Source organism: Rhinopithecus roxellana, chromosome 13 (genome assembly GCF_007565055.1).
Source record: "Rhinopithecus roxellana isolate Shanxi Qingling chromosome 13, ASM756505v1, whole genome shotgun sequence".
Lineage (NCBI taxonomy): Eukaryota > Metazoa > Chordata > Mammalia > Primates > Cercopithecidae > Rhinopithecus > Rhinopithecus roxellana.
In genome coordinates, this window is record NC_044561.1 from 79,627,698 (window position 1) to 79,688,645 (window position 60,948).

A 60,948-nucleotide genomic window follows, 5' to 3' on the forward strand; every position below is an offset into this window, starting at 1 on the left:
ACTTCCCGTTCTTAGTCAACCCCCGTATTGTAAGATTAACAAACAGGTAACTAACTGCCTAAGTCTTGGAACTGCTTCCACTGGGACAAAATGTTCTCCTGCTGCTCTTGGGTGCAGGGATCACACCAGGACAGCCTGGGGTTTCCCTGAGGGGCACGGGCTGGAGGAGGAGTCATGGCACAAGTGACCCTGACTAAGGAGGGAGCCTCAAATCACGATGTAGTTCAGGATTGGTCTCAGGCTCAGGCTAGACCTGAAGGCCAGAACCATGTGGCTCGATTACTGGCCCGGGAATGGGCAAGGTGGAGATGGAACCTGTGTCACGGCCAGATGCCACAGGATTCGGGAACCTCCCCAAACCCCGCCCTACTGTCTCTCCCTGTTTGTTCCCTCAGACCTTCAGCTGCTTCTTCACTGTTGAAACCATGCCCTGGAAGACATATTTTGAACTCCTGAACAAGACCTGCTCAGAGGGGCTCTCCTGAGTGGAAGCCACTCACATGCCTGGCCACATGCTGTCCCCTCCCCCGTGGACACCAGCTGTTCCCAGGAGTTGCACATCAGTGGCTGAGCAGCTCCGTGCATATTTGTTCTCTTACTTTGCAAGTGTCTGAGGTTTTATGACTTGGCATTTTAGAAACTCCTCATTGTCCAGGTTCCTCATGTAGAATGGGTCATTAAACATCAGCATTTCCAGAAGCTTCCTGTGCCATGTTCTGGAGGGAGGGGCTGAGCAGTTGATGGAGTTCCTCTCAGAAAGACAGCCTATTTGCATCTGTGTCAGTGGGGTCCTCCCTCCCTTAGGACCTCGTGAGCCAGCTCCAGGTTGCACAACCAAGATGAGTCTGAGCTGCTGTCTCCATGCTCATGGCTGATGGTGACCCATGTGGCCAGAGGTGGAATGTCTGTGATCTTGCAGGACACCCAATGTGCACAATTGAGCAAGACAGGGCCTCTGGGTCCCACTCAGCACATGTGGCCTCTGCTCTCGAGGGGAGGCCCACACACCTTTCCTGGTCCGTGGAAGGCTGGTGAATAGAGGAAGGACTTCTAGCTTCACCCTTATAAAGTTGTCCTGGCATCTGGGGCCGCAGCATCTTCTGGAAGAATCTTAGAAATGTCCAACTTCAGGGCCTCTGACCTTTGGAAAATGCATCTGCACTCTCAGAAATCCCCAGGGATGCAGAAATCCCCTGAAAATGCAGGATTTGCAGGAATGCACACCCCCAGGGGATGCAGCGTGGGATGCATGGGCAGACTAGATGCTGCTAAGACCTTGCCCAAATCACCTAAACCAGGGTTTGGCAAAAAAATTTTCTGAAGAAGCCAGAGAGTAACTATCTGGCCTTTGTGGGCAGATGGTCTCTCAGCTACTCAGAATTGCTGTCATATCTTGACAGGAGCAATAGCCAATGTACAAACATATAAGAGTGGTTGTGTTCCTATAAGTGTTGATTTACACAAACAGGCAGTGAGCTGCTTGGGTCTCACGCCATAGTTACCAGTCTCTGATGCTAAGAGCTCCTCTGGACCCTGGTGCCCCTGAGACACACCATGCTACCAGTTCCCACGCCAGGCACCTGCATCTTCCCCACCTTCACTCAGGGGTTGATCTGTGCAAATGAGCTCCATCAGCAGAGCAGGTGTGCCCTGCAGGTGTGGGAAAGGTCAAATCTGAGGGGCACATTCTGTCATGGAAGTGAGCAGGTATATGTCCCAGTCTTCCCAACCTCAGGGCACCCAATTCAGAGTTGAATTTCTGCATTTGCATCCCAGTGGGATATACTGCTATGTTCCACAGTCTGACCTCTAGAAAAAAACTATCACATCCTCCAGCTAAAAATTAAATAAAGTACTCTTTCTGGACAAGACTTAAGTTTCTTCTCCATGAAGATGCCTTCAGCATGTATCTGTAGTTACCTGTGAACTTCAGAGGGACTAGAATACCCTGAAGGCAAGTTCTAAATACCCTAAACCCAAGTTCTTATTCTCCCTATCCGCCAGGAATCTGAGCCACTAGGTCTGGGCAGGGCCAGGGAATTTGCATGTCTCACCAGCTCTCCTGGGACAGACCTGTTCCTAGTCCCCAGACTACACTTGGAATGGTGCAGGTTCAGAAGCCATCATTGCGGGTACATGCAGACCAAACCACAAGTGAGAAGTATCTCACCTCAAATGGCACTGGGGTGAGGTTGAGAATGATTTCTTCATTGCACGCTGAATTGGGGAAGGGGTCAGAACACTACGCCTGACTGTAAAGAAAAAGGAGAGTTTCTAGACCCCGGGCAACAGGATGGTGCCTCTGGAGAAGAGAGAGGCTGCACCGGCACTGACAACCTGGCCCTCTGCACAGCAACTCCTCAGAGCTGGAGCTTATATTTAGTCAGTTCCCATGATTAATTGTTTAAATTTTTCTAATTTTTTGTGTTATGAAAAGTGGTATGATGAATACTTCTATTATATTTATCATTGTGTATATATGGTTATTGCTTTCTCATAGGCAATGTGCTCAGAGATTAAACTATTGCCCAATATTTTTATTAACATTTCTTAAGAATTTTTAATAAACATTGTTACAATGTCCTCTATTAAAGCAAGTAATAGGTCATTATCATGAGGTTGCTTTTGTACCTGGAGCTCTTTCATAAGCACACCAAAACTTAACTTGGAGGCATTTCTCATGACTGACTTACAAATTAAAATCTAGCATCAATCAATCACAAACAGCCAGCCAGTTAGTTATATAACTAGGGACCTCTGATCACAATATACCCAAATAAGGCAAACACTAGGACCAGGAACATCACCATTCCCTGGGTGCTGGTTAGAAATGCGATTTTCCTGGCCCCACTCACACCGACTTGGTCAGTGTCTCGGGAAGTGGGGTGGCTCAAACTTGGGTTTTAACATGCGCTCAGGGCATTCTGGTCTCTCTGAAGTTTACAAGTGCCTGCAGATAAATGTTGAAGTCATTGCACCTATCATTATATCATGCCCAAATAAGGTAGACATCTAGCTAAGCCAATCAGGTAATTTCTTTACTTTGCTACCTTGTTCAGCCTATGAAACCTTGCTGTTTATGCTACTAGAGAAAAGCTTTCTTACTCTTTTCCAGTTTTGAGTGTTGCCTAGTTCATGAATTCTTCTTTGCCCAGATAAACTCTATTGAATTCATTTTGTTTAAAGTTTTTCTTTAACAATTTAGTGTCAGATGTGGAATCCTAAGGCAACCTCCAGCAGCGTCTAGGAAAACCTACCACTCAGCAAAGGCACCAACTGAGCCATGGTGCTGTCTTGCTGCAGTTGGAAAGTGGGGGTGAGTTTCCTTTCAAATAGGAGCTCCAGAAACTTGTATTTTGACCTCTCCAACTTTTTTTGTGCATTTCCTTAGCCAGCCTCCATTCAGAATCAGATTGGATCCAATAAATAGCAGAAATGAGACCAGTTAGAGCCGTCAGGTAGGTACTTTCTGAAAATTGACTTCTCCAAAGAAAGGAGCCTGGGACTCTACTTGCTGGGATACTGGCTAATTTTATGTATGATAATTAGGGACCACGAACCTTTATATTTTTGGACAAACAAGATAACCTTGCTAAGAGCAATTTAGGATGACAGCATTCGCATGGGGAAGTTTTAATCTTGGCAACATTGTTCATTTGCCAGGTGCAGTAGATAAGAATCCAAAATACCTGAAAACAGTACCACTGCCATCACTAACAAACAGGCCATTTACTGTTGCTTACCCGCTAGTTTTCACTAGAAATTCAAGGTAGTAGCAGTTAAGAGCTATAACTAACATATAGTAATTAATGCTAGAAATAATAAGAGAACCAACTCCGTATGTAAGAATAGTAAGACAAGATTTTGGTAGGTGAAGCTATGAGATATAAAGGATGTGTTTTTCTTTAAGAAAAAAGTATTTTTTTAACCTAAAGTAGAGTGGCTGGTTGTTCCACAATGGAAAAGAGAAAGCCGATAGGACAAAACCAAATTGATGTAAAAGAAGTTGCAGAAGGTTTGTGGAAAGGAATCTTGGGAAAGATTTCACGTGTGATAAAGTTTGATAAGATTTGAAAGAAATTGTTTATAATTTATTTAATTGATTAGTCATATCAAAAGTATACTAATGTAACACTAGAATTTGGCCTTCTATGTTAAAATGACAAGGATATCTTGAATTATTGCACTGCCCTAATGCGAAATTGTGAAAGATGTTTTTCAGCCTTTTAAGAATTCTAGCTAGGAAACAAAGAATGTTTCTTACCAAAACAATTTACTGTGCTTCATGTTGTCTTTTGTCAAGTCTTTAGTTACTTTAGAAAACCAAAACCTCTCCATTGAAAGAGCCAAGGTTTTCACTGTAACAATGTACCTTCCTGTATTTGCCTTTAAAATCTATTCATCATCATCTTGAGTGACAACATTTTGTCACAGTGACTTCATATCCTATTTAATCAGGTATTCAAGCCTTAATACTTTTGACCACTTCCTCAAATCAAATTGTTTTTCTGTTTTTTTTTTCATTTTTTCTTGCTGCTTTTTAAAAATTTTTTAAATTTTTTAAAATTTATATCCCAAATCAAATTATAAATTAATTCTTGTGACCTTAAACTAACTTTGGGAGTTTCCAGCTGACCCATGTCACATCTCGAAAGAGTTTGTTTTCTCTCCTTACAAATAATGATAAATTAGGCTTATTTGATAAGTTAAATTCTCTAAGAAGTACTGTCAAATAATAAAAATCCTCAGGTGGAATATTTCCACCACTAGCTGGACCATTTGAGCACTTACAGTTGAACTTCATTCAATTGCCACTCTCAGTGGGACATCAACATGTTCTTACAAAAATCTGTGTGTTCTCTGGTTGTATAGAAGCTTTCCCATGCAGGAAGGCTAATCCTATAATAGTAGGTAGAAGGTTTTTAGGAAACGTGTTTCCTTGATGGGGAATTCCTGAATAAACCTCCAGCAATAGAAACCCTCATTTCGGGGAAAGGATTCCCTATTTAATAAATGGTGCTGGGAAAATTGGCTAGCCGTAAGTAGAAAGCTGAAACTGGATCCTTTCCTTACTCCTTATACGAAGATTAATTCAAGATGGATTAGAGACTTAAATGTTAGACCTAATACCATAAAAACCCTAGAAGAAAACCTAGGTAATACCATTCCGGATATGGGCATGGGCAAGGACTTCATGTCTAAAACACCAAAAGCAACGGCAGCAAAAGCAAAAATTGACAAATGGGATCTAATTAAACTAAGGAGCTTCTGCACAGCAAAAGAAACTACCATCAGAGTGAACAGGCAACCTACAGAATGGGAGAAAATTTTTGCAATCTACTCATCTGACAAAGGGCTAATATCCAGAAACTACAAAGAACTCAAACAAATATACAAGAAAAAAACAAACAACCCCATCAAAAAGTGGGCAAAGGATATGAACAGACATTTCTCAAAAGAAGACATGCATACAGCCAACAGACACATGAAAAAATGCTCATCATCACTGGCCATCAGAGAAATGCAAATCAAAACCACAATGAGGTACCATCTCACACCAGTTAGAATGGCAATCATTAAAAAGTCAGGAAACAACAGGTGTTGGAGAGGATGTGGAGAAATAGGAACACTTTTACACTGTTGGTGGGATTGTAAACTAGTTCAACCATTATGGAAAACAGTATGGCAATTCCTCAAGGATCTAGAACTAGATGTACCATATGACCCAGCCATCCCACTACTGGGTATATACCCAAAGGATTATAAATCATGCTGCTATAAAGGCACATGCACACGTATGTTTATTGTGGCACTATTCACAGTAGCAAAGACTTGGAATCAACCCAAATGTCCATCTGTGACAGACTGGATTAAGAAAATGTGGCACATATACACCATGGAATACTATGCAGCCATAAAAAAGGATGAGTTTGCATCCTTTGTAGGGACATGGATGCAGCTGGAAACCATCATTCTTAGCAAACTATCACAAGAAGAGAAAACCAAACACCGCATGTTCTCACTCATAGGTGGGAACTGAACAATGACATCACTTGGACTCCGGAAGGGGAACATCACACACCAGGGCCTATCATGGGGAGGGGAGAGGGGGGAGGGATTGCATTGGGAGTTATACCTGATATAAATGATGAATTGATGGGTGCTGACGAGTTGATGGGTGCAGCACACCAACATGGCACAAGTATACATATGTAACAAACCTGCACGTTATGCACATGTACCCTAGAACTTAAAGTACAATAAAAATAAAATTAAAAAAAAAAAGAAATCCTCATTTCACTGGGCAAGTTATAACACAGTTAAATAAGGTATTACACGCAGGATGGCATTACCATTATTTCTATCATACTTAATTGTATAGGAGAAAGGGCAAATGGCATTTTAAGACTGAAATTGGAAAAGCTAATCAATCAACAAGACTTTCTTGGCCAAATGTATTCCTATCAGTTTTGGTGGTAATCAGATCCACTCCTACAAGAAAACACATATTAATATTTCATGAACTCCTTACCAGAAGACCTATGCACCTAATAATAGAGCTTTATGTATCTTCTGATTTTATAAATTCCAAGAGGAGTCAGCGTTATAAATTTTACTCCATTATTTCAGTGTATTTTCATCAAGTAAAAGAAGTCTTACATGACCCACCAACTGATGACAACCAGACCTTTCATAATCTAGAACCCAGAGATTGGGTCTTTTAAAAATGACACCAGAAAAAGACTGTGCCTAAACCCCACTGGAAATGACCATACCAAGTTCCGCTCGGTATCCACACTTCAGCAAAACTTCAGGGCCTTGAGCCTTGGGTGCACATGTCTCATCTCAAAAGGTCCCCTTCAGATTCTTGTAACTGCACATCCATTGACGATTCCAAGGTGAAACTGCCCAGAAGCAGATGACATTCTAGGCATAGACAGCTTTCCCAAGATTATGAATCAAGACTTCTCTTAATGTCATCATAAAATAATTGTTCCTTTCTCTCTTTTCCCTGTGCATTCTTTTTGTTTATGAGTGGCAGAATAATGCTATCATCAGGATCTCCCAATCAATAGCTTCAGCAAGAATCATAACTGAATGTTGGAGAGGTCATGCTAAACTTAAATTCCTATATGATTTTAGAGATCCTCTAGTTCACCCTATAACAAGTTTTACTGATACCCCTAGTGTGAATGCATGTTGGAATTGCATATGTGGATTATACTTTAAGATTCATATGTTCAGATTTCTTGTTTAAATCTAACAGTAGACAGAATCTCTAGTGAGGATTTTGCAGTGAAGTCTTGCCAGAAACGAAATTTAAAAACCAAAGGGAAAGATTATGCAGCAATTTATAGATGCTTTCATAAGCCAAATACCTTCACTGTGGGTAGCCTTCAGCCATGCGATAATTCAATAAAATAGCCTTGGCTGAGTAATACTAATGCTTATCTTCTGATGGCCACTAACACACAAAGCCCCCCACAGGGAACTGAGGGAACTGTGTGTTGTGCCCCTCCAGGGTATATTTTTGTCTGTAGAAGATTTAATAATCAGCCATAAGAATGATCAAATCCAGGCTTTGATAAATGAGAAATAAAATGTCCACGTGCATTGTGGATTTCACCAGCACCACTCTTACTCCATAACTGTCTGGAAACTAAGCCTTGGTCAACACCCTTTAATTTGCATTGTAGAATAACAAAGAATTTGCCAGCAGGCATATGTCCTCCTAAATTGGCATCTTGTGGTAGAATACTCCTTTCCTGTCTTGACATATACATAAATGAGGTGATAAGACATATGTTGCAAACATACAGCTGATTCTACTGCAAAGGCTATAATGCCACAGCCTCCTCCAAATCATCTTGCTAAACTTGTTGTAGTTCACAGTATCGCTTTGGAATACCTCTTTGCTGAACAGGGAGGGGGGTGTGAGATGGCTGTCACTGTCTGCTGCACTTAGGTAAATACGTCTGGTATAGGAGAAACTCAGTTGCAAGAAATCAACTAGTAAGGCACTTGTTTAAAACAAGTACATTTTTCATTTGGCTTATTCTTTGATTTATTTGACTTTAATTGATTTGGGTCATGGTGGCCTTGATTATAGAGCATATTTAGTCTCAGTATTTCCCTACTGATGGTCAGATTAGTCCTCTTGGCTCACTGTGTCCTCTTGAGTCTTAGATGTTTGCGTGGAGCCACCTACTGTTTGTCAAACAACATCACCCCAGTGAGAATGACAAAAACGTGAAGAACAACAGAAAGAATTACTCAGTTAGCCTGTCACCTTATGAATACCACACTGAGACCAACTAAGTCCATTATAATGATGACAGAGAGCAGAGTTAATGCCCAAAGCTTTGGCCAACCTCTCATGATTGTTAAAGCAAATAAGGCCATTAGCTTGAGGTTGTCTCTGTACTGTAGCTCTTATGTAAGCAAACAGATGCCTACTTTGGAGGCATTACTTGTAACTGACATTTTAAAAAACAAACCTAGCCTCAGTCAGTCACAAACAGTCAAACCAGCCAATTGCTTATATAACTAGACATCTCCCAGTACATGATCCCCGAATGATGCAAACGCCTAGGGCCTCCCACCACACCATGCCCAGGCAAAGTGAATGCCTAGCTCTAGCTAATCAGCTAATTTCTATATTTTGCTTCCATGTTCAGCTTACAAAAGTGTGCTGCTAATGCTACTAGAGCAGAGGGCTCTAAACATTTTCTACTTTTGATTGCTACCCAATTTGTGAATTGTTCTTTGCTGTTAAGTTTAAACAGCAAAGAACTGCTAAATTTATTTTGTCTAACGTTTTTGTTTTAATACTTCTGCAATTGATTTTGAGAATTGGGTTTTTGAACTCCTGTGTCCTTGACAAACTTCACTCCACCTTGGCTGGGCCAGAAGTTAAGGAAGCAGGTGATTTTCTGAGAATTCCAAAGCCCACTTGCTCCCTTTCCACCACTGCCACACACCTGCTTACCCCCTGTGGATCCCTCTCCGTTCTTGGTGCAGGTAGATGCTCTTACATTATTCCTCAAACTGATCTTCACCTTTATTTACTGTGAAACTTTAATTCTATTTGATTCTACCCATTCGTGTGTCTAATGTTATTATCCAGAGATTCTTAGTCTCTTCTGGGAATTGGTGGAAGTCATCCAGACACAAGACACAAGGCCAAAACCACCGACAGCTGGGATGTGGTCCCTGTGAAAATATACTGATAGCCACTTCCCCTCCTCAGGCTCCACCTCATCTGCCTTTGCTCTGTCTTGAGAAGAGAGGTACAGGAAGTGTGCAAGGCCCTACCCAAGTTTTCCACATTGTTGTTACTTTCTGTTCAGTCCTATAACGTCCCCAGGGCTATGTTTCATCCCTGACACACTGGGAAAGGTGAGGAAAGTGTCCAGATGTCTCCCTAGTAGACAAGGAAGTGGCTGCAGTGCAGAAGAAGGAAGTGCATATCTAACACATTTTCGAAGAGATTAATAGTTAGTATTTTCTTCTACTATTTCATTTGATTTCAGCTGTAGACATTTGAGGGCAGCCAAGGAAAAGTTGTTATCTCCATGTAATGATGCAGAGACAGAGGATGAGAGACTAGGAGCTGGAGGATGCAGACCTGGATGAGGACTCACATTTCTGGAGAAGAAGGAAATTTGTGACACTATGCCACAATCTGTGCCCCTTTTCCTTCCTAGGGCTGAGGCCCAGGGATGCTACCGACTAGTTGTTCCCAGCATGTCCCTGGCCTTTGGCCTCTGGCACAGGGTTTACTTGCAGACCCACCTTGTGACCATACACAGCATTCATGGCCGCAATTCCCTGATTCTTCACTACAGAGATTCCACAAAGAGAAGTGACCGGGAGGTCAACTTCAGGAGCAGGAATGGATGGTAAGCATGAGAGTGGAGAGATCTATCCAAAGCAACAGAGCCCTCAATACTAGCCCTGTCTGCATGCAAAATCCAAGCATGCAGTTCAAGTCATGCACTGCTTTGAACCCTGGAGATACATTTGTAACCAGGAAACATCCTATATTTCATGAATATTCCTAGAAGGTATAGAAAACTGTTAAAGACACACACATGTAGTCTGAGTCAGGCAGGAGTTAGTGCATCCTCCCAGGGAGCAGTGCCTTGGAGTGGGCTCCTCTCCCCTTGCTCCATGAGGGACGGCTGTGCTCCCAGAGGGTCCTGAGGCAGGACCCCCCTCACCTCAGGGGGCTCACTCCCCATGAGACCCTGTCCTGGGGGCTGCCTCGGAAATGGTTCTCGAATGGAATGAGTGGGGTGGATTGTTTGGAGGACACTTGTTGGAATCACGGTGGATAAAGTGCCTCCTCTGAGCTTCCTTCTGCTGATGGAGTCAGGGTCAAGAGAAGGACCAAGGGTGGGAGCAGACAGGAGAGGTGGTGGGAGGGTGTCAAAGGAAAATCTGCTCAAGTCTGGAACAAGGCAGGGCAGGGCTGTGTGGGTTCTAGAGACCCACCCACCAGATGGGACAAAGTGCAGCAGCTGTGCCCACCTCAGGGCTGGCAGGCCGCAGGGAGGTCTCCGGGCCTGGGTCTTCCTTCTGCTTTGCCTGAACACCCACAGTCTATGGACTCAGCACATCTATGGAGGCCACGTGCCAAGATGATGGGCCAAACGCACCACAGGTCTTGTGTTGGGTCCCCCAGGCGGACCCTAAAACGCAGACTGGTGGGTGTGGGTGGTTTATCTGGAGGTGATCCCCGGAGGCACAAGTGAGAAAGGGAGACGGAGAAGGGAAACACAAGGTGTCTGTTCTCAATGGGTTACTCTGGGGCCGGGGGCGTTCATCCTGCTGGGGAGCTCTGAGAACCATGTGGCACACACCTCTGAATTGGGTGCCAGGAGGCTGGGAGACTGGGACATTCACCTGCCTCCCTCCTGAAGAAGGAGTGTGACTCTCAGACTTGACCTTTCCCACACCCGTGGGGTATACCTGCTCTGCTGGAGGAGCTCCAGTTATGTGGAGAAAGCCACTAGCCAAGCTGCACACATCGCAGGTGCATGAGTTGGGAGACACCCATGTACTGGTACTTGGGATACCAGCGGCAGCTGCACTCAGAAGGCCTGTTAGGTCAGGAGTTGGCAACTATGACCCGAGGAAAAAAAGCAGCCCAGTCTGCTTGTCTCCATGTGTAAACACAGTGTTGTTGGGACAGGACTGCTCTTATTTTTTTATGCGTTTCCTATGGTTGCTTTCAACATACAATGGCAGTGCTGGGTAGTTGAGAAAGTGACTATAAGCCTACAAAGACCAAAAGAGTTACTCCTTAAATTTTACAGAGAATGCATGCGGAAGCCTGGTCTGGGAGATGTGGACAGGGTGTCTATAGCTGCTGGCTATTCTCAGCTAACACACTAGGTATACATGTACCCTGAGCATTAGTGCCAATGTCACATGTGCTGTGTGGGATCCCGAGTCCCTGTTCTGCTCCATGTGCACATCCGGTGCCCCGGGAGTCCACGCTCACTGCACCTTTGCAGCCTGCAAGGGGCCCTGAGGTGGCAGCTCAGATGCACCTTAGCTGTGCCTCTGGAAGCGGCTCAACAAGGGAGAAAAACTTACCCCTGAGAGCCCAGGAGGCTGCCCTGCTGAGAATAACTCCATCAACTGCCCAGGCCCCTCTCTCCAGAACACTAGCACACAAAGCTTCTGGAAATGTTGATGTTTAATGGCCTATATTCTACCTGAGGAACCTGGAGAAGTGTGGAATTTCCTTTGACAGCATCTGCATGCCCAGTCATGAATCCAAGGGAACTGTAAATTGAAAACAACAAACAAGTATGGAGTAGGTTGGCTACCGCAGAGCCACCTTTGCAGAACTGCCAGTGTCCACAGAGGTGAGGGCAACCTGAGCCCGGGCCTGCGGGTGAGAAGCAATCAGGGGAACCTCTGTGCAGGTCTTTTTCAGGAGCTCACACTGAGTTACCCAGGGCTGGGTCCTAAAAGTGAAGAAGCAGGTGAGCGTCTGGGAGGGAAAGCATGGGCAAGGCACTGGGGACAGGGGGCTCTGGAAGCTCATGGCTCCCACTCTGAGGAAAGGACCAATATCCACCTTGCACATTTCCCAAGCTGTCAATTGATGGATACGGCTCTCGTCCTCATGTGGGGCCATCCAGTCTTACTCCTGGGACATTTCTTAGCTGCTTCCAGATCTGGGGTTCCCTCTTCACTCAGGGTAACCCATGTTAGGACCCGCTTCCCAGACAGTGGCCTCCCGGGACTCCACAGGCTGGCCTGAGTGATTCATACCCGCAAGAGCACCAAAAGTCACTCTGTCTCCCCAGAGCTGCTCTCAGATGTAGGCCAATGTTTAACCTATTAGTTAATCCTTTGATGAGGGGGTCCACCTGTCCTAGGCAGGCTCTCCCCAGGGCTGGGCTTCCCCTTGTCCCCTGTCCTTGTCCTCTGGAGCAGGCACTGCAGCTCAGCAGGGGCCAGGACAGGATGAGGAAGGGAGGGCAGTGGGGCCCCTCCTCAGCCTCCACCTGCCTCAGGCTCTAGATTAGGGGAGGAGGCGCCTGAGAACTGCACACTCAGAGAGAGGTGATATTGGATCCCCACCAGGCTCTTTCTTCAGAAGGCAGATGAAGACTGGGGAGGACGACCAGAGAGGGAACAGCCTCTACTCAGGCTTGGGAGACCGGGACCCCAGGGGGACAAGAGCAGTGTGAAGCCCTTGTGCCCTGGACGCAGGCAGCTGCAGTGGCATGACAGGGCAGAGTCAGGAAACTCAGATTGGCCAGGAGCCTGCAAGTGGACCCCTGGCTGCCTGCCCCTCTGCGCTCCCCACTAAGGCACAAGCAAGGCAGCCTGGTAGAGGCTGCTGCGGGCTCACTCCTCTGAGTCTGTCAGCTGCACCTGTGCCCACACCACACCCCATGCGGCATCCACAGCTGTGTCCAGGAGGGAAGCTGGTGTCCTGTCCTATATCGTTCAGCTCTGGGATTTCTTGAAAAGGGCAGTTGTCAATGTCGTCTTCAAATTTCCCACACCTAGTTCTCCCCAGCAGTAGCTCTGTTGAGAATATGGTCTTGGACTCTATCTAATGTACACAGAGAGATTACAGTGAACACGCCCCTCTTGCTGCACCTAAATACCTGAAAGCGAAGATGCTGCCATTGTAGGGAGAGGCCCAAACATGCTACTCCATTAGGGAGCTCACTCATGGGTTTGGCATCAGCTCACTGGTGGTAAAATCCGGGGAACCTTATTCCAGATTAACGAGTTAAGAGCAAAGAGCAGGTGTGCATGGTGGGTCCTGGAGCAGACACAGGCTGAGTCAGACCCCGTTAATGCATCCTCTGTCTCCAGCTTCACCTCCAACTCTCCCACAATGAGACCCAGCTTCACTCTCAGCAGGCATCTGATCCTGCAACTGCGTTCCCAGAGGATGGTGCCACGTGCCCGGGAGGGTATTGGCTCTCCAAGGGTTTTCAGGGTAACCTCAGCCCTGGGACAGAGGGAGCCTCATCTACAGCGTGTTGTTAATCCTTCCACCTGACCTCCAGCAAGAAGAATGACACACAGCACTCCCACTACACATAGGCACACACCCCTGGGACAACGGCTTCAAGAAATAACATCTGCCCCATTGCAAAATGCACTTTGAAATTTTTCTTGCTCTTCTTTTCACTCAATTCTATTTCATTCCATTCCACATCCTCCTTCCTCACGCATACATTCTTATCAAACCCCACACTGACCCAGGGACTGCCAGGTTCAGGAAGCCACGTGGAAGGCTCCAACCCAGAGAGCAGGGGGCAGAGAACCAGCCAGGCCTTGCACAGAGTCTTTCCAGAGGCTTAAGCTCTGTGCAGGGTTGGAGTCCCTCTGCCCTTCTTGCAGGATCTTAGTGCCGAAGGAGGAAGAGCAATCCCACTTCTCCCTCCTAACCAATAGTGCTCCACTGGGAGAGTATTTTCAGTGTCCACACCTGCAGCCCAGATAAACAGTGCACTCCTGATTGTATTCTGTAGTGACTTGATTAAAATGAAAACATTTAGGATTAAAAGCTGTGGTCTGAGAAAGAGTGTAAAAGAACCTTCAGTTCATTAAGTGTGCAGACCCACTAACGAGCCAAGAGCAGGTGGAAATCAGAGAAGAGGAACTGACCACACAGCAGCTGCTCAGCACTGATGGGGGTTCCTTACTGCTTCTGAATCTGCAGATCTCTCTCTCTTTCTCTCCAGTTTTCCCATTTTTCTAAGTATTTGTTGTTATTTTATGTCTTTGAAGTACTTCTCAATCTTTCTTCATGGACATTTCTAGTCCAGAATTTTTTTTTTTAACTCAGTAGCTTCATCTCCTTAGTAATCCTTATTCTGAAGTCATCCTTCAGTTGAATAATGTCATAGAAAAGATGAAGATTTAAAAAAATGTTTTCTGCACTATTAATTAGATTTGAATAACTTCTTAGATATTTCAAAGTAAAATGTTTTCTAAAATCTTAAAATTACTAAACTAGATTTTATTTGTTTTACCTTACTGTACTATAGACCTCAAATTTTACCTTGTTACAGACTACAAATGATAAACTAAGACTCCTTAATTAGACACCACACCCCTGTCATTATCGGTAGCAAGTAAAGGAGGCTGGGAAGGACAGGATGTGGCTACCAACCTTCTTCCGCCAGGAACTCAGGACATGCACCAGCTTGTAAGCACATGAGTCCGTGCTCTGCAGGTGGAATGCATGTGACACAAACTCCATGAGTATCTGGTCAACACTGTTCTCATGCTCTTTGGCAGAGTGAGGAAAGAAAAAGAGAGGGAAGGAGAAAGAGATAAAGAAATAAAAATATTAGTAATGAAAAAGGCAGATCTCTGGAGACATAGAATATAAATTAATATGCACATGAAAACACCATGCACAGAAAATGCATTTTAGACGAAACCTCCAATCATGACACATAAAATAATAAATTGATAAATCCTTTCTTATTAAAATTAAAATCTTTTGCTCAGTGAAAGCCCATGTGAGGGGGACGGAAAGACAAACTACAGAGAAAATATTTGCAAACCATATATCCATCAAACAACTAGTATCTAGTATATGTAATAAACTCTCAAAACTCAACATTAAAAAATTTGGTGGTGGCACGTGTTCTCATTCACAAGTGGGAATTGAACAATGAGAACACATGGACCCAGGGAGGGGAACATCACACACCAGGGACAGTCGGGGGATGGGGGACAAGGGGAGGGAGAACATTAGGACAAATCTCTAATGCATGCAGGGCTTAAAACCTAGATGATGAGTTGATGGATGCAGCACACCACCATAGCACATGTACACCTGTGTTACAAACCTGCATGTTCTGCAAATGTATCCCAGGACTTAAAGCATAATAAAGAAATAAGTAAGAAAAACCAAATCCTGATTTTGAGATCTATCCATATTGCTACTTATAAACCTAATAAATTCATTTAAACAGCTAAAACAAAATCAGTGGTGGGTCATCATGGCAGACAGGAGACAGGACTAGATTGCAGCTTTGAACAGAACAGCGTGTGGAAGCTCACATTGTGATTTCTAGCTCCAGATTGACTGCAAGAAAAATCCAGCAATCCCGAGAGGCTCTGAAAGAAGCAAACTGCTCCTGCAGGACCCAGGAGACACCTCAACTACTGTGAGTGCCCCGACTGCAGAAGTGGGAAACAGAGACCTTCCTCTCAGTCAATTTAGAGAGCAGAGTGAAATACAGGGGTAGAGGAAGCAGCAGGAAGGCCCTGGGTTCTAGCTCCAGATTGACTGCAAGAACAATCCAGCAATCCCAAGAGGATCCACAGACCCTCTGAAAGAAGCAAACCACTCCTGCAGGACCCAGGAGACACCTCAACTACTGTGAGTGCCCCGACTGCAGAAGTGGGAAAGGGAGACCCTTCTCTCCTGAACTCACACCCGCAGTGGAGAAACTGAAGGTCTGTTTATGGGATAAGTTTTCTACCTTACCTGGAGCTGAGTCAATTTAGAGAGTAGAGTGAAATACAGGGGTAGAGGAAACAGCAGGAACGCCCTGGGAGCTTGCTGGGTCTCCCAAGTAGGCCACTCCTGCCTGGTGCCACAGGGATCCACCGGGAGGGCTGTCAGAGGAGCGGGGGACAAGACTCCACATGGAGAAGGAAATCTCTAGCTGAACTGTGTAAGAATTTGAATAGGTGAGAAGCTTCCTGGCCAGAACTCAGGAAAGGGTGCGAATCCTGTGTGTAGACTGCACAGGCAGGGGAAAAACCAAGCCCTTTTCTTTCACAGCTAGGAGGTGGGTAGCCTGGGGCAAGTTCTCAAGCTCATTTTGCCACCACCTAGAAACAGACATGAGGCTGTTGTGGGGGTTACAGTGGGAGTGAGACCAGCCCTTCAGTTTGCATGGGAGCTGGGTGAGGCCTGTGACTGCCGGCTTTCCCCCACTTCCCTGACAACCTGCATGACTCAGCAAAGGCAGCCATAATCCTCCTAGATACACAACTCCAGTGACCTGGGAATCTCATCCCATCCCCAACAGCAGCCACAGCAAGAGCCGCCCAAGGAGAGTCTGAGCTCAGACATGCCTAGCCCCGCCCCCACCTGATGGCCCTTCCATCAGGCAGCAATCAGCACAAAAATAGAACGTCAAACCACCAAATCTAAGAACCCTCACAGAGTCCACTGTACCCCCACCCCACCACTGCTACCAGAACAGGTGCTAGTATCCACAGCTGAAAGACCCATAGACAGTTCACATCACAGGACTCTGAGTAGACAACCTCCAGTACCAGCCCAGAGCTTGGTAGACTCGCTGGGTGGCTAGACCTAGAAGACAGACAACAAACACTGCAGTTCGCCTCGCAGGAACAAACACTCCCCTCTTTTATGAGAAAAGGCTGAGAAGGAGCTCCACTACCCTCCCTCCCAGGCCCTGAGCTGAGCTGCAGCACCTGCTCTAGGGGACAAGCTCCAAGTAAAGCCTGGCTCTGGGAAAACTCTTCCTATGCTTAATCAACCCCTTTATTGTAATATTAACAAATAGGTAGCTAATTGCTTAAATCTGGGAACTGATTCCACTGGGACAACACATTCTCCTGCTGCTCTTGGGTGCAGGGATCACACCAGGACAGCCTGGGGTTCCCCTGAGGGCCACTGCTAGGGAGTGGGACACATGGCACGACTGCCCCTGGGTCAGAAGAGAGCTGCAGTTCAGCTCAAACCTCCAGAACAGCCCAGGACTCGGGCTTGGGGGCAGCACCTGATGGCCAGAGCCCCTGTCTTCCCACTGCTTGACCTGGGAAAGGGCAATGTGGAGAGGAAGCCATTGTTCAGAGCTTGAGCCAGGAGCTTCCTGAGCCTCCCTGATCCATTGTCCCTTCCTGTGCTTGTTCTCTCAGACTTTCACCTGCTTCTTCACCATCAGCACCAGGCCATGGAGGACATACTTCAGCCTCCTGAACAAGACCTGCTTGGAGGGATTCCACTAAGTGAAACCTACTCACAGGCCTGGCCATGTGCTGCTCCCACATGCCATGGACATCAGCATTTCTCTCCTGACGACTCTTCAGTGGCTGAGCAGCTTTGTACTTGTTTGCTTTCCTATTTTGCACGTGCTTGAGATCTTAGACCAGCGTTTTAGAAAATCCACACATCTTGAGCCTAATCATGTAGTATAGATCATTAAACATCAGCATACTAAGAAACTTTGTGTGCTATAGTTCTTGATAAAAGGGGCTGCGTGTTTGATGGAGTTACTCTCAGCAGGGCAAACAAGTATGATCTGGGTAGATGGACTCCTGAGCCAGCTCCAGGTGGCACAAGTGATACATGTGAGCTGCTGTCTCAGGGCTCACAGCCAATAACCCATGTGGCCAGAAGTGCAATGACTCTCTCCTCTCAGGCACCTCATGTGCTTGGATGAGCTCAGACGTGGCCTTGGGCTCCCCTGGTCTTGTGGCCTCTGCTCTTGAAGTGTGGCTCACATGCCTTTCCTGATCCATGGCAGGTTGGTGGGTGGAAGAAAGACTTCTAGGCTCACCCTCATAAAATGGTCCTGACGTGTGAGGCAGCAGCAGCATCTTTGGAAAATCTCTTAGAAGTGTTGAACCTCAAGGCCTACCCGCCTTTGGAAAATAAGTCTGCATTCTCGCAAATCTGCAGGGGTTCATGAACCTGGATAATAACATAAGAAACATGAAAGAGCAGCATCAAGTAGAATGGAAGATACATAAGATATAAAGGTATAGGATTTGTTCAAGAAAGAAATCAAGACCAAGCTACTTTCCCCAGAGGGGAGGGATTTTCCAGTACTGGATGTGTAGATGCACGGGAGAGGTAGGAAGGGAGTGAGAGGACTTTGTACTTAGCAAAGGATTAACTAACTGCTTAACTTCTGAACCAACCTAGGTAGACAGAAAACTTTCAGGAATATAGGAATTAAATTGCCTGCTTTTCAAGTTCAATTACTTGGGACATTTTCACAATGTTTATTATAACAAAAATCCATGGAGTGATGTCAACAAGATGGCAGAATAGAAATTTTCCACATTCATCCCTTCATGAATACCTCAATTTGAACCTACCTATAAATAAAATACCCTCACAGGAGCTCATCAAACCAAGTGATAGATTGTAACACTTGGATAGCACAGAAATAAGAATAAAATATTGAAGCGAGCAGTAAGGAGAGTTTTATACAACCCACATCACCCTTCTTCTTACTCCAGGCTATACACTGTGAACAGAAATATCCCCTATGTGAAGGAAGGTGAGGGAGTATTGAACTTTGCCTCAGACTTCAACACTGCACCTACCACAGTAAAACCAGTGCTAGGAAGTCCCACAGGACCCCAGTCTTCAGGTAGGCACCATGGTCCAAGGCTACAGCCCCACCCCAACACCAAGACAGCTATTGTGGTCCCAGGTTTCAGGCCAATCCCAGCACTAGGTTAGCTCCTATGGATACAGGCTCCAGGCTGGCTCCTCAGAGTCAGTCTTCAGGTCTAACTCAGCACCTGTCCAGTTACTAAAACCCTTGACTTCAGGTCAGCACCAGAAGACTGAGCATACAAGCCTACGTATACTCAAGACCATCCCCTGTGATCCTGTGCTCCAGTAAACCCAAAGATCAGGACTATCTCAAAAGTTGCCACTGCCAGTCCAGCCTCTGCAAACCCAGGTTCTAGGATTTCCCTTGCACACCCAGTTTCCAGGCCTGCCCACACAGCCCTAGGACCCAGGCCTGTACCCACACATTCAGCCTTCAGGATGATCCGAGATCCAAACCAGGTCCTGTGCCCCAGGCTCCAAGCCAGTCCTCATGAATCTAACCTCCAAGCCAGCATGCACACATCCAGCCTCCAGTCTGGCTTCTGTAGCCCTATGCTCCAGACCCAACTTTGCAGACCCAGGTTCTAGAACTCCAATGCATTACACTGCCCCAGGACCCAGGCTGGTTCCCAGAGTGCCAGGCTCCAGTCCCGAGATCAAGACATGTTTCAGTGTATCCTGGGTCCAGAACCACACCAGTAGACTCCTGCACAAGCTTTCCCTGTGGACCAAGGCCCAAGAACCACGCCTGTGGACTCAGTCTCCAGGACAGCCTCTGAAAACTGAGGACCCAGGCCTACAGCCATGGACGCTGGCTCTTGGATTTCTCCAGGGCTAGCTAGAATCTATACATTCAGGCTCCAGTTCCATCACAGACACCACGCCCATCCCGGCACCTGGCTGGACACGGTAGACACAGACTCAGGACTTCCTCTGTGCCAAGTCAGCCTCTGTGGACCCAGGATTCAGGCTTGCCCAGTTAATTCAGGCTTCCTGCCCAACCACATGGAGAAAGTCTGTAGAACCATCATTGCAGACCCAATCAACAGGTCAATCCTGGTGAACCCAGGCTGCAGGCCCAACCCCATAGAACCAAGCACCAGGTGAGCCTGCCCGAGAACTCCAGCAACAAGCTTACCATGGACCATGCCAGATGCCTGTCCAGAATTCTGGACAAGATGATTGGTGACGGGTTTTTCCTGTCAAAGTCAGTCTATGTTTATTGGAACAAGTGTCTACTTGAAATGCACAGTCACCAACACATGGCCATAAGGATTACAAACCATCAGGGAAACATGACACTACCATAAAAATAAAGCACCAGTAAGTTACCCTAAAAAAATGGAGATTTACAAATGACTGACAAAAAATTCAAAGTAATTATATTTCAATGTTCAGTGAGCTACAAGAGAACATCAAAATACACATAAAAAATCAGTAAAAATGTACACAGACAAAATTATAAGATCAAAAAAGAGAGAAACCATAGAAAAGAACCACACAAATTCTGGAGCTAAAGACACAATTAACTAAACTGAAAAATTTCTTCAAATAACTTCAATAGTAGACTTGATTAACCAGAAGAAAGAATCAGTGAGATTAAGACCAGGTCATTTGAAATTACCTTGTGAGAGAAACAAAACAAAAAGCACAAAAACAGTAAATAAATCCTACAAGAGTTATAGAAAACTATCAAGCAAACCAATGAATGCAATACAGGTGTCCCAGAGGAACACAGAAAAGGAAGTGGCAGGAATCATCTTTAAGTAAATAATGGCAGAACATTTTTCAAATCTGGAGCTAGAAATTAACATACAGATTCAGGAAGCCCAAATAACCCTAAATAAATTAAATATCAAGTGATTTTTACCAATGCATTATAATACAATTTTCAATTGCCAAAGGCAAAGAGAATTTTAAAAGCACCAAGAAAAAATCAACTTGTCACATACAAGAGAATCTTCATAAGATTATCCTCTGATTTCTCAGCAGAGACCTTAAAAGTCAGGACAAAGCTGAATGATACTTTAAATAAACTGAAATAATTTTTTTAAATTGGCAACCAATAATACTATAACTAACAAATCTGTCCTTCAGAAATGAAGAACAAATAAGAATTTTCCCAGACAAATTAAACTGTGGAAGTTCATCCCCACTAGACCTGCTTTAAAAGAAATGCTGGCCCAGCATGGTGGCTCACACCTGTAATCCCAGCATTTTGGGAGGGGAAGGCAGGTGGATAATGAGGTCAGGAGCTTGAGACCAGCCTGGCCAACATGATACTGAAATACAAAAATTAGCCTGGCATGTTAGTGGGTGCCTATAATCCCATCTACTCTGGTGGCTGAGGCAGGAGAATTGCTTGAACCCAGGAGGCAGAGGTGGAGGTTGCAGTAAGTCAGGATCGCTCAAGAGTAAGACTCTGTCCAAAAAAAAAAAAAAAAAAAAAGCTAAAGAACAGTCTTTTAGCTGAAAGAAAACAATACTCATTGGTAGCATATTAATATATGAAAATAAAAATCTCCCTAGTGAAACTAAGTACATACTGAAATTCAGAATACTCTAATACTATAATGGTAATTTGCAAATATCTTATATCTTTAGTGTGAAGATTTTAGGACAAAACTCTTTGAAATAATAGTAGCTACAATGATTTGTTAAGGCAGTGGTCCCCAACCTTTTTGGTACCAGGGACCAGTTTCATAGGAGACAATTTCTTCATGGAGTGGGGGGTAGGGAGTAGGGGATGGTTTGGGTATGCAATTGTTCCACTCCAGGTCACCAGGCATTAGTAAGATTCTCATTAGGAGCATACAACCTAGATCCCTCTCATGTGCAGTTCACACTCCTGTGAGAATCTAATGCCACTGCTGACCTGACAGAAGGCAAAGCTCAGGTGGTAATGCTTCAGCCACTGCTCACCTCCTGCTGTGTAACCTGCTTCCTGAAAGGCCACAGACTGGTACCAGTCTGCGGCCCAGGGGTTGGGGGACCCCTGTGTTAAGGGATATACACATTAAAAGATGTAAACTGTGACATCAAAATCATAAAACGCTAGGAGAAGAGTGTAGAGTTTTTCAACGTAATTGAAGTTAAGTTATTATTGGCTCAACATAGCCTGTTATAACTATAATATATTTTGTGTAAGCCTCATGATAACCAAAACCAAAAACCTATAGTAAATAAAGAAAATATCAGAAGTAAAAATTCAGGCTGAGTGCGGTGGCTCATGCCTGTAATCCCAGCACTTTGGGAGGCTGAGGTAGGCGGATGACAAGGTCAGGAGATTGAGATTATCCTGGCTAACATGATGAAACCCAATCTTTATTAAAAACACAAAAAATTAGCTGGGCATGGTGGTGTGCACCTGTAGTCCCAGCTACTTGGGAGACTGAGGCAGGAGAATGGCATGAACCCGGGAGGCGGAGCTTGCAGTGAGCCAAGATCATACCACTGCACTCCAGCCTGGGCAACAGAGTGAGACTCCATCTCAAAAACAAACAAACAAACAAAAAAATCAAAGCATACTACTATATAAAATCATCTAATCATAAAGGAAGAAAACAAGAGAGGAAGAAAGAAAAAAATTTGCATAACAGCCAGGAAACAATTATCAAAAGGGCAGTAGTAAGTCCTTACATATCAATAGTTACCTTGAGTGTAAATAGTTTATAATCTTTAATCAAAAGACATGGAATGGCTGAATGGATAAACAAATAAGATCCATGTCTATGCTGCTTACAAGAGATTCATCTTACCTTAAATGTATGAATAGGTGGAAAGAGATGAAAAAAGATATTCTATGCAAACAAATCAAAAGAGAACAGAGATACCTATACTGATAGTAGTTCAAATAGACTTTAAGTCAAAAATACTTAAATAACACAAAGAAGATCCTTATAATAAATTAATTGATTCATTAAGAGTATATAAGAATTATAAATGCAAATACACCAGGCATCTATCTGAGCACCTAAACATATAATTCAATAGTTAATAGAATTAAAGAGAGATGTAGATTGCAACACAATAAGAGTAGGGAACTTCAATATTCTACTTCCCACAATGAGCAGATTATCCAGACAGACAACAATAAGGAAACATTATAATTGAACTATTCCCTGGACCAAATGATCTCACAGGTATGTCCAGAACATTCCAGCCACCAGAAGTGGAATATACATTACTTTCAATTGCACAAACAACAATCTCCAGATACATTTTACATTAGGCAAAGCAACTTTCAAATTTAAGAAGAGTGAAATCATTATCAAGTATCTTTTCTGAGCACAATGGTATGAATCTACAAATCAGTAACAGAAAGATTTTTTTAAATTTCCAAATAACGTGAAAATTTAAAGATGTGCTTCTGAATAATCAATGGGTAAATTAATAAATTAAAAGGGAAATTTGAAATTATCTTGAGACAAACAAAAATACAAACACAACATACCACAACTTACAGAATGCAGGAAAAAGTGGTGCTAAGATGGAAATTTATAGCAACAAATGCCTATATCAAATAAGAAAAAAACCTCAAATAAACATCCTAATATTGCACCTCAAGATGCCAGAAAAAGAAAAACAAACTAAGCCCAGACTTAATAGCAGGAAGAAAATTATAAGATCAGATAAGAAAGAAATAAAATAGAGACCAGGAAAACAATGGAAAGTATCAACAAAACAATTTTTTTTAGAAAAGATAAACAAAGTTGACAAACCTATATCTAGACTAGGAAAAAAAGAGAAGAGTCAAATAAATATAATCAGAAAGGAAAAGCAGGATATTACAACTCATACCACAGAAATGCAAAGGATCTTAAATTACTACTATGAACAATTATGTGTCAGCAAATTGTGTACAGTAAAAAAAAAAATGGAAAAATTTCTGGAAACACAACCTACCAAGCCTGATTCATGAAGAAATAAAAAATTGGAAGAGACCAAGAATGAGTAAAAGAACTGAATTAGTAATAAAACATCTCCTGTCAAAAAAAAAAGCCCAGAAATTGGTGGCTTCATTGCTGAATTCTATCAAACATTTAAAGAAGTAATACCAATTCCTCTCAAAGTATTTCCCAAAATTGAAGAGAACAGACTATTTACAACTTTATTTTATAAGGCTACCATTACTCTTCTATGAAAGCCAGAGAATGACAATGTAAGGAAAGAGAATTACACGCCAATATCCCCAATGAGCATAGATGCAAAATTCCCCAATAAAATATCATAATGTCAGTTCAGCAGCATGGTAAAAGGATGATTTACCATAATCTATTGGGATTTATCCCTGAAATGCAAGGATGGTTCAGCATATGAAAATCTATAAATGTGACACACCACATTAATAGAATGGAAAACAAAAAACAAATGATGGATTCTCATATCTCAATATGATTCAGTATATGCTTAATAGATTCAGTATATGCATTTCACAAAATTCAATATCCTTTCATGAATAAAAATCCTCAAAAATTAGGTATAAAAAACCCTCAATAGAGCATATGTCCAAACCACAGCTAACATTATACTCAATGGTGAAATTTGATTTTTTTTCTCTAAGATCAAGCAAAAGACAAGAATGTTCACTCTTGCCACTTCTATTTAATATAGTACTGGAAGTCACACCATAGCAATCAGGCAAGATAAAGAAAAGTCACCCATATCAGAAAGGAAGAAGTTTAATAGTATCTGTTTAGAGATGACATTATCTTTCATATGGAAAATCCTAAAGACTCCACACAAAAAAACTGTTACAACTAATAAAAAATTCAGTAAAGCTTCAGGATATAAAATCAACATACACAAATCAGTAGCTTTTCTATATGATAACAACAACCTATTTTACACAAAATATGTACTATTTAGAAATAAACTTAACCAATAAAATGAAAGATCTGTAAACCAAAAACTATAAAACATAGAAAAGAAACTGAAGAAGACACAAATAAATAAAAAGATATTCCATGTTCATGGATTGGAAGAATAAATATTGTTAAAAATGACCATATTACCCAAGTGTTCTATGGATTCAATGCAATAGCTACTAAAATTCTAATGATGCTTTTTACATAAACAGAAAAAGCCATCCTAAATTTGTATGAGAACCAGAAAAGATGCTGAATAGCCAAATAAATCTTAAGAAAAGAACAAAAGTGGAAGCATCACTCTACCTGATTTCAAAATCTATTGCAAAGGTGGAGTAATCAAAACAACATGAAATGGCATAAAAACAGACTCATAGGCTGAAGGAAATATTAGACAGCCCAGGCACAAATTTAAGCACCTACGGTCAATTGGTTTATGACAAAAATGCCAAGAACACACAGGCAGAAAAGGACAGTCCCTTCAGGAAATGATGTTGGGAAAACTGGCTATCCTTATGCAGAAAAATAAAAATAGACACATCTCACACTACCTACAAAAATCAATTCAAAATGATCTTGTAGTTAAGTGTAAGACTCAAAACAGTAAAATTATTACAAGAAAACACAGGGGAAAGGCTTTATAACATTTTTTCTGGGCAACAATTTTTAGGATCGAACCATAAAAGTACATGCAACAATAGGACAAGTAGAATTACATCAAATGAAAAAGCTTCTGCACAGGCAAGGAAACAATTAACAGGGTGAAGAGACAACCTATGGAATGAAGGGAGAATGTTTACAAATGATTCATCTGATAAGAAATGAATATTCAAAATACATAAGAAACTCAAACAACTCAATAGCAAGAAAATAACCCAATTGAAGAATGGACAAAGGATATAAATACACGTTTATCAAAAGTGGACACAAAAATGACCAACAAATATATGAAGAAATGCTCAGCATCACTCACCATCAGGGAAATGTATTAATAAATCAAACCATGAGATGTCACTTCAAATATGTTAGAATGAATATTATCAAAAAGATGAGAGATAAATGTTGGTAAAGGTTTGGAGAAAAAGGAATTGCTGCACATTGTTGCTGGAAATGCAAATTAATACAGCCATTTCGGATAAAAGTACAGCTATTACTCAAAAAATCAAATATAGAACTACTATATAATCCAGCAATCCCAATACTGGGCATATATCCAAAGGAAATAAAATCAGTCTGTCAAAGAGATATCTGCACTTCCATGTTCATTGCAGCATTATTCACAATAACCTACACATAGAATCAACCTAAGTGTCCATCAATGGATGTATAGATAAAGAAAATGTGGTGCATATACAAGATAGAATATTATTGATCCTTTAAGAAAAAGAAATTCTCTCATTTGTGAAAACATACATGAACCTGGAGGCCACTATTTTAAGTAAAATAACTAGGCACAGGGAGACAAAAGCCACATTATCTTACTTACATATGGACTCTTAAAAAGTAAGAATCATAGAAGCAGAGAGTAGAATGGTGGTTATCAGAGTCTGTAGGAATAGGGAAGTGAGAAACTGAGATTAGAGAGATGCTCATCAAAGAAATCAAAATTTCAGTTAGAATATATAAATTTGAGAAAAGTATTCTAGAAAATGATAACTATAATAACAATTTATTTTATACTAAAAAATTGTTAATAGATTAGATTTATTCTCACCACACACAAAAAATGATGAGTATGTGAGGTAATGCATATATTAGTTATCTTGGGATAGCCATTCCACAAGGCATATATATTTTAAAACATTACATTCTATATTATATTTATGTGTTTCTGTGTGTATATGTTCATGTGTATATGCATATATATATACAATTTTTATTTGGTAACTAAAATAACTAATTAAATTTAAAAATAAAAATCAGGAAGTTAAGAAAATTGAGTAATTCAACTTCTGAGAACTCTGTCTCCAAGGAAGAAACAATCAGTCATACATGCGAATACATATAAATGACATGTTCAGCACAACAGTCTTCATAATAGCTAAAATCAGAAAACTTTAAACAGTCAATTCTGGGCATTGACTAAAATGTAAATGTGAGTCTACATTGTAGCTACTGGGAAGCCTCAGCTCTGAGGGGCCACTGTAGAGAGGGTCAGCTCACAGCTTTAAAGCAGACTCTTTCCTTTCCAGAGGTATCATCCTGGTGACTAACATCTGGGTCTAGAAATCCTTTATCTTTATTACCAGGCATAGTGTTCTGAACCCTTCCCTGATTCTGTTTTTCTCCCCAAAGCCACTGGCACTCCCATCCTCCACCTCCATGTCCTTCAAGGTGAATTACTTGTCACTTCTGGTTTGGTCTGTATCCACATCTCAAAGAAGGATTTTGAAACTGGGCTACCCAAAGTATAGTCTAAGGACCCTGAGTTATTATATAAAGATGGCAATCTCTGCTTGGCTGTCCTCAAATCATTACAGGTGAAATCACAAGCGGCAGTAGAATAAAACACTAAGTATAAATTAGTTCCAAAATGTGCTACATATACACTACTTTATTCTACATTGTGGCCACTTTCCCATCTGCTGGGGGACATCTGGACACTTTTCATTTTTCCCAGGGGGTCAGGGCTGGGACACAGCCCTGGGGAGATATACCATAATAATGAACACAAAGTGACAAGGAAAATGTGAGGAGGTTTTTGCAGACTCCCCAAAACTCTCTCCTTGAGACAGAGGAAGGGAAGATAGGATGGAGCCTAGGGAGAGCAGGGAACTGCCAGGATATACACACAAGGAAACATTCCAGCTGTCAGTCCTGGCCCTGTTTGTAGTCTCAGGACTACTCCCACTCACTCCAAATCTCCACTTCAGGTCCCAGGACCCAGAGTCCCTCATGTCCATATACCTCTTGTGAGTTGGAGTTCTGGTTCTTCCCTGGCCCCTGCTGAGCCCAGGAAAGGAACTGTCCTCTTCTGTTTATGCTGCTATTACAGAGTAACACAGGCTGGGTAATTTACAGGAAACAGAAACTTATTTTTCACAGCTCTAGAGGCTGTGAAGCCCAGGACCAAGGTGCCAGCATCTTGTGAGGGCCTCCCTGCTGTGTCTTCACGTGGCAGAAAGTGGAAGGGTAAGCTACACTGCATGAAGCCCTTTTATATATGTCTGTGTCCATCCTGGTGTGCCCAAGGCTAACATAGCCTTGGTAGAGAAGGAGACAATTTAGAGTTGTCTCAGGAGCCCCTGTGTCCACACACTCCACTTCTTTTCATGCTCACACAAAAATGTTGCTGTTAATAAACTCAAAAATTCGGTGAGTCAATGGAACTGTCTTGGTCTTAATTCTTCATCCTGACTCTGACTCAATGGGTCAAGAGAGGCCAGATGGTTTTGAAGAGCTAAACCTGAACCTATGCATGGACCACACCAACAAAACTGATCTTAGATGTGGGCAGTAGGGTTTGGTTGGCCCTAAGACAACAGGTGTTATGAGTATGATGGAAACAAGCAGCCCAGGACGTGTGAAGACCCAGGTCCCTCCAATGTTCAATCACACTGTCAGGGCTCAGCAAAGAACACCTTCCTCCATGGGCTGCTCAGGCAACCATGTAGGGCTGGCCAGCTCAAGCCAAGAAGCAAGGGAGACCAAGTGCCCCAGAAGGACAGGTTGCATACCCACAGAGCCTGGGGATGAAGGCGGCGGTAGATGAGAGAGATGTGTTCTCAGGTGCTGGAGCTAGCAGCATAGGGATCCCCTTCCTGAGGAGGGGAAATAATGGAACGAGAACTGCTCTCACAGTGTCCCCACAATGCTGCCAGCACACGGAAGGAAGTGGGCTCAGGGTTGGGTGGGGCCATAAAGAACGCCACTTCACCTGCCCCCCACCCAAGAGCTCAACGGCTGGCAGATGTTAGAGAGTGCAGGTTGAGGACTGAACTCTTATCTTTTTTCTTTCTTTCTGAAATTCCTGTTTAAGTACCTGAGGAATCATGCCTTACAAACCATAAAATTTCATCAAAAAGGTCCTTTCTGACCCAGTACATTGTGACTTGCTTTCCAACCTGACTCTGTCATGGCATCACCTGACAGATAGCAGACCTCCTTAGCATTCCTTTCTACTGACTCCATGTTTTAAACAAAGCTTAACTTTTTCTACCAATTTCCAACTAAAGAATCCCTAAGCCTACCTAAAACTTGTAAGCCCATGCCTTGAGATGTCCGACCTTTTGGGGCCAAACCAATATATACCTTCCATGTATTGATTTATAATTTTACCTGCAACTCCTGACTCCATGACATGTTTCTTTCTTTTTTTTTTTTATATATACTTTAAATTCTAGGGTACATGTGCACAACTTGCAGGTTTGTTACATATGTATACAAGTGCCATGTTGGTGTGCTGTGCCCATTAATTCATCATTTACATTAGGCATATCTCCTAATGCTATCCCTCCCCCCACCCCCATCCCATGACAAGCCCCAGTGTGTGATGTCCCCCACCCTGTGTCCAAGTGTTCTTATTGTTCAATTCCCACTTATGAGTGAGAACATGCGGTGTTTGGTTTTGTGTCCTTGCAATAGTTTGCTTAGAATGATGGTTTCCAGGTTCATCCATGTCCCTACAAAGGACATTAACTCATCCTTTTTTATGACTGTATAATATTCCATGGTGTATATGTGCCACATTTTCTTAATCCAGTCTATCATTGATGGATATTTGGGTTGGTTCCAAGTCTTTGCTATTGTGATTAGTGTTGCAATAAACATATGTGTGCATGTGTCTTTATAGCAGCATGATTTATAATCCTTTGGGTATATTCCCAGTAATGGGATGGCTAGGTAAAATGGTATTTCTAGTTCTAGATCCTTGAGGAATCACCACACTGTCTTCCACATGGTTGAACTAGTTTACACTCCCACCAACAGTGTAAAAGTATTCCTATTTCTCCACATCCTCTCCAGCACCTGTTGTTTCTTGACTTTTTAATGATCGCCATTCTAACTGGTGTGAGATGGTACCTCATTGTGGTTTTGATTTGCATTTCTCTGATGGCCAGTGATGATGAGCATTTTTTCATGTGTCTGTTGGCTGCATAAATGTCTTCTTTTGAGAAGTGCCTGTTCATATCCTTTGCCCACTTTTTGATGTGGTTGTTTGATTTTTTCTTGTAAATTTGCTTAAGGTCTTTGTAGACTCTGGATATTAGCCCTTTGTCAGATGGGTAGATTGTAAAAACTTTCTCCCATTCTGTAGGTTGCCTATTCACTCTGATGGTAGTTTCTTTTCCTGTGCAGAAGCTCTTTAGTTTAATTAGATCCTATTTGTCAATTTTGGCTCTTGTTGCCATTGCTTTTGGTGTTTTAGTTATGAAGTCCTTGCCCATGCCTATGGCCCGAATGGTATTCCCTCAGATTTCTTCTAGGGTTTTTGTGGTTTTAGATCTAACATTTAAGTCTTTAATCCATCTTAAGTTAATTTTTGTATAAGGTGTAAGGAAGGCATCCAGTTTCAGCTTTCTACATATGGCTAGCCACTTTTCCCAACACCATTTATTAAATAGGGAATCCTTTCCCCATTTCTTGTTTTTGTCAGGTTTGTCAAAGATCAGATGGTTGTAGATGTGTGGTATTATTTCCGAAGGCTCTATTTTGTTCCATTGCTCTATATCTCTGTTTTGGTACCAGTACCATGCTGTTTTGTTTACTGTAGCCTTGTAGTATAGTTTGAAGTCAGGTAGCATGATGCCTCCAGCTTTGTTCTTTTGGCTTAGGATTGTCTTGGCAATGTGGGCTCTTTTTTGGTTCCATATGAACTTTAAAGTAGTTTTTTTCCAATTCTGTGAAGAAAGTCATTGGTAGCTTGATAGGGATGGCATTGAATCTATAAATTACCTTGGGCAGTATGGCCATTTTCACAATATTGATTCTTCCTATCCATGAACATGGAATGTTCTTCCATTTGTTTGTGTCCTCTTTTATTTCGTTGAGCAGTGGTTCGTAGTTCTCCTTAAAGAGGTCCTTCACATCCCTTATAAGTTGGATTCCTAGGTATTTTATTCTCTTTGAAGCAATTGTGAAGGGGAGTTCACTCATGATTTGGCTCTCTGTTTGTCTGTTATTGGTGTATAGGAATGCTTGTGATTTTTCCACATTGATTTTGTATCTTGAGACTTTGCTGAAGTTGCTTATCAGATTAAGGAGATTTTGGGCTGAGACGATAGGGTTTTCTAAATATACAATTATGTCATCTGCAAACAGGGACATCTTGACTTCCTCTTTCCCTAATTGAATACCCTTTATTTCTTTCTCCTGCCTGATGCCCCTGGCCAGAATGTCCAACACTATGTTGAATAGGAGTGGTGAGAGGGCATCCCTGTCTTGTGCCAGTTTTCAAAGGGAATGCTTCCAATTTTTGCCCATTCAGTATGATATTGGCTGTGGGTTTGTCATAAATAGCTCTTATTATTTTGAGATACATTCCATCCATACCAAGTTTACTGAGAGTTTTTAGCATGAAGGGCTGTTGAATTTTTGTTGAAGGCCTTTTCTGCATCTGTTGAGATAATCATGTGGTTTTTGTCTTTGGTTCTGTTTATACGCTGGATTACATTTATTGATTTGCGTATGTTGAACCAGCCTTGCACCCCAGGGATGAAGCCAACTTGGTCGTGGTGGATAAGCTTTTTGATGTGCTGCTGGATTCAGTTTGCCAGTATTTTACTGAGGATTTTTGCTTTGATGTTCATCAGGGATATTGGTCTAAAATTCTCTTTTTTTGTTGTTGTGTCTCTGCCAGGCTTTGGTATCAGGATGATGTTGGCCTCGTAAAATGAATTAGGGAGGATTCCCTCTTTTTCTATTGATTGGAATAGTTTCAGAAGGAATGGTACCAGCTCCTCCTTGTACCTCTGGTAGAATTCAATTGTGAATCCATCTGGCCCTGCACTTTTTTTGGTTGGTAGGCTATTAATTATTGCCTCAATTTCAGAACCTGTTATTGGTCTATTCAGGGATTCAACTTCTTCCTGGTTTAGTCTTGGGAGGGTGTATGTGCCCAGGAATTTATCCATTTCTTCTAGATTTCCTAGTTTATTTGCATAGAGGTGTTTATAGTATTCTCTGATGGCAGTTTGTATTTCTGTGGGATTGGTGGTGATATCCCCTTTATCATTTTTTATTGCATCTATTTGATTCTTCTCTCTTTTCTTCTTTATTAGTCTTGCTAGCGGTCTATCAATTTTGCTGATCTTTTCAAAAAACCAGCTCCTGGATTCATTGATGTTTTGAAGGGATTTTGTGTCTCTATCTCCTTCAGTTCTGCTCTGATCTTAGTTATTTCTTGCCTTCTGCTAGTTTTTGAATGTGTTTGCTCTTGCTTCTCTGATTCTTTTAACTGTGATGTTAGGGTGTCAATTTTAGATCTTTCCTGCTTTCTCTTGTGGGCATTTAGTGCTATAAATTTCCTTCCACATACTGCTTTCAATGTGTCCCAGAGATTCTGGTATGTTGTGTCTTTGATCTCATTGGTTTCAAAGAACATCTTTATTTCGGCCTTCATTTCATTACATACTCAGTAGTCATTCAGGAGCAGGTTGTTCAGTTTCCATGTAGTTGAGGAGTTTTGAGTGAATTTCTTAATCCTGAGTTCTAGTTTGATTGCACTGTGGTCTGAGAGACACTTTGTTATAATTTCTGTTCTTTTACATTTGCTGAGGAGTGCTTTACTTCCAACTATGTGGTCAATTTTGGAATAAGTGCAATGTGGTGCTGAGAAGAATGTATATTCTATTGATTTGGGGTGGAGAGTTCTGTAGATGTCTATTAGGTCTGCTTGGTGCAGAGCTGAGTTCAATTCCTGGATATCCTTGTTAACTTTCTGTCTCGATCTGTCTAATGTTGACTGTGGGGTGTTAAAGTCTCCCATTATTATTGTATGGGAGTCTAAGTCTCTTTGTAGGTCTCTAAGGACTTGCTTTATGAATCTAGGTGCTCCTGTATTGGGTGCATATATATTTAGGATACTTAGCACTTCTTGTTGAATTGATCCCTTTACCATTATGTAATGGCCTTCTTTGTCTCTTTTTATCTTTGTTGGTTTAAAGTCTGTTTTATCAGAGACTAGGATTGCAACTCCTGCTTATTTTTGTTTTCCATTTGCTTGGTAGATCTTCCTCCATCCCTTTATTTTGAGCCTATGTGTGTCTCTGCACATGAGATGGGTCTCCTGAATACAGCACACTGATGCGTCTTGACTCTTTATCCAACTTGCCAGTCTTTGTCTTTTAATTGGAGCATTTAGCTCATTTACATTTAAGGCTAATGTTGTTATGTGTGAATTTGATCCTGTCGTTATGATGTTAGCTGTTTATTTTGCTCTTTAGTTGATGCAGTTTCTTCCTAGCATTGATGTTCTTTATAATTTGGCATGTTTTTGCAGTGGCTGGTACCGGTTATTCCTTTCCATGTTTAGTGCTTCCTTCAGGAGTTCTTGTAGGGCAGGCCTGGTGGTGACAAAATCTCTCAGCATTTGTTTGTCTGTAAAGGATTTTATTTCTCCTTCGCTTAGGAAGCTTAGTTTGGCTGGATATGAAATTCTGGGTTGAAAAATCTTTTCTTTAAGAATGTTGAATATTGGCCCCCACTCTCTTCTGGCTTGTAGAGTTTCTGCTGAGAGATCCACTCTTAGTCTGATGGGCTTCTATTTGTGGGTAACCCGAACTTTCTCTCTGGCTGCCCTTAACAATTTTTCCTTCATTTCAACTTTGGTGAATCTGACAGTTATGTGTCTTGGAGTTGCTTTTCTCGAGGAGTATCTTTGTGGCATTTTCTGTATTTCCTGAATTTGAATGTTGGCCTGCCTTGCTAGATTGGGGAAGTTCTCCTGGATAATATCCTGAAGAGTGTTTTCCAACTTAGTTCCATTCTCCCTGTGACTTTCAGGTACACCAATCAGACATGACCCTGTATTATTACTGATTATTACACAATATTGTCTCCTGGCCCCAACCTGCACATTGGTGCTGCTGTCTAAGCATCAGGATTTCAGACAGTGCTTCTTTATGGTCATGATATCCCCCTTAGCACCTCAGTCCATTCCTCATACACATGCATGCACACACATGCACACACATGTACACACTGTAGTGGCCGGTCTCCCGGATAGCCTACAGTGACCCTAATCTCCTATCTTTATGTCCTTGAATAGTCCACACTGAGCCAGGGCTGTTCTGGGTTGAGTCTAGTTTACAAATGATACAGTGGCTTCCATCTTGGTCTCTGGGAATACTGTATCTGGAGCAAGTCAACCGAAATACCAAGCTCACATGCAGTCTTGCGGAGAAGCCACGTGGAGAACAAAGACGTCATTCAATAGCTATTATCAACCTGCAGCCATGAGAGTGAGCTACCTTGGAAGGGATTCTCCAGAGTCCATCAAACCTTCAAATAATGGCAACACAGCCAATATCAGAGTGTAACCCAATGAGACGTGACAACCAGAGTTGCCCAGTCAGGCCACCCAGAGATGCTTGACTCACAGACACCATGAGATATATAAATAAATTGCTTGAGCCATTAAATGACCAGGTGATTTGTCATGCAGCATTAAGTAACTGATACATTTAACTGTGAGCACACACTTATGCACAGACATACATACGCATGCATACACACACACACACACACACACACACATGAATGCAGTCTTCTCTCCCTGCATCATTAACTTTTCTGCTTCAATTCAAAACCAATGAAAATCTCTAAATGGCCAAACTGTCTTTTTGGTTGGATCTGGTTAAAACTAGCTGTTTCTAAGCTAACAGGCTGCATCTTCCAAAAAGTCCTGGGAAGGGAGATTTCTGTAGAAATCCATGGACAGAAACTCTCAAGGCAGCCAGACTCTCAGAGCCTTACAGAAAGTGCCAGTATGCTTGAAGCAATTGAGGACTGCGTCCTCTGGTTATCTAGAAATATTTGTCCATGAAAAGTAATTTGTACTCAGAGTTGGGTGAGGTGTAGAAACTGCTTCCATTTATTGGTAGCAGATTATCCCAGCTAGTAGGTGAAGTATCCAGCTAGAATAGGCTGTGCGATGCTGTCAAAACACATCATGGATTTTCAACACCAGCCCATGAAGAACACACAAAAATGCAAAAAGCCCAAACAAATGAAGTCAATGGGTTAACTGTGTTGTTCTAGTTCTTGCAAGTGTCTTTGCTTCTTCTTTAAAACGGAAATGAGTGTGCAAAACACGCTAGAAGATAACTACATATCTTTGCATCGTTTCTTCAGCATGGTGAGTTCAAATTTCCATGGTTTAGATGCAACAATGAAAGTACAAAAAACCACCTGAAAGAGACAAAAAGAATACTCAGCTTCTATTTTAAAAAGAAAAAAAACAAAAGCAAAAGTTCCTATTTCCAGGCAGGAGTTAGAATCAGCAGGGCTAATCTGTCTGAGTCAGCCATGCCTCGTCAGAAAACAGAAGATCCAGCCCCCTCACCAAAGAAGTCCTCATCGGTTCACCTGTTGTGATCTGAGCCATCATGGGTGTGGCTTCATCCACTCCAGGAGAGCAAGGGTCAGAACCCAAGGACGGGTTATTATTGGAAAATCCCCAACTCCAGCCCTGACTCTCATCCATCCACATGGACTCCCTGTAGCCCACAGAGACCCCAGGCTGCACAGAGAGTCCTACCCAGGGAATGCAACATTGTAAGAATAGTGCCAGGTCCTGTACCCCTTGGGGAAATAAAAATTTGCCAGCAACCAAGGATGAAAGCTTGCAGCTGTAGGACTGGAAGGAAACAAGTAGCTCTCATCCCAGAGTCCTGCAGAATATGTGGGTTTTTGGCTCCCTGCCTGGGAACGAGAACACTGTTTCCCTCCTCTCTCTCCTAAAATCTTCATTTAGAATAAAAATATAAAGTAAGAATACTTCCCTGAAGTCATTGTAAACTTGAATGACAGCAACAAGTAGAGAAGAAGTTGTGTAAGACATAAAGGTGTAGGAACAGTTTGGGGGAGAAAATAGGACACGCCACCAGCAACCCAGACAGCGCCTTGCAGAACTGAGTCCAGGCTCCTACACCTGGGCCGGAGGGGGATCCAGGGATGGGGGAGCCTGTGTGTGCCAGTGGTGCAAAGAGAGAGAGTGGGCATCAGGTTTGCCAGAGAGTTGACTAAGTAATTGCTTAACTTCTGGACCAGCCAAGGTAGACAGAAAACAATCAGGAAACAGAGGACCTGAATAACCCAATTATCAAGCTCAACCCTAGAGGATATTTTAGCAATGTATATTAAAATTTTTAAGAGGTGAAAAAATATTGGATTAGTAATTCAATTTCTGAGAACCTTGCCTATAAGGAAACAATAATCAGACATACACACACATAGAAATAAGACTATTAATTATAGCACTGTCCATAGTAGCTAAAAATTAGGGAAAATCTTAATCAATTCTCAAGAATTGGCTAAATAATATATGGAAGCATCATAAAATAATATCAAATAGTTTCATTACATGATGTTCTAATTTTACAGTTTTAGAAATGCTTAGGTTTTATTATTAAATGAAAATCTAGATCATGAAACAGCATTCATTATGGTATCAACTACAAAAAATATAAACATAAAATATTTTTAAACTAAAATACATATCAATATATTTACAGTGGTAAGATTTGGATAAGAGTATCTATAGTTGATTTTTAAAAGCTTAGTATTTTTTAAAATTTCCAAATTTTTTACATTGACTGAATCAGGCCAGTAACTATTTAAAATAATATTGTTTTAAAATTTATTTTCCAAAGATCCCAGATACCCGCACTTTCTTCCTTTCTAAATACCTATAAATAAACCAAGAAAACAGATAGGTCCAATCTATAGGAGCTTTATGAAACAAGAAAGGATCCTATGCAAGGGCAGAGACAGATAAAAATCTCCACATGGTAAATAGATGTGGGCAAGTGGATAAAAGTTTATTGAGTGCCATGTACTCAAGATAGAGGATGCAATCATAAGAGAAAGCAAAGGCAGTAAACCACCTCCCAACCTCTCAAACCCAAAGCCATCCTGATTTTCCTCCTCTCACACTCCATGGCTAATCAATCAGCAAATTCTAAACAAACTTTCATAGACCCAGAATCTGAGCACCTCCCCAACCTAACCAACATTATCTCTCATTCGAGGTATCTCAATAGACTAATAATGGACTCATACGGCTCTCACATCTCCACCCATGCCCCTGTGTTAAATTTTCTCCTTTTGTCTCCTGAGGTCTGCACTCCTCCTGTCTCTACCTGGCTTGTCTTGGAAGACTGACCTCCATGGGCTGCTCCAGTGGGCACCCTTGCCCTCTGACCTCCATGGGCTGCTCCAATGGGCACCCTCGCCCTCTGACCTCCATGGGCGGCTCCAGTGGATACCCTTACCCTCTGACCTCCATAGGCAGTTCCAATAGGCACACTTACCCTCTGATCTCCATGGGCAGCTCCATTGCGCACTCTTACCCTTTGACCTCCATGAGCCACTCCAATAGGCAACTTTACCCTATGACCTCCATGGACTACACCAGTGGGCCCCTTACCCTCTGACCTCCATGGGCTGCTCCAGTGGGCACTCTTGCCCTCTGACCTTCATGGGAAATTCCAGTGGGCACCCTTACCTTCTGACCTCCATGGGCTGCTCTAGTGGGCACCCTTACCCTCTGACCTCCATGGACTACACCAATGGGCACCCTTACCCTCTGACTTCCATGGACTACACCAATGGGCACCCTTACCCTCTGATTTCCATGGGCTACTCCAATGTGCACTTTTGACCTCTGACCTCTGTGGGTTGCTTCAACGGACACTCTTACCCTCTGACCTCTCTGGACCATGCCAGTGGGCACCCTTGCTCTATGACCACCATGGGCAGTGTCAGTGGGCCCCTCTGGCTTCCAGTTGAGTTTGGCCAAGGGGGAATAAAATCAGAAAAGTGGGAAGCAGGAGTAGAGTGAGGTCAGGGAGTCACAGCAGGTTGGCTGTGTTCCTCCACCTAAGGCTGTGGCCCCAACAGGAGCTGCCTTATTGCTCCAAAAAGAAGGATATTAAAAAGCAAGTCCTATAAACAAAAAAACAAAACAAAACAAAACAAAGTTCCAAAATTTATGTAAATTTTGAAAAGCATACAAAATTCTTTTACATAGGCAAAAGTTTTTAAACATAGGTAGAAATGTTACCCACCAATGATAGAAGAGTGGTTATCTTTGAGGGGGAGCATAATAGATGTGTAGCATTTTACTTTTTAAAATAAATAGTAATACCCTTTAGGATGTCTATTACCTAAAAGTCAAGAGATAACGAATATTGGTGAAGGTGTGGAGAGAAAAGAGCCCTTGTACACTGTTTCTGGGAATGTAAACTGGCACAGTCATTATGAAAAACAGTATGGAGGTTCCTAAAGAAATTAAAAATAGAACTGCCATATGACTTAGCAATCCCTCTGGAAATAAAATCGTCACTTCATAAAGATAGCTGCACTCCTGTGTTCATTGCAACATTATTCACAATACCCAGCATGTGGAAACAATGTAAGTGCTCATCAACTGGTGGATGGTTAAAGAAGATGCGGTACACACACACAATGAAATATTATTCAGCCTTAAAGAAGAAGGGGATCATGTCATTGGCCACAAGGATGAAACTGGAGGGGGCTGTACTAAGTGAAACAAGCCAGACACAGAAAGAAATATATGGCATGATCACACTTATATGTAGAATCTAAAAAAAAAGTCAAATATACAGAGAGAGAATAAAGTAATGGTTACCCCCAGAGCAGGTTGTGGGGGGTTGGGAGATGTAGGCTAGAAGCTACAAATTAGCAGATATAGGATGAAGTTTAATGTACATCATGAGTTAATTAAATTACACTATATTTGGAACTTCTTTTAGATGACTAGATTTAGTTGTTTGTGTCACAAAAATAATGCATAGTTATGTGAGATTCTGTTATTTTACTTCAGTATGGTAACCGTTTTACTATCTGTATGAATCACATAATACCATGTGATATATTTTAAATATATCCAATAAAATTTATTTTTAAAAATAAATAAAAATAAATTTTAAAAAATAGTGAAAATTAATGTAATAAAATGATAATATTTGTAAAACTTGTGTGGTAGGTGGATAAGCATTTGATATATCATTGGTAGTACTTTCTTGAATTTTTGAAATATTACTTAATTTAAAATTACTTCTAATCTTTTATAAGAATTCACTCTCTAGATTTAGCCACCTGCTTGCACTTGGCATTCTGCTAAGCTGTCTGCTCTTCATTAAAAGATGAGGATTTTGGCCGGGCTCAGTGGCTCACGCCTGTAATCCCAGCACTTTGGGAGGCCAAGGCGGGTGGATCACGAGGTCAGGAGATCGAGACCATCCTGGCTAACACGGCGAAATTATTTCCAATTTTTTTCTTTCATAAATGAAACTATATTGGAAAACCTTATATATGCATATTTCTGTGCCCTGTGTATTTTTTCATCTATTTACTAAATATCTAAAGCAAGCACAAGACATGGATAGCCAGAAATAGTGGCAGATAAGTGATTGGCAAAAACTGCTCAGACATAATACCAATTAAAAATATCCTCATATTTAGGGCAGGCGCGGTGGCTCATGCCTGTAATCCCAGCACTTTGGGAGGCCAAGGCGGGTGGATCACCTGAGGTCAGGAGTTCAAGACCAGCCTGGTCAACAGGCTTCAGCCTGTTGTTCAACACTGTCTCTACTAAAAATACAAAAGTTAGTTGGGAGTAGGGGCACATGATTGTAGTCTCAGCTACTTGGGAGGCTGAGGCAGGAGAATCTCTTGAACCTGGGAAGTTCTCCCTGCCCCCTACAGTCTTGGAGATGCCTGCTTATACTGACTGGCCTCTCCCCCTCCTGGCACCTGCTCTGATCATGGAGCAAGGCTGGGGCAGAACCCGGAGTTGTCGCAATCCAGTTGGGTGCACGCCTGCTTAGGACAGCTGTAATACTCTGACCCCCCTCCAGTCTTTGGGCACCAAGGAGCACGGGAGGCAGGCTGAGGGGAGTGCTGAGGACAGCTCAGCACTGGTCCATGAAGGGTGGTGGAAGGCAGACAGGCTCCTGGGCAGAAAGGGGTTGGTCCCGGGTGAAGTCCCACCTTCAGGTTGGGGAGGACCTGAGGCCTCTGGGCTGGACTGCCAGTCCTGCAGACCAGAGGGGGAACTTGTACTTATTGCTGGGCCCACCCATGGCTGACTATAGACCAATCAGCACACAATTCCCCTCTGAAGACCATAGATACCCCCAGACTCAGATAAAGCAGAAGACAGACAAACAGCTGCAGAAAGGAGCTATCTTCTCTGCTGAGAGCTGGGAAGACTACCAGATGACCAGCTGCAGAAAGGAGCTACCCTCTCTGCTGAGAGTTGAACACTCTGAATAAACTGCCTACAGAGAGGAGCTACCCACCACGGGGTTTCCTCTGAGCTGTTCTAACACTCAGTGAAGCTCCTCTTTGTCTTGCTCACCCTCCACTTGTCTGTGTACCTCATTCTTCCCAGAAACAGGACAAGAACTTGGGCAAAGGTGCCACCAGTCATAGAAGTTTCCAGCCAGAAAAGCAACACCCCAAAGATCCCATAACATTCGGGAACGGAAGGTTGGCATCAGCAACAGATAATAGAAATGATGCTTTGTGTCTAGAACCTGGTCATCCACAGTACTGAATATGATGTGGTACACAAATCTTACCAGGGCAAGGGATTCTCCTTGTCTCAGCCACATACCTTTTGCATTTTGGGATCCTCTTGAAAAGCACAGTTTTCATCTTCTGAAATTTTCTTGCAAATGGTTCTGGCAATTTTGACCTCAATATAGTACTCCAAACTATCTGTCACCTGTCAAAGAGTAATGTAAAAATAATATGTTATTAAAGAATGTATAATATCAATTGTCATCTCTGGTAAATAAACATGTCATTGACTACTCAGGGGAAAGAATGTCTTTCTGCCTTCCCCCTCTTCAACTGTTTTCGTCCAGAAGTTTTGGAGTGATTTGGAAGGTTTCTTATCTTGATATCTCTGTCTCATCATAGTATTTAATTTTAAAGTAATGGTAACTGTCTCCAAAATAAAGCAAGGAAATGATTCCCCCCAAAATTATTTTCCTGGGGAAGCTAATGGTTTGCTTATTAGAGCTTGGGAAACAGCAGAGCTTCTAGCCTCTTCATGCCTAATCAATAGATATTGAGGAAATAAAACTATGACCCAGAACTGGAACTCACTTAGTGTGTATTTGTATTGATTATCTCTAAAGTCTCCTATTCTTTGTCAATCTCAGTATCCACACCTTATTGAAATACGGATTCCTCCAAAATTTCTGCTTCTCAGGGCGTTGTACCTGCATGAAGCCCCTAGCAGCCCTTCTGTTCAAGGAGAGCCTCTTGGGGAAACAGAACAGCTCAATGGCAAAAGTGGAATTTATTTAAAAATGAACAAGAAAACAAGGTTTACAAGACTTAGGGGAGAGAACATATTAAAGAGAATGACCAAGTTTAAACACAATAACTCGTCCCAGAAGAATCAGAGACAACTGACAAAATATTTTTTAAAATTTTAAGAAATTCTAGAAAAGTTTCCTGGGCATTGAACAAAGGGAGTGTGGTAGGCAGAATTCTAAGATGACCCCAGGCGTCCTGCTCCCTGTTGTGTGTGCCCTGTGGGATCCCTAGGACTATGAATAGGATGGATTTTACTTCTGTGATTAGGCTATCCTCTAGGGGAAAGCTGAATTAAAACAGGGAGATTGACTTGGTTGACCTGACTGATTCACATGAGCCCTTTAAATCTTAGGTTAGAGGTCAGAGAGAGAAGTGCACACTCTTGGATCGAGCAATTTCACTTTTGGATGTACACGTAACTTCAAAGGCACACACATGTACAAATACAGGTACACCTCATTTTATTGTACTTTGAATTATCATGCTTCGCAGGTACTGTGTTCTTTACAAATTGAAGGTTTATGGCAACCTTGAGTCAAGTATCTACCAGTACCATTTTTCCAACATGCACATGCACATTTCCTGTCTCTGTGTCACATTTTGGCAAGTGTCAAAATATTTCAAACTTTTTCATTATTATTACATCTGTTATGGTAATTTGTGACCAGTAGTCTTTGATGTTACTATGTAATTGTTTTGGAACACTAAGAACCATGACCATGTAAGTCAGTGAACTTAAATCTATAAATATGTGTGTTCCTACTGCTCCACAGACTGGCTATTCCCCATCTATCTCCTCTCCTTAGGCCTCCCTATTCCCTGAAACACAGTAATACTGAAATAAGGCCAACTAACAACCCTACTGTTGCCTCACTGTAATGTGAAAAGAAGAGTCACACATATCTCACTTTAAATGAAAAGCTAGAAATGACTAAGATTAGTGAGGAAGGCATGTTGAAATCTAAGATAGGCTGAAAGCTAGAACTCTTGCACCAGTTAACACAGCTATGAATGCAAAGAAAGAGTTCTTGAAAAAAAATTAAAGATGCTCCTCTAGTGAACACGTAAATGATAAGACAGCAAAACAGCCTTATTGGTGATACAGAGAAAGTTTTAATGGTCTGGATGAAAGATCAAACTAACCACAACATTCCCTTAAGCCAAAGTCTAGTCCAGAGCAAGGCCCTAACTGTCTTTAATTCTATGAAGGCTAAGGGAGGTGAGGAAGCTGCAGAAGAAAAGTTGGAATTTAGCAGAGACTGGTTCATGAGGTTTAACAGAAGAAGCCATTTCCATAACATTAAAGTACAAGGTAAAGCAGTAAGTACTCATGTAGAAGCTATAGCAAGTTATCCTGAAGACGCAGCTAAGATCATTGATGGAGGTGGCTACACAAACAAGAGATTTTCAATGTAGATCATTCAGCCTTCTGTTAGAAGAAAATGCCATCTAGTACTTTCATAGCTAGAGAGAAGTCAATGTCTGTCTTCAAAGCTTCGAATGACAGGTTAACCCTCTTGTTAGAGGCTAATGCGGCTGGTGACTTTAAGTGGAAACCAATGCTCATTTACTATTCTGAAAATCCTAAAGCACTTAAGAATTATGCTAAATCTACTCTACATATAAGAAAACATCAAATCTTGGATGAAAGCATTTTTGTTTACAGCACGGTTTACTGAATATATTACGCCTACTACTGAGACATAATGCTAAAAAAAAAAAAAAAAAAAAAAAAAAAAAAAAAAAAAAACCACATGCACAATTCCCTTCAAAGGATTGCTGCTCATTGACAATGCACCCGGTCACCCAATAGCTCTAGTGGAAATATTGAAGGATTTATATTGTTTCCATGCTGGCTAATACAACATCCATTCTGTAGGAGTAATTTCAACTCTCAAGTGTTGTTATTTAAGGAAAACATTTCATAAGGCTGTAGCTTCCTCTGATGGATCTGGGATCTGGGTAACTTCCTCTGATGGATCTGGGCAAAGTAAGTTGAAAACCTGGAAAGGATTCCCCATTCTTCATGCCATTCAGAACATGTGTGATTCATGGGAGGAGTTCACAATATCAACATTAACAGAAATTTGGAAGAATTTGATCCAATCATCTTGAATGACTTTGAGGGACTCAAGACTTCAGTGGAGGAAGTAATTGCAGATGTGGTGGAAATTGCAAGATGACTAAAATTAGAAGTGGAACTGAAAATGTGACTGAATTGCTGCCATCTCATAATAAAATGTGAATAGATGAGGAGTTGTTTCTTAGAGATGAGCAAAGAAAATGGTTTCTTGAGATGGAATTGTTTCTGGTGAAGATGCTCTGAACATTGTTGAAATGACAACAAAGGATTTAGAATATTACACAAACTGAGTTGATAAAGCAGCTGCAAGGTTTGAGAGGGTTGACTCCAATTTTAAAAAACATTCTACTGTGAGTAAAATGTTATCAAACACCATCACATGCTACAGGAAAGTTTTCATGAGAGTAAGTCAATCAATGTGGCAAACTTCCCTGTTGTCTTATTTTAAGAAATTGCCACAGTCCCCTCAACCTTCAACAGCCACTACCCTGCTCAGTCAGCAGCCACCAACATCGAGACAAGATCCTTCACCAGCAAAAGATTACAATTGGCCTAAGGTTTAGGTATCATTTGCATTATTAACAATACAGTATTTTGAACTAAGGTACACATTTTTAGATTTAGGGCTATTGGACACTTAATAGACTCCAGTATAGTGTAAACCTAACTTTATTGGCACTGGGAATCCAAACTATGTATGTGACTCACTTTAGTGTGATATTCAGTGTATTGCATGGGATACAATGCAATGGATTGTATTATGGAACTGAATCCACAAGGCACCGTATCCACAAGGTATGCCTGTGTGTGCATAGTGTCACTACTCATACAGTCAAAGACAGAAAACAACCCCAATATGTATCAACAATAGCAGGATAATACATGGTAGTGTGCTTATATAATGAAATTCTCCACAGCAATAAGAATGAACATACTTTTTTTTTTTTAAGATTCCACACATAAATGAGATCATGCAGTATTTTTCTTTCTGCATCTGATTTTTTACTTCACTTAACATAAAAAGTGAAGTGGGTCAGGGAAGAAATGGGGAGACATAGGTCAAAGGATAAAAAGAGACAGATATGTAGGTCAAACAAGTCTAGAGTTCTAATGTACATCATGAGGACAAAGTCAAGGTTACTGTATTGTATTTGGGATTTTTCTGAAAGTGTGAATTTTGGGTATCTTGATCCCCATAAAAAGGTAACAATGTGTAATGATGGATATGTTAATTCACTCGACAGTAGTAACCATTCCATTATCTACAGGTATATGAAAATATCATGTTGTATACTTTAAATATATACAATATTTTTTTTAAAAAAAAATAAAACACTTGATTTTGAAAAAAACGAAAGGAGTATATTATTGCTACATGCCACAACATGAACGAAATGCGCAAACGTAATATTGAAAGACACAAGCCAAACCAAAATAACACAGTATGTGGGATCTCACACCTATGAAGTTCAAGCAGCAGGTAAAGCTGTGGTATGAGGGCTGTACACTTAGGCAGTGTTCACGGTAAAGGTTTCTTCCAGGGCAGAGCAGGGAAGAGCGGCATGCATAACTCCATGAAGCCTGAGAAGCTCTCTCCAGACTAGACGGGGAATCATTTCATTTTAAAGCGTTCATTTTAAAGTGATTCACTCTGCTTGACATCTATGCGTTATGAACTTTTCTGTTTTTGTGTTGGTTTCACAATGAAAAGGTTTTAAGGAATAAATGGGAATTCTTATTTTTAAAAGGTTTTTAAAAGAATAATGTAAAGGACTGTTCCTACTCAATAGCAACTCTACAATACCGACTGAGGAACAAATAAAATAATCAAGGATCCTACAACAGACCCAGTTATATTTGGATACTTAGTCTATAGTGAGCTGGCTTTTCAAAACACAGAGGTCTTTTATAGAGAGGGTTGGGGAAATTTACTATTTTAAAAAGTTGAAGTTAGATCCAGTACCCACATCATAAATAAAAATAATTCCAAGATAAATTACTGAGCTAAAATTATAAATGTCTTAGAAGAACTGTGTTAGATACGAGTTCTAAATTTCTCTTCAAAGAATCAATATGTCAGTATGTTCAATTCTTTGCCTTCTACTTTTGAACTTAACTTCCTCATAAAGCAACCTTTTTCGAATCACCTGCTCCACCCTGACTCATTCAGATTACCTGCTCTGCCCTGACTCATTCTCCACCCTGACTCATTTCGATTTCCTTCTCTGTCATAACCATTTTTCCTGCCAAACCACTCACCCTGTCACTCTCTTTAAATTAGCCAATTAGAATTAGTTTGGCCTGTGCAGTCTAATCCTAGCCAGTAGGGGAATGACGCGGCAGCAGGGGCCATTTGCGTCAGGAATAAGAACCCTTTCCCCTCCCTTGTCCAGGTGTGTGCTCACTGTTGCTCCATCTGTGAGGATGCATCCTGCTATAGAAGTAAATTGCCTTGCTGAGAGGAAAAAAAGAAAATTTTATATTCGAGTGCTATTTATTTTGTGGCACCAAAACTTTATGTATAACAATTGTAACTGTCATACTCAAAAATGGAAAGGGACTTCTTAAGCAAGATATAAACTCCAGACAACATATGAGAAGAAAAAACAAATGTTATTATGTCAATATTTTAAAAAAAATCTTAAAGACATCGTAAGCAAAATTAAACTGCAAGCAACAGACAGGCAAGCACAAAACATTGGCAGTACATATGAGAACCATAGTTTAATATGAATAGTACATAAAGAACATCTGTAATTCTGTAAGAGCAACACAAGCAATGCAAAAGTAAAAGAGAAACAATTCCTAGAAGTAAACATATATTGCAGATAAATTCAATGAAAGACAATTGCTCACTCTATAGGGGAATTTTTAAAATGTTATTTTTGCCTCCATCAGACTGGCAAACATCTGAAAGACAAAATAAGACCACAGCTGGTGAAAACGAGAAGCAAGAGGTACTCAGACCTGCAGCATTGCCAAAAATCTAACGTAATTTAGCCCTTTTAAGGGGCAATTTGTCATTATTTTGCAAATGTACTCTTTAACCAATGAATTCAAATTCAGGATACTATCGGTATTAGTCAGGGTTCTCCAGAGGGACAGAATTAATGGAATAAATTTGTATATAGAAGGAGTTTATTAGGGAGAATTGGCTGACACAATTACGAGGCAAAAATCCCATAGCAGGCTGTCTGCAAGCAGGGAAAGAGAGAAGCCAGTAGTGGCTCAGTCCAAGTCCAAAAGCCTCAAAACCAGGGAAGCTGGCAGTGCAGCCAAAGGCCCAAGAGACCCCAGGGACCCACTGGTGCAAGTCCCAGAGTCCACAGGTCGAAAAACCTGGAGTCAGATGTCCAAGGACAGGAGAAACAAACATCCAATGCAGGAAGAAAAGAGCCAGAAGCCTCAGCAAGCAAAGCCATCCTCGTCTCCCACCTGGCCTGTGTTGTCCTAGCCTCACTGGCAGCAGATCAGCAGATTGGATGGTGCCCACCCACACGGAGGGTGGGTTTTCCTCTCCCAGTCCACTGACTCAAACATTCATCTCCTCTGGCAGCACCCTCACAGACACACCCAGAAACAAGACTTAACCGGCCATGCCGGCATCCTTCAATCCAGTCAAGTTGACACCTGATTTTAACCTCACAATATCATAGCAACACATACAAAGGAATACTCATTGTTTCATTTCCTATCAACAAAACTCATGGTCCATTAGGAAATGGGCAAAAAAAAAAAAAAAAAAAAAAAATTATGGCACATCATCTCATGAAATACAACGATGAGGTGGATCCAAGTGTATTTATGTAGCTTTTTCAAGACATGTTTCAAGTGGCCAAAAAAGTAGAGAATAGCATAGAAAGCATGATTTTATGACTATAAAGTATACTTTTAAATATTTCAGACACACATGTAAGTACATAGAAAACATCTAGAAGGATAGAGCACACTGCTCTTAGTGGTGCCCTCAAGAAGGAACAGCCAGACTGGAAATGCAAGAAATTGAGGGTTTGCTTTCATTTTTTTAAAAAAAACTTCCAACTGTACTCTTAGAACTTTTTGGTGACTGTATATCAAGTTTCTTAACCTCAGCGCTATTGATATTTTGAGCTGGATCCTCTTTGTTTGGGGGCTGCCATGTGCATTGCAGGATGGTTGGTAGAATCCTGAGACTACACTCACTAGATGTCAGGAGCAGTCACCTCTGGTCATAACAACAAAAAAGTCCCTCCAGGCATTGCCAAAACACCCCTAAGGAGCAAAAGCCACTCCTAGTTGCAAATCACTGCCGTATATTTGAGTCATATGTCATGAGTTGAAATTACAGTAAAAAACTAACAGCTCTAGGCCGGACGCGGTGGCTCATGCCTGTAATCCCAGCACTTTGGGAGGCCGAGAAGGGTGGACCACGAGGTCAGGAGATCGAGACCACCCTGGCTAACACGGTGAAACCCCATCTCTACTAAAAAAAAAACAAAAAAATTAGCCGGGCATGGTGGTGGGCACCTGTAGTCCCAGCTACTCGGGAGGCTGAGGCAGGAGTATGACATGAACCTGGGAGGTGGAGCTTCCAGTGAGACGAGATTGTGCCACAGAGTGAGACTCCGTCTCAAAAAAAAAAAAAAAAAAAAAAAAAAAATACAGCTCTCATTCATACTCATCAGCTACCAAGCAACCACTAATCCTATCTTGACCCACGCTTGCTCAGGAAATAGGAGGCAGGTGGAGTCCTGACTGCTGAGGAGCCCCTCAGTCTTTTTTTTTTTTTTTTGAGACGGAGTCTAGCTAGCTCTGTCGCCCAGGCTGGAGTGCAGTGGCCGGATCTCAGCTCACTGCAAGCTCGCCTCCTGGCTTTACGCCATTCTCCTGCCTCAGCCTCCCAAGTAGCTGGGACTACAGGCGCCCGCCACCTCGCCTGGCTAGTTTTTTGTATTTTTTAGTAGAGACGGGGTTTCACCGTGTTAGCCAGGATGGTCTCGATCTCCTGACCTCTTGATCCGCCCGTCTCGGCCTCCCAAAGTGCTGGGATTACAGACTTGAGCCACCGCGCCCTGCCCAGTCTTTACACAGACAGGCCTGTCTGACTCCTGGCCATCTGAAGACTCCTCCCCTCCGCTCCCCTGCGGCTGCCCTTTTTCCCCCACCTTCGCTCCACTCGGCATTGTTCAGAGGCAGGTGCTGATGAAGAAGAGCATAGCAGCCTGAGTTTATTTTTATTTATTTTCTTTTATTTTTTTGAGACAGGGTGTAGCACTGTTGCTCAGGCTGGAATGCAGTGACAAAACTACAGTTCACCGCACCCTTGAACTCCTGGGCTCACGCAATCCTCCAGCCTCAGCCTTTGGAGTATCTGGGACTATAGGCAGGTGCCACCACACGCAACTAATTTTCTTTTTCTTTTTTTTTTTAAATTTACAGACGAAGTTCACCATGCTGACCAAGCTGATCTCAGGCTCAGGCAATCCTCTCACCTCAGCCTCTCAAAGTCTGAGATTACAGGTGTGAGCCACCACACCTGGCTCAGCCTGGCTTTAAATCTTGACTTTTCTACTTACTAGCTGTGTGGCTCTGGGCAAGTTACTAAACGTTTTTGTGACTGTTTCCTCACCTGTAAAGTAGAAGAAGGTAGTTGTAGCTTAGTGAGCTATGAGACCTGAGTGCACCTGCAGAAAGCAACCAGCCCTGGTGCCAAGTAAACTAGAATTCTCTCATTGCCGTGTGGCTCCAGGCTGCTGGGGATGGGATGCTCCTTGCACCAGCACTCAGGTTGCACAAACTCTGCAGCAGAACTCAGTCTACCAAGAGATAGTCTAGCATGATGAATGACATCAGTTATTAACAGTGTATCATATGCTTGAAACTTGCTCTTAGAGTAGATTTTCAGTATTCCTAACACACACAAACCAAAAAAAGTAACTATGTAAGGTTATGGGTATGGCAATTAGCTTGATTTTGGTAGTCATTTCACAGTGTATAGAGCAAAACATCATGTTGTATACCTTAAAAATAAATAGAAACATTTAATGTGTCAGGAAAAAATTAATAAAATTGCTTCAAATGTCCAAAAGAAAAGAAAAGAGCAGCATCTATAAACTTTTCCCTAAAGGGCCCGATGGTAAAGATTTTAGGCTTTGCAGGCCAAGCTGTTTCTGTAACTACTCCGTTTAAAAACCTGCAGCAGGCTACACTTCGCCAATCCCTGACACAAATCGGTATATTTTTGTGGTTTTGTTTGTTTGTTTGTTTTTTGAGACGGAGTCTCGCTGTGTCACTCAGGCTGTAGGGCAGTGGCGCGATCTCGGCTCACTGCAAGCTCCACCTCCTGGATTCACACCATTCTCCTGTCTCAGCCTCCTGAGTAGCTAGGACTACAGGCGCCCGCCACCACGCCTGTCTAATTTTTTGTATTTTGAGTAGAGACGGGGTTTCACCGTGTTAGCCAGGATGGTCTCGATCTCCTGACCTTGTGATCCGCCCGCCTCAGCCTCCCAAAGTGCTGGGATTACAGGCTTGAGCCACCGTGCCCGGCCCAAATTGGTGTATTTTTAACTTAAATCTCCCAATAAGATATGGCTGTTTTCTTTCCGTGAAGCCTATGTATATATTATTAAGTTTAAACTGAATTGTCACCAAGAATTTTTCTTTTTGCTTTTATGGTGTGTTGTTTGGGGGATGGTACATAAAAAAAATATTTTTCTGTGCTCTTTTCCAGCAGTATGTAGCTGTAAGGTCAATGAATTTTAAATACTTGTGTTGTAGTCTCTTACTGAATCTGTTTCTACCTGATTGTTTTGAATTATTGCCTGCATTCCAAAGCTCACAGCGAACTGAAAAATAAAACATTCATTCACGGAAAAAAAAAAAAAAAAAACAAGAAACAGTACAAAATGGTATATAATTTTTTTAGATATCCAGGTATTCGGTTTACTGTTATTACTAAACACCTGCCTATAAAGCAAAAACACTATTTTACTGATGTAAGTAGGGAAGCTTAGACACAGAGAAATCCAAGACAGTGGAATAGTTCTGGAGGGGGTGGGAACTTACTGAGAACAGCTGTTAAACATGCCTGAGAGGCTGCCGGCTGCCTGTGTTCTAAGGTTTTAATTTCGCTCATTCGTGGCACATTTCTGCTCACAGGTGTCCTCTACTCAAGCAACACAAGCAACATAACCAGACCTACAGAAAGAACCAGAGGGAGCCAAAGTCCCACAGAGCATGGCAAGATGCATAAGGGGTCTAATGTCCCAGCACTATCGGGGATGCAGCCTCCCAGTGAACCTTCTCTCCTGATCAGATAAGAAAACAGGGAAGTAGGGCAGGTGGCCTGGTAGCCTGGAGACATGAACAGGAAAGGTCAAAGGGAAGGCAGCAGAGAGATGAGCTCGAGGAGGAGGAGGAGGTGCACGGAGAGGCATCTCTGCATGGTGCTTCATGTCAGCACCTCCATGACCCAAGCTCGGTGTCGCCTTCCACCTCTGCCACCCTCTCACTCCCCAGACTCCGGAAGACTGATCTCATTCCTGGGCCTTCATGGTGTTCCACCCTGTCCTGTCTTGGGCTCCTGCCAAGCCCCAGGACAATAACTTCTCTCAGGAAATTTAACGCAGGTACAAGGTTCTCTTCTATTATATAGCCCAGATTAAAATCTCATCAATTGTCCCAATAATATCCTTTACAATTTTTTCTTTTCTTTTATTGAGAAATAAACATAAAATCCTAAACTCCAACGGACTGAATAGACCCCCTCTAGGCCAAGGGGACCCCAGAGAAACCTTAAAAACTGAATTCCCAGCCATAATGGGATGGGAGGTCAGACATACCTCAGTGTGTCCTCTCCTCACTAACCTTTAATTTGTATCCTTTCTTAAGGAGTAAGCAGAAACCAACACCAGAAAACAAGAAATAAACGACTCATCCTTTTATGGCCATTAGTCAGTCATCTGAGGCCAAGACCAGACACTCTCTTCCCTCTTTGCATTTTGATGTGAGAGCTCACCAGCTTCACAAGGCATCCCTTCTTGAAAACTGACCACCACCTCTGGACTGGTTTTGGCTGATGTGTGAAGGATGCACAGTGAGGGTTTTTGTGACTCTGCTTCAGCTTTTGCCATCAGAGGACTGAAAATCCACCTTTGGATCATGCTAATATCAGCAGTTTTTTAAGATGCAACCCATGAAGAGGCATGAAGCTCAACTGTGCTTGCATACATTTTTCTTTAATAAATATTCATGACTCCTCCTTTAGCTTATTAAATATGTATACTTAGCCAACTCATTCAGCACAGATTCCTGTCTTATGCTTCTTCCCTCAAAGTGCCTCTTTCCAACTTCTGTCAGAATTCCCAGCCTGTCAGAATGGTCACCCTGCAGGCTGCAACCCTTTAGAGAAACAAAGCTCTCCTTTTCAAATTCACAAACCAGACTGAATCTCTAGATGACACCGAGATAATACAGGACCACCTTCTGCATTTAGTTGTCATGCTTTGTAGGTCTCCTTTGTTGGGGAACAGTTTTCTAGCATTTTCCCCCATTTCTCATGATATTGGTATTTTAAGTGGTCTTATAGAATGTACTGAATTATGGATTTGTCTAATTTCTCCTATGATTACATTCAAAGTATGCATTCTGAGCCAGAATACCATATACAGGTGCTGGCATCCCCTCTGTGCACATCGTGTCTGGAAGTATGTGATGCCAATTTGTCTCAGTGTTGGTGGTGAGCATCTGGTAAGAAAGGTGTTTATCAAGTTTCCTGATTAGAAGAGTGTCTTTACCCCTGGTAACTAATAAGCAATCCCTGCAATGGTTCATACCAAACACTCTCATCCAGTGGTTGTAGGATTCATTGATGATCTTTGCCTGAAATAGTTATGACCCTGGTGGTGGTGAGAAGATACAACTAGAAGATGGCATAGTTTTCTAGTTAGGCCATTTCTTTCACATTTTTGAGTTGGCATTTTCCTGTAAAGAGGAGCCTCCCTTCTGTCCAGGCTCCTTTCCCAGCATCAGCTGCACTCACTCAATGTGTTGTAACCCATCCTTGCCACGGCCCACATTGATGATGCACAAATGGTCCAAACTTGCTCCCTTTAAGCTGCCTTCTGGGCTCTTATCTCTGCTTTTTGATGTGACTATAACCACTTTTCAGTGATTTTAATGGATATTTTATGTTTCTTCGCCATCCCAGTATAACAAATAATTAAATATAATTTGTTTTCCTTCAAAAACTCCTAAAATAAAATAAACACATTGTGGCTAAAGGCATCTCTCAGTTGTGTTTTCCATTCCTAGTTTCAGTTGCCATCCGCAGATAATGGGCTCTGTTCAGACTGATGTAAACCAATAATAAAATTCTAAGACCTCTCAAGTGACTGAATGGACCCCCTCTCAGTCAAGGGCATTTCAAAGTAAAACTGAAACACTAGTTCAGGCCATGATGGGAAACGGGGTCAGACACGCCTCGTTATACCCTCCTCCCTTTGAAATTCAGAAACAACTGATCAGCTTTAACATTAAAACAGAGGTCTTCGGACTGACAGAACAGATTATTTGTAGCAATAAGATACCAAATTCCAACTTGACTCTTCTATAGCATCCCAAGACACATACAGGTCCTGAAAGAAGCATTTTACCCCAAAATATATTTCTTTGATGAATTTTGAAATAGCCCTGCAAAACCAGCTCTTACAGGGGTAAATTTGCATTTTGTAGAGAATCCCCTTCCTGTTCCAGGTCTTTTCCTGATCCAGGAGAGAATTAACTAAAAGTTTGGCACTTTTAAAGGCCTGATAAGAGACATTTACCATCTCTTCTCTCTGAAGCCTGCCACCTGGAGGCTTCATCTGCATGATTATTAACTTTGGTCTCCATAACCCCTGATCTTAACCCAGACATTGCCTTCTATTGATTCTAGGTTGGGTTTTTTTGTTGTTGTTTGTTTGTTTGTTTGAAATGGAGTTTTGCTCCTGTTGCCCAGGCTGGAGTGCAGTGGCGTGATCTTGGCTCACCACAACCTCCGCCTCCCTGGTTCAAGTAATTTTCCAGCCTCAGCCACCAAAGTAGCTCGGATTACAGGCATGCACCTCCACGCCCAGCTAATTTTGCATTTTTTTTTAGTAGAGACGGGGTTTCTCCATGTCGTTCGGTTGATCTTGAACTCCTGACCTCAGATGATCCACCTCCCTCAGCCTCCCAAAGTGCTGGGATTACAGGTGTGAGCCGCCACGCTGGGCTGATTCCAGGTCTTAAGGTAACAACTTAACTCTTTCAACCAATCAACCATCAGAAAATCTTTGAACCCATCTATGACCTGGAAGCCCCCACTTCGAGTTGTCCTGCCTTTCTAAACCAAACCAACTTACACCTATGTGTATTGAATGATGTATGCCTGTAACTTCTATCCCCCTAAAATGTACAATATTAAGCTATAAACCACCTTGGGCACATGTACTCAGGACCTTCTGGGGCTGTATCACAGGCCTTGGTCACTCAGGTTTGGCTCAGAATAAACCCTTTTAAATATTTTACCGAGTTTGAGTCTATTTGTTGACACTGAGGGCAGGGAGTGAAAAGGCAAGGAGCAAGCACCCTACCCACCTGCTCCTGGCTCTTCAGAACCTTCAGCGCCCTAAAGCTGAACTTGTCTCTGCTGGCCTCGTTATACTCCTTCATGGCGAACCAGAGTGCCTGCTGCACATAGACGTAGTTTTGAGGGATATCTTGGAATGTCCTCACCACCTTCGTTGAGCTCCAGGCTTGGACTCCTCTGGATGCAAGGGCCATAGTGGCCACTACCAGCAGCAGAGCCTGGCAGAGCCTGACCATGGTGCCTCAGCCAAGGGCCACAGGCCAAGCACCATCTATCCTTTCAGGACTGGGGCCAGATGTGGCACGCTGGCCCCTGCTGCCTCTGAAGATGCACAGATACTGGCACCCCAGCTCCTCTTGGCACTGCTGATTAAAAGGAAGGAACTTCTGTTAACACAGTCGTGACATTGTAGTAGAATTAGAAATATACATTTGGTCTTCACCCCAGGTTTCTAGCAGGAAGCACCTAAAACCCTTACAATCGCCTGAGTGGTTGAGATGTGACAGCAGCATCTTGGTTATTTCTAACATGCCCTTTTTAACCACACCTGAGTGTATGCTAATGAGGTGAATCCTGGTAGGATCCCAGATAGTCTCAGGATGGAGGCTGGTTGCAGTGTGGTTAGTGGGTTGGACCTTTCAGCCTCACCCTCCACCCCAGGGAGGAAAGAGGGGCCAAAGATTGCATTCATCACCAATGACCAGTTCATCAGCCATGCCTATGAAATGGAGCCTCCATGAAACCCTCAGAAGGACAGGGTTGAGACATTCCATAGGCACTTTGTGTGTCTTAGGTAATCATTGCCATCCCCCATGGGGCTGTTCAGTGAGTAGCCCCTTCATACAGGAGGAAAAGGAGGCTCATCAAGAGGTCAAGAGAGCACCTAAGCACACTTGATGGAAGTATCCACTCTTTAACTCAGGGCCTGCCCTTCCCCCTACCTTGTAACCTATCTCAATCTAAGAGATACACACATGTAGATAACAGCTTGGAATGTACATTTGCTTTTGAGGATATCCAATTCTACTATAGAATATAAATGAGCATGTAGTTTGTAAGACAGGCAAACCGGTTAAAATGTGTGTAGAGAGTGGGCAAATAGAGACGGACGTCGGCAGAAATCCTAAGTTGTGTTAATGAAATATATGTGGAGGCAGTGTATATCTAAGTTGAACACAGAACGTGTTGACAAAACTAAGAGACACCTGATATCCATCAGGCACTAAATATAAATGACATACACACAGTCAGAAGATTCATGAGGTCTTAATCTGACCACCCTCTGGTGACATTCTGGTGACGTCATTCTGGCACCCTACAAGCTCTCCCCTAGGAATGCAAATCAAGTCCTCAGCTATGCAGGAGGCTTATCAGCTGGCTGGGGCAGCCCTGCCTGCATCTGTTCATAAACCAGTGTGTGCGACTGACAAGCACCTTCCATCTCTAGGACTCTTGCCCAAGTGTCCACTGTGGCACCCCAACCCTACCATTACTGGGGAGCTGATGTGGCTGAGAGAGATGGGGGATGTGAACATGGAGGACCTAGGACCAGGCAGATGGTCTCCTCACCATCACCCCATTTCTCTGTGTTTTAAGCACATTGACCTGTTCCACCCTCTTCCCGCTCCTTATTTTACACTGACCTGACACTGGTGGCTTCCAGCAGCTCACTTTGACAAGGAAGCCTTTCTGCTCTATGGTCTCTGGATCACCTTCCAGGGTGGGCTTGGAGGCCACTCTGGCAAGCACACCACAGCTGCACCATGGGCCCACCTCAGATCCAAGTTCTTCACCACGTTCCTGGCTGCTGGCCCTCGAGCTGACTGTCCCGGCCCACAGGTGGTATTGCCCTCCTTCGTGAGGACTTGAACTGACTGCCGGCTGCCCCTTGGCTGTTCTCTGTCCCCAGCACGCTCAGTTCATGCTTCTGTGCGTGGTCAGAGTGTCTGCTGGGGTCTGCACTCTAGGGTGCCTCTGCCCTCTGGCTTCACTCCCCAGCCAGGTAGTCACACCCATGGCCCCTTTATGAGGTCAGCCCACACCCTCTGATGCTGCTCAAGTGAAGGACGCCTCTGGCCACCAGCCCTCCGAAGGCCATGGGCTCACCAAGGGCTGCCAGTTTGCAGAAGTCCCTCACCTTGTCCCACACCCGCTGACTTTCTAAACTTCTGTCCTGTGGACTGTGCTGGGTACATGTGACAACACCTCAATGGCCATGTCTTTCAGAGCCCCATTATGCGATGTCATGACCCTAGAAGCAGAAGGAGCCATCAAAGAACCAGGCTAAAGGACTTCGGGACCAAAAGGCCTTCGGGAATGCACCTGGCCAGGAGCTAAGGGGCCACCAGCTGACAAGAGTTGCCATCAGCCATGCCAGGTGGAAAGTGTCAGCTGGCAATGGCCATGCCGGCCTAAGCTATCTCTGTGGAGTGAACAATGTAGCTCAGAAGAGCCAGCACAGATCCCTCCCACCTGCCAGTCCTGTCTTCCCCCATCTTGACGCATGTCCCAGGTAAGCATTCCTGATTCTCCTTACTTGGGACACAGTTCTCTCCCCTGTTTGTGATCTCAGGACCTGAAACCTATCTGCCCAAACCTATCTGCCCAAGTGGGCTTGGCCAGGGAGGAGGAGCTATGCCAAGAGGAGGAGCAGAACTTCATCCCACTCTGCATTTAGGGCCTGCCTCAGTGACAGTAGGGGAGCTCCCAAGAACTCACAAGTTTGGAAATTAATATTTCTCTTTGCAAGATAAAATACAGATCAGCCCAAAGTACATCAGACCTGAGATCCAATTCCAAACAGAAAGCCAGGCCTGAGAATCCCTGGGTTAAAAGTTCGGGCGTTTGAAACTGAATTGCATGCTCGACTAGGGAGCCCTTTCTAAGCTGGTACAGCATGCAGAGGCCAACGGAAAAGAATAATAAATCTGGCTATACATTTTGTGTAGTGTGCACACACACACAAACACACACACACACGACACAAACACCACAAAGATCAAAAAGGAAAGGGAACACAGAATAAGTCATTTAGAACATATTTGGTAAAGGGCTAAATTCCCTTTTATGGAAACAGCTCTTTATTTTATTTTATTTTTTTTTTTTTTTTTTTTTCTTTTTTGAGACGGAGTCTCACTCTGTCGCCCAGGCTGGTGTGCAGTGGCCAGATCTCAGCTCACTGAAAGCTCTGCCTCCCGGGTTCACGCCATTCTCCTGCCTCAGCCTCCCGAGTAGCTGGGACTACAGGCACCCGCCACCTCGCCCGGCTAGTTTTTTGTATTTTTTAGTAGAGACGGGGTTTCACAGTGTTAGCCAGGATGGTCTCGATCTCCTGACCTCGTGATCCGCCCGTCTCGGCCTCCCAAAGTGCTGGGATTACAGGCTTGAGCCACCGCGCCCGGCGGAAACAGCTCTTTAAAAGTGAAAAGAAAAAGACGATTTCCTCAATTGTCTTGGCTCAAAGTGAGCCAAGAATTCAAGCAGACAATCTACCCAAAAGGAATCCATTTCCCCTCTTGGCCACACATCAGTTGTCTGAGAACAGTCGACCTGTGGTGATGCCTCACTCCAACTACCACGCTGATCCACACATCTTGTGTCCAAAGCAGAGCACAAGTGTCCGTGGGAGGCTGCACCACACAGAGCCGAGAGATGCCTGCATCCTCCACTGAGCATTCCACAGGGGAAGGAGTCTGGTAAAAGGAAAAGGACGGAGGTAGTGTTTGTTGAGCACTGTGGTGGGTGTGGACCCACAAGCCTGCAGGAGAACCAGAACTCTCATGGGCTTCCTCAGGGCTGGGGTGGGGCCTCTTAGAGCTCCCAGGGCCTGTGCATGGGCCCCTGTGGCATAGGGACAGGAGGCAGCCCTCCTCTCCTCTTAGCATAACTCCTCCTCCCTGCCAATGTTCACATCTCCAAACACATTCTGTCTAAGGTGGGGTTATCAGGACCACAGACGCTGGTTGCTCCAGGAACTATTGCCTCATAGAAAGCATTTTACTTTGCTCATGTCTCAGGATAATCAGGATTTTAGGAAAGGACCCAGTTAGGAAGGTCCCAGGAGGTGCAGGCCGGGGAGTGGCTGGGACCGCCATCATCTACACCATGACTGGGCTCCCTGATAATGAGGAGGAGATTTTACAATGTATTTATTTAGAGGTAATTCACACACTGTAGGATTCACCCATTTAAGCATATAAGTCAATGACTTTAGCATATTCACAGAATTTTATATCCAAACCACAATCAATTTTACAATGTTTTTGTTACCCTAAAAAGAAACCTTAAACTTTTTAGCCTTTATATGCCAATTTCTCCATCCCCTTTCAGCCCTAGGGGGCCACTGATGTGCTTTCTCCACAGATGTACCTCTTCTGGGCATTGCATGTAAACGGAATCGCTGTGTGTATGTGTCTGGTTCCTCTCACTTAGCATGTTTCCAAGGTTCTTCCAGGCTGCAGCCTGTATCACTACTTCATTTATTTTTATTACAAATCATAACCTGTTGTATGGATATACCATATTTTATGTATCCACTCATTAATTAATGAGAAGCAGGGTTATTTTGGCTATTGTTTTGGCTTTTTGGCTGTTTTTGATAAAATACTGTTATGATCATTCCTGTTCAGACTTTCATGTGGACCTATGTTTTTCTATCTCTTGGGCATATACCTAAAAGTAGAATTATTGGGTCATATAATAACTGTATGTTTAACTTTTTGAGAAACTGCCAGATGGTTTTCCAAAAGTAGTTGCACCATTTTGCATTCCCATCAGCAGTGTATGAGGGTTCTACTTGCTCTATATCCTTGCCAACACTTGTTACCTGTCTTTTTTATTATAGCCATGCTAGTGGGTGTGGAGTGAGACAAGTGGTAAGAATTTGACAAATGTGACACCTGGAAATTTTAATTTTCATAATATCAAAGGGCTCTTATGATAATAATTTTTTTTTTTTTTTTTTTGAGACAGAGTTTTGCTCTTGTTGCCCAGGCTGGAGTACAATGGCATGATCTCAGCTCACTGCAACCTGTGTCTCCAGGTTCAAGCGATTCTTCTGCCTCAGCCTCCCGAGTAGCTGGGATTATAGGCATGCGCCACCATGCCTGGCTAATTTTGTATTTTTAGTAGGGACAGGGTTTCTCCGTTTTTATCAGGCTAGTCTCGAACTCCTGACTTCAGGTTATCCGCCCTCCTCGGCCTCCCAAAGTGCTGGGATTACAGGCGTGAGCCACCTTGCCCAGCAAGAAAATTTTTTAAAAAGACAAACAATCCAATAGAAAATCTGGGGAAAAGTCATGTACACAAATCACAGGAAAATAAATATAAATGTCTCTGCTACACATGTGAAAATATGGTTAAGCTCTTCAACAATAAAAATTTAACTCAACAAGGAAATGTTACTATTTTCTTACACTGGAAAAAAGTTAAACACAACAACAATGCTTGATTGATATGTGGCCTTCATGCCATGCTGGCAGAGTGGGAATTCAGTAGTCCTTGTTAGTAGCAATTTAGCAATCTGTTAAACATTTAAAAATTACATATTCATCAACACGATGTTCCACATCTAGGATTTTTATCCCACGGAAATATTTGCCTACGTGCACGAAGTTGGCTGAAAAATTATTCACTGTGACATATTTTCTAAGAGTTTAAAAAAAAAAAAGAAAATGAGAGAAACAGTCCAAACACGTATCAATAATAGATTTATTTATTTATTTATTTATTTATTTATTTATTTTCATAGCGATGGAGTCTCACTATGTTGCCCAGGCTGGTCTCAAACACTTGGCCTCGAGCTATCCTCCAGCCTCAGCCTCCCAAAGGGCTGGGATTACAGGTGTGAGCTACCACACCCAGTCCAATAGTAAATTTTAAATACAATGTTTAATATTTGTGATATCAGATTTAAAACATCAATCAAAATATGTACGTACACTGAAAGAGATCTGTCATATATAAAATGCTGTAAGCGAGTTGTAAAACACTAAGCAGAGGAGAATTTGCATTTTTTAAGAATGCAAACTGATTTCTTAAGGTCAACGAAAGGAGATCTGGGTATTTCCAACCATTCGCAGCTTTGTGCCTGAGGCATGATGTTATGCAGGAATTTCACTTTCTAAGTGAATTATTCCTGTTCACAAATAAAGTTATTTTTAAAAAGGTCAAATTCCCATAGTAAAAGTCAAATGCAGAGAAGCCTGAAGATGATGAAAAGCAAGCGCCCACCCCACTCCTTACCTCCCAATTCCACTTCCCAGGTCTCCTAAAGGTTGTGGAGTTCTAAATATAGAAGATGAGAGGCTAGTTCACACAGTAGTTTATTATTCGTCCCTCTGCCTCTCACTGTTTTGACTAATTGATCAACAGATAGATAAATATTCTACTAGTTGCTTTTATAAGATTGAAAACTATCATCACACTCTCCCAGTTCATCATCTCCCAGGAGTCCCTGGCACTTCTCTCTGTAGGATGAGGATGGCAGCACAGCCCTGCTGTGGCCCTCAACACCCCTATGCCTGTGTGCCACCTTCTGTTGTCAAAATTCTCATCTTTTTTCTCAAGACTGTGCTTTGGCCAACATTTGACCTAAAATATTGAAAACCAAGAAAACAGATGCTTAAACACACAGGCATGGCATGATAAGATATCTATTTTTTTCAGTATGATTCTCAGTATGATGAGAGATGATTGACTGAATCTTGGCCAAGGTGGTAGAGCTGGGTTTAAGGCCATTGGAATATTGCAGTTTGAGCAAAGGTGACTTCAGCTGGGGGATGTGTCACACGTGTCCATGTGAAGAGACCACCCAACAGGCTTTGTGTGAGCAATAAAGCTTTGTAATCACCTGGGTGCAGGAGGGCTAAGTCCGAAAAGAGAGTCGGCAAAGGGTGGTGGGATTATCATTAGTTCTTACAGGTTTGGGATGGGCGGTGGAGTTAGGAGCAATTTTTTGTGGGCAGGGGGTGGATCTTACAAGTTACATTCTCAAGGATGGGGAGAATATTACAAAGTACCTTCTTAAAGATGGGGAGAATATTACAAAGTACCT

At 42.6% G+C, this 60,948-nt stretch overlaps 2 protein-coding genes across 3 annotated transcripts in view; one reads left to right on the top strand and one right to left on the bottom strand.

The window, feature by feature from the left end:
- Positions 1-699, top strand: part of CST9 (cystatin 9) — a 3,543-nt gene extending 2,844 nt beyond the window's left edge. The window contains exon 2 of the mRNA XM_030915615.1: positions 1-699. This exon is cut by the window's left edge and continues 620 nt beyond it. The gene's annotated coding sequence lies outside the window, so the exon portion shown is untranslated.
- Positions 700-34,707: 34,008 nt separating this feature from the next.
- LOC104666919 (cystatin-13-like) lies at positions 34,708-55,877 on the bottom strand. Of its 2 annotated transcripts, none has more exons than XM_010369075.2 (4): positions 55,538-55,877; positions 53,903-54,259; positions 40,508-40,618; positions 34,708-35,052 (listed from the first exon to the last, which is right to left on the bottom strand). In XM_010369075.2, exons 2-4 carry the CDS (start codon positions 54,128-54,130, stop codon positions 34,969-34,971), a joined length of 423 nt encoding a protein of 140 aa, XP_010367377.1. In that variant the 5' UTR covers positions 54,131-54,259; positions 55,538-55,877; the 3' UTR covers positions 34,708-34,968. The 2 variants fall into 2 exon arrangements, with proteins under 2 accessions (XP_010367377.1, XP_010367378.1); XM_010369076.2 differs by having other exon boundaries at positions 53,903-54,256; positions 55,538-55,876.
- Positions 55,878-60,948: the final 5,071 nt, after the last annotated feature.

Coding starts and splice junctions, on each gene's coding strand:
- LOC104666919 (XM_010369075.2), bottom strand. CDS start 54,130: ATGGTCAGGCTCTGCCAGGCTCTGCTGCTGGTAGTGGCCACTATGGCC. Junction 40,619..53,902: donor TTCTGAAGAGCCAGGAGCAG/GTGGGTAGGGTG, acceptor ACTCTTTGACAG/GTGACAGATAGTTTGGAGTA. Junction 35,053..40,507: donor AGGATCCCAAAATGCAAAAG/GTATGTGGCTGA, acceptor TGTCTCTTTCAG/GTGGTTTTTTGTACTTTCAT.